Here is a 72,089-nt window from a genome sequence, read left to right as displayed (position 1 = left end):
GGGCCCTGTCGCCGCAGGCCCCCGTCGCCGGCCGTAGCCCCCGGCTGCCGGCAGCAGGCCCCCGTCGCCGGCCGCAGGACCCGTCGCCGGCCTTCGCGCCGCTCCGCCGAAGGCCCGCCGCCCGCATTCGCGCCCGTCCGCCGAAGCCCCTCCGCCGGCCACCAGTTCGCCCGTCTGCCGAAGCCCCTACGCCGGTGAGCTGCTTGCTTGCTCCTGCGAGGCGACGGGAGCACCGGGGCAAGGAAAAAAAGAGGAGGGAACGGTGTGTTGTGGTTGCCGGGCAGCCTTTCTGAGGAAGAAGGAGATGGGGATGGAGAGAATGACAAGTGGGACCTAAATTGGGGGTAACAATGGCAATCCACACTGAAAATTGATTTTTTTGGAGCTGAGAGCACCCATCTAGCCAAACACCCCATTTTATTCTGGAGTTCTGGAGTGGAGCTGACTCCACCTGGAGTTCTGGAGTGGAGCAGCTCCATCCAGAGCTGGAGCCATGCCAAACAGGGCCTATAACCCCCGAGGCCCTGGCCCGACTCTAATTTCCATGTCTTTCACTTGCGCAATGTCCAAATAAAACTATGTCTCGTTCTTCTTCAATGTACCTTACTTCTCTTTTCTTTTCTTTTTTTAAATAAGACTCTGGCGCACGTCTAGACTGTTGACTTTAACAAAGAACGATGTGGCTCCAACTTCAATTTTTACATGTGCCGTTGTGCGCCAGTGCGCCACAAGTCTTACCGGCAACATGAATAAAGCCTTGTAAACTAGAGTTTTCCCACCAGCTGATGATCTGCAGTTCAACGACTTCAATCTCTCATACAATCGACTCGAGTACCCCTGTGAAGAATAGTACAGCACAATAGCCGTCTGTCCATTACTCTCGTGAATCCCTCGATTATCAAGAAAGGCTGGCTTGTTGCTGCAGCATCAGACATGGGAGAAAACACACAAGAACGGGCAGATCATGGCCCTTGTTCCCAGCCCAGAAGGCTTCTCGGTTGTTCTTTGTTTGCTCTCTTCACCTTGTCCCTCATCTACTTCATCTTCTACTCCTCTCCGTCTTCCTTCTCCTCCTACGTTGATCTTTTCGACCAATTCAAAACACAACGAGCAGCCAAGAACACTTCTCTCCCACCTCCTCAAGGTAATTGTTCTTCATATCTTTTTCGAAATGTGTATATACGTGTCTTGCTACAGGCTTCATCGTTTTAGAAAAGCTGCTAACCTGCATCATCAATTGCATTCATGGCCGATTCCAGCATGGTTGCAATGTGACTACAGCGACGGGAAGTGGGTGTGGGACGACAGCGTCACCGGCCCGCGGTACGACAGTGAGAACTGCGACATGAAGAGCACTGAGAAATGCGTCATCAACGGCAAGCCGGACAAGGGCTACCTGCACTGGCGCTGGCAGCCGGCGGGGTGCAACCTCTCGGCGCTTGACCCGGCGGGGTTCCTCCGGCTGGTGCGGGGCAAGCGCCTGGCCTTCGTCGGCGACTCCACGGCGCGGAACCAGGCCGAGGCCCTCGTCTGCTACCTCTCCACGGTGGCGCGGCCGGAGACGGTGCACCGGTATGAGGAGCGCCTCGGGCGCAAGTTCTGGCAGTGGGTGTTCCCGGCGCCACACAGCGTCAACGTCTCCACCTACTGGTCGCCGCTGCTGGTGCGTGCCGAGGGACACTCGGAGGACTACGCCATGACTCAGGAAGCGGTGATCCTCGACTCGCTCACCGAGCCATGGACCGTGGACGTCGACGCCATGGACATCATGGTGATCTCTGTGGGGCACTGGTTCCTGCGGCCGGGCCATGTTCTACGAGGACGGGGAGGTCGTCGGCGTCTACACCGGCCGGACATCAACAAGACCGATATTGGCTACCTCGGCGTGTACCGCAAGGTGATCCGGAGGACGCTCGAGTACATCAACTTCAACTCGACCGGCGACAAGCTCGTTGCGGTGGCCACCATCGCGCCGGGGCACTTCGACACCAAGCACAGCTGGAACCACCGCGACGCGTGCTCACGCACGAAGCCGTACGAGGACGGGGAGGCCGAGGTGGCGGCCGCGGACGCCGAGCTGAGGAAGGTGGTCCTGGAGGAGGTGGCAGCGGCGGCGGCGAGGAGGCAGCGGTGGGGGGTGCGGTTCGAGGCGCTGGACGTGACAAGGCTGGCGACCATGCGGCCCGACGGGCATCCCGGCCCCTACCTCTTTGCGCACTCGTACGACTGGCGCCCGGTGCCGGAGACCGTCGCCAACGACTGCCTGCACTGGTGCGCGCCGGGGCTCGTCGACACGTTCAACGACATGCTAGCCAAGATGATCGTTGCCGGCGGCTGAATGGATCTTGGCTGTCGCGGGGCGTACGTGATTCGAGATGATGATGCGCACATGGTGACGACCGTGGTTGATGCAGGATGAGACGCAAGGAGTGTTCAGCTCCATTTTTGGTAACAAAGATAAGTGCTGCAGATCGAGCAGACAGAGTTAAAGTCAAACAAATTTGTGAGGATTCGCAAAAAAATGTGAGGAATCTGAAGGTGATTTAACTCGTTTTGGGTGCGCATTTGCAGCTAAGTTGGGGTTCGGGAAACCGTTGGTTGGCGTTGGACGGGTTTGCCCGCATATGCATTGTTTGACATTTGGTAGTGTTCAAGTTTAATATTACTCCCCTCTCAAAAAAAAAGTTTAATATTACTCGTCGGTCAATTCATGGATGTTGTCTCACATGGATGGTCAGTGCCGGTTCAGGAGTCTGATAAAGCTAAAGTAATCACTCAAAAATTCAAAAATCTCAGAAGGGTTCTAAGAGCATGGAATTCTCAGCTGTCAAGCCTCAAGGGTCTAATCTCAAATGTGAAGCTGGCCTTATTTTTCATGGAATTGATTGAAGAATGCAGGGACTTAACTCTTATGGAATGGAATTTCAAAGTTCTTCTCCAGGATCATTTGCAAGCCCTTCTGAAACAGCAAAATATTTACTGGAAACAGAGAGGATCCATTAAATGGGTTAAGTTTGGGGATGAATCTACAAAATTTTTCCATGCTAATGCAACCATCAGGCATCGAAAAAGTTATATTAGGTCCCTAGAGGACACATCTGGTGTCCCACAGTTCCATCATCAAGTAAAAGAGTCCATTTTATGGGACGCTTTCAAGGACAGATTAGGAACTTCTGAATATAGTTCCATGATTTTTGACCTGCATGAGCTCATAGAACCCTCTGCCAATTTGAGTCATCTTGAGGAACCTTTTTCTCATGATGAGATTGATTTTGTAATCAATAATCTACCAAATGATAAGGCACCTGGTCCGGACGGGTTTAATACCAATTTCATAAAGAGCTGCTGGCCCATAATAAAACAGGATTTCTATTCTCTGTGTGATGCATTTCATTATGGTCATGTCTGTCTAAGAAGCATAAATGGATCATATATCACCCTTCTAGCTAAAACTGATGGAGCAGCAAAAGTCACGGATTATAGGCCAATTTCTCTCCTGAATACATCCATGAAGATTATAACAAAGCTTTTGGCTAACAGATTACAAAAGGTTTTACAATCACTTGTTCATGCCAATCAATATGGTTTCATTAAAACAAGAACTATACAAGACTGCCTAGCCTGGGCCTTTGAGTATCTTCATCTATGTCATTAATCCAGAAGGGAGGTCATCATACTTAAACTTGACTTTGAAAAGGCCTTTGACAAAATTGAGCATAAAGCTATGCTCTCAATCATGCAACAGAAAGGTTTTGGCAGCAAATGGATTTCCTGGATGGAGCAGATTTTTGGTTCAGGCACATCTTCCATCCTGCTTAATGGGGTTCCTGGGAAAAGATTCAGTTGTAAACGGGGAGTTCGTCAGGGGGATCCCTTATCTCCTCTCCTGTTTGTGCTGGGAGCAGATCTTCTGCAATCTATCCTGAATTTCTCAAAAGAGCAAGGTCATCTACAACTACCTATTCCTTTGACATATAGTCAGGATTTCCCCATCCTCCAGTATGCTGATGATACTCTAATTATTATGGAGGGCTGTCCCACTCAGATCTTACACTTGAAACAGCTTCTGCAAAAATTTGCAGTGTCCACTGGTCTTAAAGTAAATTTCTCTAAATCCATGATGGTGCCTATAAATGTTCCAGAAGAAAGATTGCAGCTCTTATCACAAACTTTTGGCTGTGCTACGGGTGGTTTGCCTTTTACTTACCTTGGGTTACCTTTAGGTCTCACTAAACCCAGGATTGAAGAATTTCTTCCAATGGTATCCAGATGTGAGAGACGATTAGTAGCCACATCCAATTTCTTATCAGATGCAGGGAGACTTCAGTTAACAAATTCGATTTTTACAGCTATGCCCATGTTTCATATGTGCACTTTCTTGCTGCATAAAACGGTGTACAAGCAGGTGGATAAATATAGAAAATGTTGCCTATGGCGAAAATCTGATATCAACAATAGGCAACCACCTAAAGCTGCCTGGGACTTGGTTTGTCGGCCAAAGAAAGTGGGTGGCCTTGGTGTTCTGAACCTGAGAACACAAAATGAAGCTCTACTGCTGAAGTATCTACACAAATTCTTTAATCATGCAGATATTCCATGGGTTCATCTGATTTGGGAGAAATACTATGCTACTGGCAGGCTTCCAGGACGAATAAGAAAAGGTTTTTTTTGGTGGCGTGACATTGTCAAACTTATTGATAAATTCAAAGGTTTAGCGACAGTAACAGTGGGCAATGGATCAACATGTTTACTTTGGCATGACCTATGGAACAATAAGATTCCTGCATAAGCATACCCACAATTATACTCTTTTACTAGAAAAGTTGATATATCTGTCAGGCAGGCATATATGTTAACCAATTTACAACATCTCTTCACACTGCCCCTCACTCCGCTGGCCATGACTCAATTGCTACAATTGGCTTCTGATTTGGATCTTATCTCCACAAATGATGATAAAGACAGATGGACATATATTTGGGGTAATCAGCACTTCTCCTCTTCTAAAGCATATCGGACTCTAATGGGCCAACAGGAGGTTCACCCAGTCTTTCAATGGCTTTGGAAATCCAAATGCCAAAGCAAACACAAGTTCTTTTTCTGGTTACTTCTTAAAGACAGATTGAGTACTCGGAATGTTCTTCGAAGGAAGCATATGGCGTTGCCCTCTTACTCATGTGTCTTATGCATGCATGACATAGAAGAAACTTTATTTCACCTGATCTTGGAATGTCCATTCGCGCAAGAATGTTGGATTAATATTAGTCTGTTTTCAGATTTGACACAAGAGCCCTATAATATCCTAAATAGCTTCAGAATTCAACTGCAAGTAAAATTCTTCATGGAGGTCATTATTCTCATGTGCTGGTGTATTTGGATGGCACGGAATGATTGCATTTTTCAGAACATCAACCCATCGGTTGATAGTGCCATGGCAAGATTCAAAGTTGTGTTTACGCAGGTTATGCTTCGCGTAAAAGAGGATTGGAAGCAACTGATGATAGAATGGCTAGACCGTACTTTGTAATCTTTATGATCTTTTTTCTTTCTTTCTTTGTCTGTTGAACCGGTTGTAGTACTTTTTCATATATAATATATAACCAGCAGGGTCATTCCCCTCCTGTTTCATCAAAAAAATATTACTCGTCGGCGGCGAAACAAGATTCAAGTAGTCAACGAGGCTGTCCGGCCCGACGTGCGCGCACGGCATCCGGAACGTGATGAGGTAGGTTTCATTTGAGCCTGCACGGCCTATCAATGACCTACGATGTTGGGCCCTTTTTTAGCATAACGGTGTTGGGCCTTTTGTGAATTCACACGGATACTAATTGGATCGTTTTCTGCAAGTGTGCTCAGGCCCATTGCAATCCTGCAAATTTTCACGTGTTTTCACGATCTGTTTTGGCTGATTCTACATTATCTATCTACTACTGCAGGTTAACTTGCTTCATATTCATGCTCAAACTATTTTTGTTAGCTTATGCTTTTGTCTAAGAATGCTTTTAGCAAATGTGATTGTACTAGTTAGGTGATCCATTTCCACATACATCCAATCTCTAGTCTGGCAGTGACAGGTGAGAGCTTTGCCCATGAAGCCATCGAGTTCGAGTCAACACAGCCCTGTCACTAGCTAATACCTGCCCTTTTGCATCTCCGTTCGTAGGCCAACCGAACTCAACCATCCAAACCCCTTCCAAGTTCCACCCAATCTTTTTCAGTGTGTCACCTCTCGTCGTGCAATAGGTTCGTAAGCTTTTCAAATTGCCAGCTGATGAAGTCACGGTCCAACGTGATCATCACACCTCGACATGACACATTACTTCTTGCATATATACTAGGACACGAATCCTGGGCTCTGGCAAGTTTTGGTGCGTTAAAATTACAAGAAGTCAATACACATCAAGAATTGATATTTACGAACAAGGAGCCCAAGCAACAAGTAGTGACCAGAAACTAGCCAGGTGTGCAGTTTGGTGAGCTACTAGCACGACTGCCACACCAAGTTCCTACCAGAAGTGACCAAATGTTCCTGCAACAACTGAAACCCAATAAAATATAGCCAAACTGAAAACATCCACACATGACACATCCTTCAAAATGAAGCCGGTATTCTTCAAAAATTTAGTTCCAGCTTCTGAACAGACCAGCATGGCCCCAGTTCCTACCTCTCCTTCCTCGAGCAGCACCGTGAGTCCGAGGCTGCTGCACAGCAACAGCAGCGAGTGGAACGCCGTGGTGCAGAGGAACATCAAGACCTCGCTGCTGCTGCTCCTGGTGCTCTCCACCATCTTCGTCTTCTCGGTCCTGTACTCGTCGCGCCGCTTGGGCTCAACGGCAGCCGAAGAAGTGCTCACGCAGAGCCCCTTGGTATGGGATCTTGACGTGAGCAGCCGTCTGGTGCCAGGAGAGGAGGAGCAGATCGATGAACTGATCGTCCCTGCCGAAAGCAAAGTAGCACCAGAACAGAGCTCCCCTTCAGACATCTCCTTGCCTTCTGCAAATTTGTCATCAGCTCCTACGGCTCCTACTCCAAGCACATCAGCTGAAGGAACAGGCGATCAAAGTAAGTTCCATTTCACAGTGCGTTGTTACAATATCTGCGACAGTAGTTCGACAAAACATTTGTTCAAGCGTTTGATTACTGCGTGCGTAGGTGTTGTTGGAGTACAAGTTGAGGAGAGATGCGACATGTCGGCGGGGAAATGGGTGAGGGAGCCCAAGGGCCCAGTCTACACGAACCTGACGTGCCCGACGCTGCCGGACTTTAAGAACTGCCAGAAGTACGGCAAGGACCCCGGCCACCTGTTCTGGCGGTGGCAGACCGACGGGTGCGACCTGCCGCGGTTCTCGCCGGAGCGGTTCCTCGACGTCGTCCGCGGCAAGCGGCTGGCCTTCATCGGCGACTCGCTGGCCCGCAACCAGATGGAGTCCCTGCTCTGCCTCCTGTCACAGGTCTGTAAATAACGGTTGCCATTCGTGTCAGTTCCGTTAAAGTTTGTCTAGATTCCCAGTATGGAATGGGTAACCGATGTTCGTTCAGGCCGAGACGCCAACGGACGTGTACCGCGACGCGTTCGACAAGTTCCGGACATGGCACTTCGCCGCGCACAACTTCACGCTCATGGCGATGTGGACGGAGTTCTACGCGCACGGCGTGCCGGTCCTCGATGCCGAGGGCAAGCCGACGGCCTCCTTCGACATCCACCTCGACAGGCTCAACACCAACTGGACTAGCCGCCTGCCGGGGCTGGACTACGCCGTCATCTCTGGCGGCAACTGGTTCTTCCGCGTCAACTACCTCTGGGAGGGCGGCCGCCGCGTCGGCTGCGTCAACTGCCGCGAGGCCAACCTCACCGACTTCGGCATCGTCCACGCCGTCCGCCGCGTCGCCAGGGCAGCTCTCGAGGCCATCGCGCGGTGCCGGGACTGCAAGGGCAGCCTCGTCACGTTCCTGCGCACCTACACGCCGGACCACTTCGAGCACGGCTCCTGGTTCAGCGGCGGATACTGCAACCGGACGCAGCCGCTGGAGGAAGGCGAGATCAGCTTGGAAAGCATCGGGTGGGAGCTGAGGAGGGCGCAGAGCGAGGAGGTGGCGCGGGTGAGGGAGACAACCGGGAGCAGGCGGTTCGGGGTGCTCGACGTGACCAAGGCCATGATGCTGCGCGCCGATGGTCACCCGGGCAAGCACTACGACAAGCGGTGGGTGAGGAACGCCAGCGACTGCCTGCACTGGTGCCTGCCTGGGCCCGTCGACATGTGGAACGACGTGCTGCTCCAGAGGCTCGCCCAGATATCGCCGCCGCCGCCGCCGCTGGTGCGCTGATGCCTGGCCGCCACGTAAGATTCGTTGAGCAGCTCTCGTGTGCGCTAAAACGAAGGAATTGGCGGGTGAATCCACTTCCACCACCCAACCCACGTCACTCTCTCGATTTTAATCCCCTGAGGCCCTGACTAGCTAATATGATTTGGCAGCCGCTTGGATTGATCGTTCGTTGGAGGACAATTGTGTTCCAAAACTGAATGCAGACTCAATACATCCTTCATTTTTCCTACATACTGTAGACTGCAAAAGCAATAATACATGTCCAGATGCAATAAATGAAATTCATAAACCAACCTAGAAAATGCAATAAAATCTGACAAACCAGCCTATTATGAAATTTGAAGAGTTGAAGACAGCCAACCCAAAGAAAATGAAATAACGTCTGAAAAACAGCACAATGCTGCCCATACTTTAGCAAATGGCAACACATGAAATTAATTTAGTACTTCAAGTAACACATTCAAACTAAAAATAGAGCTCAACGTAGTTGAAACATAGTAATAAGGTTTCCAAAACAAATAATTTATGCAGATCTTAGATAAAGTTGCAAACTTGATCTCATAACAAAATAGCATTAATCTATTTGGTTTTTCAAATCAACACCCAACATGGTAACACTCATTTCTGTATAGTGGTGGACTCCTGCTGCATGACAGGCTCTAGCTCCGCAAATTAAAGTGTTTGATCTTGTATTCCATCTTTCCAAAACTAGCTGAGATGTACTATTAGAAACCCATTACACATGCTTAAAGATAGAAAAAGATATGGTCAATTAAGACCAAAGGAAAAATAGGCAAGAAATAGTATGCCTCTACAGTCTGCTTACTTGCTGATAGATGTCATTTATTTCTTCATTTATTATCCTCCTCAAAATAACAAAGAGAATCTAGGCAAAGCTCTTGTCCTTTCTGCTTCATCTCTGAGCTTGAGGAGGGAGAATGAGTGAGACCTTGACGATGAGCCTGACCAGAAGCGTCGGCGACGGCATAAAAAGGCACACATCCCAGAAATGTTCGAACGACGGGGTGAAATCTGCTGTGCCGTCGAGCCGTGACCGTTGAGGGGATTGATAAGCCAAGGTTCACAAGCAAGAGTACTGCTCCATTTGCAGTAGCCTGCGTCGTCGTCGTTTTGCCGGTGCTGGTGATCCTCGCCGTCATGCGCGACATCGAACTGTACATGTGGATCCTTGGATGGCCAATATCGCCCGCAACCACAAGACCAGGTATTGGGGTGTTGTAGCCTTGTGGGTCCCTAGACTACCATTTCCTCTATGGCTGATATTTTGCTCTTGCCTCAAACATTTGTGAAAGTTTGCTTTGCCTAATTTCATTCTTTTTGCCATTGTGACGTCTGAGTCCAGTGGCCAAACAAAATTTTATTATGCCTAGGCTTTCACTCTTTATTGCCAAATAAGATCGGAGTTACATGTTTTCCTTAACTCTTTAGGAGCAATCATATCCAACTTATCAAACTTATGTTCTATAAACGTTTATGCAATGCGTTTGCTTTCCTTTTTTGTTTTCTCGGTTTTTCCTTTTTTTTTTCCTTTCCCGCTCTCCGCACTCATCTACTCTCTTGCTCCTACCTAGTAAAAAATTAGATCTACTGACTATTTTGTATGGTCTCTGTTAGGATAGAATCTACAGATTCTAGATACACATCTAGCCGGGATACAAGAGGTTGACAAGGGTTCATGACGTTCTAGTCTTAACCGAGAGGGAGTGAGAGAGATAGGGGTACCTTCACCCCTAGGGGTGGAAGCAGCAGAGCTGCTGGCCATCGTGGGTTCGCTTGGGGAAGTCTGCGCAAGGCAGCGACGCGCAGTGCCGAGTCCGGTCGCCTGTGAGGTGGCGGTGGTACTTCCCGCCGCTACTGCGCAAAACCTAGATCGGTAGGTGTGTTGGTGGGGCGGCTGGCTGCGGCGAACCTCGTGAGTCGAGCCGGGTCCCCCACCCTGTTTATATAGCGCAGCGCGACAGGGGCCTACCACCCAATGCTAGGGTGAGCGCCCCCGATCAGGGCGCGGATCAGGGTCCCGATGGGCCTTTGGGGCCATTGGGGAGGAGATCAGTCTAACATTCTCCCCCTTGATCTCATCATTTACTTTTAACTTTACACTTTTCGCTTTTATTCGTTTCATCGTAGATTAATATGTAGAGCATACCTCATCGTCACAGCTTAATCGCCGATAGAATCAACAACTACAACACACCTCTCTATTTTGAAACAATTCTGTTTCTTTTGGGCCTTTTCCAATCCAGGAATCATAGGCTTTCCCTTAAACCCATGCCGGCTAAGTGTTCTCTGAACACATTGGGTGGTAAGCCTTTTGTGAGCGGATCCGCAAGCATATCTTTTGTTCTTATATGCTCGAGACTTATAGTGCGATCCTGGATTCTGTCTTTCACAACATATAACTTTATCTCAATGGTTTTGGAAGCATTGCTTGATTTGTTGTTGTGAGCATAGAGTACTGCTGGCTCATTGTCGCAGTACATCTTTAGTGGTCTGTGAATACAGTCAACCACTCTCAATCCGGGTATAAATTTCTTTAGCCACATCGCCTGCCCCGTGGCCTCATGACATGCTATGAATTCTGCATCAACACAGTTACTTTCTGTTTTGAGCTTCTCCATGAGATAGCTCCTCCTGCGAGAGTGAATACGTATCCAGACGTGGATTTTCTATCATCTTTGTCTCCCGCAAAGTCTGCATCTGAATACCCTTTTATCTCTAGGGAATCAGATCTCTTATATGTAAGCATGAGTTCTTTTGTGCCTTGTGCGTAGCGCAATGCTTTCTTTACCATTTTCCAGTGTTCTACACCTGGATTACTTTGATATCTACCAAGAACCCCGGTGACAAAAGCTAAGTCAGGGCGAGTGCACACTTGGGCATACTGTAAGCTTCCGACAGCTGAAGCATATGGAACCGCTTTCATTTGATCGATCTCGTACTGGTTCCTGGGACATTGAAAATTCCCAAAACTGTCGCCCTTGACTATGGGAGCAGGTGTGGCCTTACTCGCATGCATATTATACTTCTTTAGAACCTTTCTAAATATGCCCTTTGCGATAATCCAAGAACCCCATTCAGTCTATCTCGGTGAATTTCTATACCCAAAACATATGATGCTTCACCAAGATCCTTCATATCGAAGTTTGAGGACAAAAACTTCTTTGTCTCTTGCAGTAGACTGATATCACTGCTTGCAAGTAAGATATCATCCACATACAGAATTAGGAAAATGTATTTCCCATTTTTGAACTTTGCATAGACACAATTGTCCTCTATATTCTCTTGAAACCCAAATTTCTTGATTATATCATTAAACTTTAGATACCACTGTCTAGAGGCTTGCTTTAATTCGTAAATGGATTTCTTTAGACGACATCCCATATTCTCTTTGCCTTCCATGATAAAAACCCTTTGGTTGTTTCATGTAGACATTTTCTTCTAAATCCCCATTTAGAAATGCCGTCTTTACATCCATCTGATGTAACTCTAAGTCAAAATGTGCAACCAGTGCCATTATGATTCTGAAGGAGTCTTTACATGAGATATGAGAAAAAGTCTCATTGTAATCTATTCCTTCTCTTTGTGTAAAGCCTTTTGCCACAAGTCTCGCCTTATACCTTTCTATATTCCCTTTGGAGTCACGTTTAGTCTTGTAGACCCATTTACAGCCTACTGTTTTGGCTCCTTTAGGAATCTCTTCAAGTTCCCAAACATTGTTGGAACTCATTGATTTCATCTCATCTTCCATGGCCTCTAGCCACTTCGATGAGTGAACACTTTTCATGGCTTCCTCATATGAAGTGGGATCACCTTCTATATGAACTTCTTCTGTATTATAAACTTTATAGTAATCAGGGATAGCTGATCTTTTGACTCTTTGAGACCTTCTAGGCCCCTCACTTTCGGGCACATTCTGTGCCTCTGCTTGTGGCACATCATTGAGAGGTGGCTGCTGCAACTCTTCCTCGTGTGTAATGATGGGTTCAGTTGGCTCCTGAAGGACAGGTTCCAAAACTTCACTCATCGTTTCCACGGGTGGAATCACAGCAGGTGCCTGCACCACAATATCAGGGACTGTAGCGGGTGCTTGCACCACGACCTCAGGAACTATTGGTGCGGGAATAATAGGTAGTGAGAAGAATGGTTCCTGAATCATCGGATTAGGTGCACACACCCGCTTCTCCTCAAGATCAATCTCTCGAGCTACCATGCTCCCCCTCACCATCTCATCCTCTAAGAAAATCGCGTGTCTCGTTTCTACAAACTTTGTATATCTGTCTGGATAGTAGAAATGAAAACCTTTTGATTTTTCCGGATAGCCAATGAAGTGGCAACTTAGTGTTTTGGGATCTAGCTTCCCAATGTTTGGGTTAAATACTTTGGCCTCAGCTTGGCTCCCCCACACACGCAGGTGGTTTAGTGAGGGTACTCTTCCTGTCCATAGTTCATACGGTGTTTTGGGCACCGACTTACTTGGCACTCTATTTAGAATGTGAATGGCGGTCTTCAACGCCTCCATCCACAGTCCCAATGGTAAGGTGGAATAACTCATCATGCTGCGCACCATATCCATCAGTGTACGGTTACGCCTTTCAGCTACTCCATTCTGCTGAGGCTCGCCCGGCATCGAATACTGGGCTACTATGCCATTTTCCTGCAAAAACCTTGCAAAAGGTCCAGGAACTTGGCCAAATGGGGTATGTCGACCATAGTACTCCCCCCCACGGTCAGATCTTACTATTTTGATTCTTTTGTTATGCTGATTTTCAACTTCAGCTTTAAATATCTTAAATTTATCCAGCACTTCTGATCTTTCTTTGATTTGATAAATGTAACCATAACGGGAGTAATCGTCCGTGAATGTTATGAACGAGTCATAGCCATCCACGCTTTTCACAGGAAAAGGTCCACAAATATCAGTGTGGATTATCTCTAAAACTCCTGTGCTACGTTTAGCGCCTTTTTTAATTTGCTTTACAAACTTTCCTTTAATGCAATCAACGCATTGTTCTAAGTCTGAGAACTCTAATTGAGGAAGAATTTCATTCTTAACTAGTCTTTCTATTCTCCCCCTCGAAATATGGCCTAAATGACAGTGCCATAATTTCGACGATGTTTCATGAGTTCTCTTTCTTTTCTTTGTTTCTTGTTCTGACGAGGATACTTTCATATTCACATCACACACAGAATTTACTTTTTCACGCAGTGATAATAAATACAACTCATTGTGAAGGATGGCAACACCAACACATGCATTATCAAACCAAATAGCATACTTTCCATTTCCAAAATGACATTCATATCCATCATGGTCCATACGTGAAATGCTAATCAAGTTTCTGTGTAATGAAGGAACATAAAGTACATCTCTAAGTACAAGCATGAAACCATCAACTAGCTCTAGAGAGACATCGCCAACAGCTTCAACATCTGCTTGGACTCCATTTGCGACTTCAACGCATCTTTCGCTTCTTTGCGTAGTCCTCGTCGAACGGAATCCCTGTAAAGAATTTGCAACATGAACAGTTGCACCTGAGTCAATCCACCAAGTAGATTTTGAATACTGTGTATACAAGGATTCATTTACAAAGGAAATAGTATTCTCACCTCTTTTTGCCATTATTGACTTTAACCAGTTGGGACATTCTTTCTTGTAGTGCCCCTTTTTCTTGCAGTGTAGACATTGATCTTTGTCTACTGTGAGAGGCTTTTGGTGATTCTGCTGCATAGGAGCCTTTCCTCGTGCCTTGAAAGAGGAGTTAGCATTCTTTTTCCTGTTGTCCTTCACATAGTGCAATGAACCACCATATGAGGATCTAATTCTATCCTCTTCCTGCACGCACATGGCTATCATTTTTTCCATATCCCACTGTTCTGGCTGCATGTTATAATTGACAACAAAAGTGTCAAACTCTTTTGGCAGAGAAGCGAAAACCAAATGAATAATGTGCCCAGACTTGAGCTCAAGATCCATTGGCTTCAACTGTGCTGCCAAGTTATACATCCTCAAGATGTGATCTCTTATGCCAGTCCCTCCTCCATTGTACCTCTCTATGGCCAGCTGCATGAACAGCTGGGTAGCATATATCTTTGAGGAACCAGTGAACTGATTCCTTATCTTCTCGAGGTACTTTGTGACGAAGTCGCACTCTGTGATCGAGCCCAAAATAGCAGGCTCAATCGTATTCTTTACCAAAGCCATACATTTCTTGTTGGCAGTGGTCCACTATTTGTTTTCAAGGGTGTATGCCAACTCCAGTGGAGCATAGTCCCTTTCCTTTTGCTGCCATGCAGCATCATCATCACCTTCAGCCCTCACTGGCTTCTCTGGAGCTTGTGGCCGCGGTGTAGTCAGCACCCAGTCAACTTCTCCACAAACGAAGGAGAATTCAATCTTCTTCCTCCACTCTGTATAGTTGTATCCTTTCAGAATGGGTATCTCTTTGAGACAAGCCATTAAGTTGAATGATCCTGAAATTTGTAATCCAAAGTGAGATCATAACAACAATTGCATGATTTATTTCCAACGTGGGTCAAAAAATAAAACATACAACTGTTTATGCAATTTAAAACTATATCACCGTTGGGCAGAAATAGAAATAAAAGCATCAAAAAATTTTAAATCATGATACAGTTATTAACAACGTTGGTCAGAAAATAACAACACCATAATCTAATTAACTTTATCATGCTCTCACAAATTTAATTGTCTCGTTGGTTCAAATTAAATTTAAAAAGAGCAATAAATTTGACTTTTGCAGCGGAAACTGTGAAATAAATCTATTTTCAGAAGCAAAATCACTGTATAAACTTTATTAATCTCTAATACAAATTATCCTGTTGGTTCAAATTAGATTAGAGACTAAAATTATGCAAAAAACATCAATCAAATGCTTCTGGAAATAGAAAAAACTAATTATCAGGCGTTACTGTGCAAAACTTCCTTTTCGGCCCAGCAGCGAAAACGGCCCACAGCCCGTTCCCGCGTTCGGCCCGCTTGCACGACGCCGTCGGCCCGCTAAGGTGGCCCGCCAAAAACGTCTTGGCACAGGCCCTCCCACGCGGCTGCATTCACATGCCGCAGCGTGGGCCTAGGCCGCGAATGCGGCCTGCTGCCGCCTCCCGCCTGGGCCGTTTCCAGCCCAATCGATCGTGGACCCCCGCCGGCCGCTGTGAGCCATCGATCTAATCGGATGGCCGCGCGTTGATTTCGGCGGAACAAAAATGCCCGATGGCCGACTCCCCTGGAAACCCTAGATCATTCTGTTCTTTCTCTCCCCCGCGGCGGGGCTGTCTCTCCCGCGCCCGGCGATGGCCGGCGGCGGCGGTTGAGGGATGGCCCCGCCGGCGCACGGCCGCAGCAGCCCCCTCCCTCTCTTTTGCTTGCTTTCCCTCCCCCTCTCCCTGTCCCTCGGAGCCTACTCCGAGATCCAGGAGGTGGCCATGGCGACCATGGAAGAGGGCCGGTGCCACCGCGGGTCCCCTCGCCGGCGCGCGTGTGCACCGCGAGGGTTGGGCGCGCCGCCGTCGAGCGGTCCTTTGGTGGTGCTGTTGCCCCCCCCCCTCCCCCCCCCCGAGCCCCGAGCGGATGCTCCAGCGGCTCGGGTGGACCTTTTCCCCGGCGAGCCCGAGGCTCGGCCGACCTTTGCCACTCGCCGTCGGTGGACGTGCGGCGGTGAGGTCGGCGACAGGTAAGCTGCCGCTTTCATTCTTTAGATCTAGGGTTAGGGTTAGGGTTTTACTTTTTTTATTTCTTTTTCAATCTTCATTGATTCTCTTTCTCATATTCTTCTTTCCGGTCTAGATCTACTCCTAGACGAACATCTGATACCATTGTTAGGATAGAATCTAGAGATTCTAGATACACATCTAGCCGTGATACAAGAGGTTGACAAGGGTTCATGACGTTCTAGTCTTAACCGAGAGGGAGTGAGAGAGATAGGGGTACCTTCACCCCTAGGGGTGGAAGCAGCAGAGCTGCTGGCCATCGCGAAATCGCTTGGGGAAGTCTGCGCAAGGCAGCGACGCGCAGTGCCGAGTCCGGTCGCCGGTGAGGTGGCGGTGGTACTTCCCGCCGCTACTGCGCAAAACCTAGATCGGTAGTTGTGTCGGTGGGACGGCTGGCTGCGGCGAACCTCATGAGCCGAGCCGGGTCCCCCACCCTGTTTATATAGCGCAGCGCGACAGGGGCCCACCACCCAATGCTAGGGTGAGCGCCCCCGATCAGGGCGCGGATCAGGGTCCCGATGGGCCTTTGGGCCCATTGGGGAGTAGATCAATCTAACAGTCTCTACTCTCTAGCATTCACTGTCTCACTTCCTTCCCTGTTTTCTAGAATTTTCTTAGAAGTTCTCTAGAAAACTTTTAATTTGGAAGACAATCTCTAGAGAAAACTTTTTGGAAGACAGTCAATAGAAAACCTTTTGCAAGTTCTCTAGGAAATTTGTTAGAAGAGATTTTGAGATAACTTATTCAAAAACGTTTTTTTCCATAAACTTAAGTAGGTTTTCAGAAAGTGAATTTTGAGGGAGAATGAGTGAGACCTTGACAATGAGCCATCTCTACTGGCGGTGGCAGCCCGACGGCTGCGATCTGCCGCGCTTCGTGCCAGAGCGGTTTCTCCACTTCGTCTGCGGGAAGCGGCTCGCTTTCATCGGTGACTTGCTGGCACGCAACCAGATGGACTCTCTGCTCTGTCTCTTGTCTAAGGTAGCGCATGCATGTGCGTCCATTAACATTTTATGGCACAGCTCGTTGATCTCGTGATTTATCAGGGTCAAAATGATAGAACAGTTTCGCTAATGTTGATGATGCAGGCCGAGACGCCTACGGAGGACAAATACACCGACGGGACATGGCACTTCCCGGTGCACAACTTCATGCTCATGGCGGTGTGGACAGAGTTCTTCATGCACGCCGTCCCGGTCGTCGACGCCAACGGCAAGCCTCTCTCCTCCTTCGACATCCAACTAGAGAGGTTCAAAACCAAGTGGACGATGCCGGGGATGGAGATCTACGTCGACAGGCTCAGCACCAACTGGGTCAGCCGCCTGCTGGGGCTCGACTACGCTGTCATCTCCAGCGGGAACTGGTTCTTCCGCGTCAACTACCTGCGGGAGGGTGGCTGTGGGTGTCAAACAATTTCAACACCGAACAGATTTAGAATTACAAATGAAACGGAGCCTTCCTTCTAATTGAAAAAGGTTGTCCCTTTACAATGGGTAGGGCTCCCCTTTTATAGTGATCCATGACCTACTTTACATTCCAAAAATGTCCTCTCTCAATCACTATATCCCTAGGATATGCCGTACTTTACATTCCGAAAATATCCTCTCTCAATCACTATATCCCTAGGATATGCCGTACATAAAGGTAATTAAGGAACATGTGTACAAATTGAACTTTTCCACGTGGTCACATTTCTCACATCTTCTGCCCTCTAACCTCGAGACTTCATCTTCATTTTAAGCCGATCGTCCAGCCTCGAGGCTTCATCCGTGATCCGAGATGAACGCCCAGCCTTGAGGCGCCTGCTTTGTTGAGTCTTGTTGGGAGGTCCTAACCTCGCATAGTTCTTCTCCAAGCATCATTCCTGAGTAAAGAGTAAAAAAATAAAAGCTCAGTATACGGAACCGAGTCCGAACACTCGAGGGTTAACCCGGTGGGAGTTAGCCATTAATGTTGTCAATCACTACCCTCGAGTCCTTCCAGGAGCAGAGGTGATGCAAGGATACGAGATTTACTATTAGAGGTGCCTCCATAGAGCGTGCGAGGTTAAAGGGGTTCCGCTTTTCTTACTACCGACGCGCAACTTGCGAGATTAGTCTTGAGACCTGCTAACGACGATCAAGGGTAACTGAGTTTTACTCTCAGTTTGAAACTCGTGAGGCTAGAAAGGCTCCGCGTCTCTTTATACTTGATGAAAAACTTGCAAAGTCAAAGGGTTTCCTATGTTGTGGACGGCGCTCGAGGGTATTTTGGTTTTGGCGATCCCCAACAGTAGCCCCTCGTGGGTGAGGGTCGACTCCGACGGGCCAAACCCGCGACTTTGAGATCACTCACCTAAAACATCACCCTCGAGCATCGGAGGAGAAATGAGCCAACGGTGACTGTTGACGCCTGAGGTGTCACTTTCTAATTGGGTGCTGTATCGAATTCAAATCGTGGTTCGAGGTGTCCCTTTGCACCCGCTAACTCCCCTGTAAAAGGCGGGGGTATAGGTTGCTTGAGGTTGTCCTCACGTCTTTGCTGAGAACTTGTTTGTTGTCGTTTTATTGATTTGAGATTCGTGTTTTTTTGCTCTTTGTATTGATCTTTCTAGCTTCGAAGGTATTATTCCTATCCTTCTCTTTCATTCTTTTCTACTTTTGCTCTTTCACTTGTTGTTTGATTTATTTTTGTATGTTATCTAGCTACCTCATACTATTCAAACTGCAAGGTTAATGACTCCTGAAGAGCTGGAAGAGCAAGCGAGGCTGCGTGGGGACGCTCCTAAGAGACACGAGGTCCACGGGGATTCTCAGCATCGGGAGGATCACGTGGGTTCTCAACATCAGGAGGATCTTGAGGATCCTCAACATATGGAGATTTCTTCTGATACTGATAGTGGAGAGAATCTGACCAACGTCGAGGCTAATCCTTCGAAGCTCATGGCCGGCAAGGACACTTATGTGCCAATGCTTCGCTTTTGCTGTTCGCTGGTTCCCTAGAACGCAATAGACTTTTATGTTAGCAAAGGCTAATTTCCTAAGGACGTGGCGAGGCCTCCCGGCGAAGAGCTTGTGCCGAAACCCAATCCTAGCGAGGCTATGGTCTTTAGGGATTTTTTCATTGCTGGCCTATGTTTTCCATGTGACAAGATATTGCCTCAGATCCTAGACAGGTATGGGGCCAAGCTTCACCAGCTTACGCCTAATGCTTTTGTGACACTTTCTAAGTTTTTCTGGGTTGAGCGCACATTTGGTGGGGTTGTTGATGTAGATGGTTTTGCAAGGCTCTACGAGCTTCATATTCAGAAAAAGAGAGTTCAATTTGATGATGAGAAAGAGGCTTTCGAGACTTAGTTTGGTTGTTGTACATTCACGGCCTAGAGGAAAAATGAAAATAAGAAAGTTTCTAGAGTCAAGCTCTCTGTAGCTCAAAAGAACATATGTGACGATGATTGGCTTGCTTACTAGTTCAATGTCAAGGTTGACATGTCCGAGGCTTCTGGTTTTGGTCAGCCATTTTACCCATTCTATAGTTTGATGTCTCCTCTTAACATTACATCAGCTCGCACTTTTGGGATGATGAAAGCTTTCCGGACTTGCGACGATGCTTTTGTTCTTGCGTTTTCAGCTGTTGTCGGATGGGATTTGTTTGACGAATTTCTAGCCGTGGACATTTGGCCCCTTTCTCATGGGTGGACGCTGAAGGAAATCGTGATGAAAACTGTAACGTGGTACCACAGGCCGATTCCTTTCCCTCTCTTTGGTTTGAGCTTGCCGGAGGGGGTGAATGCTGGTCTTTTTGTTGGTGAGGTTGAGAGACGTGCTGTTGATATCCTAGGGCCTTATCACGAGAGTGAATATCTATCGGCTTGCAAGATTGTTACACATGGTGTCCAACTGAACCATGTATTTTCTGAGATGGGAATAGAAGTAGAGCCTCCAGTCAAGCCTCGTAAACCCTCGAAGCGGATGCACGAGGCTGGTGCTACTGGTTCTATGGAAATTGGTAGCAATGTAGGTAAAGGGAAAAAGAAAAGGAAAGCTGAAGATTTGTCTATCATGGCCGTTGTTGAAGTTGGGAAGAAGTCAATGGCTCCTGGTCTTGAGGCCCTTAAAAGGAAAAGTCTTCTTAGTCAAGGCTCTTCTGATGATCAAGCATTAGGTTCTTCTAGCAAAAGGCTCGATGCTGTGGAGGATTTGAAACCCTTGACTCAAAAGCCCGAGGTTGAAGCTGTTGATTCCAAGATTGAGCTCGAGGCTGTGGGGGCTTTGGCAGGTTTGAAGCTTAAGAAGGCTGCCAAGAAATCTGGACTGCGAATTGTGAGTGTCTTAGATGATGATGACGATGATGATGGCTTTTTGAATGAGGATTCATCTTTGGTTTCCCCTTTGCGAGATTTGCTTGATGACAAGACTTTTGATTCTCCTACTCAAAAGGAGTTGCACCCCGAGGCTGTCATTTCTGCCAAGAAGGCTAATCCTGACTCCGTTGTGCTTGGTGGTGTGGAGTCGGCGGAGCAGCCGTTGGCTACTCCATCAGGTAAAAATGACATCGAATTCCTACCTGAATTAAGCTTCATGGATGCTAGTGGTGCTTCCACTAAATTTTTGATGGAATTGCAAAATGCAGTTGGCGTAGCTAGAGAGCCATATATTGAACCCTCATTGCTTCTGAGGGTGGACCCAAGGGTTCTGCCCCACCTCAGTCTGTGCTGGAATAGAATAAGGCTTTCAGAACATATCTTAAGGAGAAATTACTGGCTGTCCATGTGCTGGGTCAGGTGAGGATGATGATACTTTCAATCCTCCACTACTATGGGGATCGAGGGACTCACTTCGGGTTGTAGGTGAGATGGTGGAAGCAACTTTGAAGGAGACGTCTAAGATCAATGTTTCTTCCGAGGTTTCTTGAGGAGGGTGAACTTGCTAAAGATGAAGGGAAAAATCCTCATGCTCCTATGAGGGTTAAGGCTTCTATTCAAAGTGACACCCGGGGCAGTTATTTTGATCCTGAGGGTTAGTATATTGTTGGATTTCTCTTTAGCTCTCTTTTTTATGAGACCTTTGCTTAGGATTTTTTCTTTTATTTTGCAGAATATGAAAAATCTTTGCGCTGTTATGACCCTGATCATTTGGCGAGGATCACAGTTATCCTCGGCTACAAGGTGTGACTTTTGCTGTTGGTCTTAGTGTTTTTTCTTGACCCGTTTGAATTTTTTCCTTGATATACTTTTTGCTTTTTCTTAGGATGTAATTGCTTGCAAGGTTGCTATTAACAGGCTTCAAGATAAAGAGAAAGTTCTGCTTGAGTAGAGTGCTATAATTCTTGAGCTTGAGATTGAAATGTCGAGGTTGAGGAAAGAGAAATCCGCATTGGATAGTCTCTGTAACTCACTTAAGGAAGAAAATGCTGAGCTTAAGAAGAACAAATACCTTCTTGTGATGACATGCAGTGATCTAAGGAAAAACAATGAGGGGCTTGCAAAGTCTTGTACTGAAAATGATTCAATGATTCATAAATTAGGGAAGAGCCTCAAGGATTAGAAAGGTTTTATTGATGGGGCAGAACAAATGCTGAAGGCCCGCTTTGCTCAGATCCATGAAGGATACAAACTTGCCTTGGCTGAATTTGGGGCGGAGCCACTCCCCTTTCCTAACAATACTGGTGCTATGGAAATGTTCGATTGGATGGACAAAGAGTTCAAGTCCTTTCCTTATGTTATTGCAGGCGCTAGCAACTATGCCGTTTCTTTGTGCTGCGAGGGTACTCTAAACATGCTTGAGGGGGAAGGCTGCTCAGACTCTCTGAAAGTCGGGGCACATAGCTATCAATTTCTCTTAGCCTTGAAGCTCGATGTACAAGAAATGTCCAAGAATGTGCAAATTGTAAAGAAGAATTTCTTAAAGCAGTTTTGGGCGGCTTCCGAATGTGATTATGCGAAACTACTTGCCCAAGATCATCTTGCAAAGGTTCGTATCTTTTTTCCTTTGTAAGAAAGCTCGCTAAGGTACTCTTCTTTTTGCTTACGGTTTTCCTTTTTTCTTATGATAGGTTAAAGAGGCTGAACTGGAAGAGAAAAACAATCAGGAGGCGGGAAGCTCGGAGCATCATGAGGTTTAGGTTCTAGTCTGAAAAAGTCTGATCTTTTGATGTATAGGTACGGTTTGAGTACTGAAACACTTATTGGTTGTAACTTAACCTGCGTAGGTCCTTGGTGATGGGCTTGTGCAGGACATACTTCCCCTTCGATTCCATCATGTGAACGTTGTTGCTAGTGGGCACACTTGGTGTCTCTATCATTCTTTTTCATCCTGACGCTAGTTTTCAAGATTTCTGGAGTTTTTGCTGCGAATGCTTTTTTGTGCAAAGCTTTATGTTGGATGATTGTACACTTGGTGTAGTAGAAGAAGAAATACCTCAAGCCTTGAGGGTGAAGTCGGAGCCCCTTAGCCCACAAAGCCGTGAATTTGACTTAGCCTTTGTGTGTGATGCTGCAGAGTTTCGAGGTTCGAAACCTGGTCATGTGATTGAATTGTCATTTTGACTTGTAACAAAACTTGTAGAATATAGGAATAAATTCTATTTTTTCTTGAAAAAACATTACCCCCCCTATTGTTTTTTACAAAGATTTTGTTGTAGCTATTAAAGATCGAGCATGTTTGTTTAACAAGGTTTTTGACGTGTGAAATTTTGATTAGCCTCAAGGGGGTTATTGATCTGTTGCTTTAGCGTAATTTTCACACAAAGGCATGAAAACTATTTTTGCGAAAAACGTCACCCCCTTTCATTACTTTGTGTGAATTTTGTTGGTTGATACCCTTTTGATCAGTGATTGAGTTATCCTAGGAACTTTTATCTTTTGATGTAATTTTTATTAAAGTTTATATATTCATGTATTGTAATGATAAGTTGACAAAAACTTGTTCCAAGTTTTGTGGACTTAAAAAATTTGACGAAAAGTTAGGTCGAAATTGCAACTCTTTGTTGCTTCGACCATAAAGCTTGTAGACCTGCGAGGTTAGATAAAATTTTGGATAAATGCTGATCATGTAAAGCTGATGCTGCAACTTGTTGTTGCTTCTGCCTAGAGATTGCGCGGAAACACAACTCTTTTTTCGCAGAGATATGAGATGTTTCGCTTGCGCAGAAACGCAAGGTTCGAGGTATTCGAAAAGTAAAATTGGTGCTGCAACTTGTTGCTTTTGCCCAATGCTTGCGCGGAAATGCAAGTTTTTCGTCGCACGGAAATGCTAGGTTTTGCCACAACTTGTTGTTGGTTTTTGTTTTAGCTTGCACAGAAATGCAAGTCTTGCTTGTGCAGAAACGCAATGTGATAGCCCCTTCGAGGCTTGACAAACATGAGGTAAGGGGGAATTGTACTTCATTAGAATGTAAAAAATTCACATGGATCCACCTCGTTAAAACCCTTGCCTCCAGTGTGGAGCCCCCCAGCAAGGAAAAGAGTATGGTCCGTTTGCAGGAAAGTAAATGCGAGAAAGTAAATTTTCTACCCTCGACATTTTTTATAGATTCACAAGCCGAAGGCTTTTACAAGTGTGGCGACTATGAGTAATATTTGCGCAAGTTATCCATGTTCCAAGAATGTGATAACTCTGCTCCAAGCTGATCTGCGAGATAAAAGGATCCTGGACTGTTGCTTCGAGTGACAACATATGGCCCTTCCCAAGTTTCTTGTAACTTCCCGAGGTTCTCCCAGTTCTTTCTCTTTTTGATAACTAGATCTCCTACCTTGATTTCTTTTTTCACTACTTTCCCATCCCTCCATTTTCTTGTTTCTTGTTGATACTTGTCAAGGTTTTCTTCTGCTTGGAGTATGTCAAGCTCTATCATATCTTTATCGATCTTCTCATTGTCCGGAGCCTCAATCTTGAGCACTCTTAAGCTTTTGTTCTTAATTTCTTCAAGAGTCATTGCCTCAGAACCGTACAAAAGCCGGAAGGGTATAAAACCCATTGCTCTTGAGGCTGTGGTGTTGTGAGACTAGATGACCTTTGGGAGTTCATCTATCGATTTCCCTTTCTTTTGGTCATACAGGTATTCTTTGATGCTCAAAAAGATTATGTCGTTTGCTCTTTCTATAGCTCCATTGGATTGGGGGTGGTGTACTAGGCAAATTTTACCTTGGTTCCTATGCTTACACAGAATTCCTTGAAATCATTACAATTGAACTATTTTCTGTTATCCATTGTTAGCTCTCTGGGGACCTCGAACCTGCAGATGATATTCTACCAAAAGAACTTTTGCACAGAACTCGAGGTTATGTTTGCCAATGGCTTAGCCTCGATCCATTTGGTGAAGTAGTCGACTGCCACTACTGCGAACTTGCAGTTGTCTTGAGCAGTTGGTAGGGGTCCCACCAAGTCCATGCCCCATCTCTACAGCGGCTAGGTTGGCGGTATTAGCTGTACAGTTAGTGAAGGTGCTCTATGCTGATCAGCTATTTTTTGACAAGCCTCGTAAGTTCTTACTAAGCTTCGAGCTTTGAAGATCGCAGTTGGCCAGAAAAACCTTGCCTTACAGCTTTGCCCACTAGAACTCTGTTTCCGATGCGAGAACCGCAAAATCCACTGTGGATTTCAGCTAGCAATTCTTTGCCACTTTCTAAGGTTATACATTGTAGCCAAGGAGCCAATATTTCGGATTTCTATAATTCTCCATCGACTATGGCATAGCCCTAGCCCTTTGCTTCTGTTGACACAAAAATTGGGCGGTGACCTTTGCGTACGAACAGTTCTTGATTGAAAAAACAGGATAAGAAGCCGATCGAAACCTATTCCAAGCTGGATAGCGGTGATAAAAGCTAAAGCAACAAGATTTAAACAAATAAACTTGTAGATCTAGCAAATATCGATAACTTGATGAATAAATTTAGACGAAACAACAGTGATGTGCCGGAAGTTAAAGCCTAGAAATTACTCAATAAACGCAGAACTTACAATCCAGCCGGAGATCAAGATGATGCAGCCCTACTAGCTTGGAAGAACTCGTGAAGAAAAAGAGAACTTTTATGAAGTCGCCAGCTTGAAAGTAAATTACGAATAAAGTAGATTTGTTTGTTTGTGTGTACATACTTTTCAGACCTTGCAGGGTCTCTATTTATATACTAAACTCAAGACTCCTAGTCCTAGTCGATTACGATGCAATACAATATCTGTACATAAAGAAACAAACTTTTCTAAATAAAACGACTTGTACAAGAGTTAGAAACGAATTTAGCCTCCCTCGACCAACTCCACATCCATTGTCTTGCAACATCTTCACCGATCAAGACTCTCTTGCCTTTTAATGGTTGGACCCCAATATCTCCGGTCGGCTGGAATCCTCTTGCTCGCATCGGCTGGTCCCCGTCACCCTTCATCGGCTAACACCTTCCGTCCTCATCGGTTGGTCCCAGTCACCTTTCATCGGCTGACACTTCCCGTCCTCATCGGCTGGGTCTTCATCACCTTTCATCAGCTGAACCTCTGTGACTCTATCAGCCATTGTCACTAGCCGTTGCCCTTCTGTCATGCATCAGCATCTCTGCTTCCTTTTGACGCCAGTTTTGACACATGTCAAAAAACGGTGTCAACACATGCCCCCTAGTTTCGGAGTGAAATATATATTTCGCTTCCAAAATTCTCTTGGCCATGATTTACCATCCTAAAAAAGTGCCTGCGAACAACAGCTTCTCGTATTTCGCACGGACTGCGGATGAAATGTCATACATACCCTTCACAGGCAAGACTATAAATCCACGGCCATCATCTTCCTCCTCTACCGGCTCACCCTTTCACGCATCAAAATAGATCTTGATCTTTTCCTTCCTCGGACGAAAAAGCGATCTGCGGTGACCCATCCGTGTTCCCCAACGGTTGCTTCAAGTCGTAGGTCTGCTTCATCCATGGCGAGCCTTTCTTCAATCCCTGAGGTATGTTTTCTATCTCCCGTCATTCTTTCTGCATTCTTACTTTCCCTCATCTGATCTAGAAATGTCCGCATTCTCAGGAACTTAGGAATAGGATCACCATCCCTATAGATGATAAGCCCGGATTTGTCTACTTAGGCCCTACGGGGAATCCTGACCCAACAGATCTGATCAACTTAGAAACCAATAGGATCCCCTTTAAGCTTGCATCCATGGATTTAACTGACTGGAGTCAAGCCTTTAGATCCTGGCCTAGTCATATAGCTAGATGGAAAGACGGGTATCTCAGAATAGCAGCTTCAAAAAGACCTCTTTGGGAGAAATACAACATCAACCAGTGCATCACCCTTTCCCTGTCAAATATGGCCAGAAATGAGTCTATGCTAATTGCCGCATCATATCTCTGGTCAGATGCTCTGAATGCATTTTTGTTTGGTCACAGGCCAATGACGCCCACACTAGCCGACGTTCTGATGCTGACGGGCTTAGACATCACTTCTGCCGATAGCACACTCACCCTTCCTGCGAAGCCCTCTCATTGGCTAGAAACAAAAACCATCGGCGGATGGAAAGGCTACATCAGCCGTTATGCCAAAACGGGCACTATCGACGCTAAGGAACATGTTGCTTTCTTGAACATGTGGCTGGACAAGTTCATTTTCTGTGGAAGATCGGCTGGACCAACTACCAATCTTCAAAGCCTAGCCGAAGCGCTGTCGATGGGGAATTCAATTCCCTTAGGGAAACACCTTCTTGGATCTGTCTATCACTTGCTGCACCAGGTGTCCATCAAGCTATTGGTCAGACAACCCATCGGCAACTTAGGTGGCCCTTGGTGGTTTATCAACTTATGGCTTAACCTACACCTGCAACATGTCTTGGGGCAGGACATCAAGAAAATGTCCTTCCCAAAAGATCAGCTAGAAGATGCAAGTCCTGAAACCCACCGATGCACATCATACGGTGAAGCTATCTCCATCTTCCCTAGCGACAGATAGTCTCCTTCTGGGGTGGCTGATTTTTTCAAATGCTTCTATAATGGCCTCACCGACAAGGCAACAGTTTGGTATGCTTATTATGATGAGAACTCTCCTTTTGAATTACCCATCAGCTTCAATTTTGCCATGGCCACATTTAGCGCAGAAGATCTTGCAGCAATCATCACGCTTGGAATTCTTCGAGCCAACTTCTTTGCCGGGAAAGGTCAACACCCGACCTATGAATTTTATCACCCATCGGCAGCACCCCGCCAACTTGCTTTTGGGCAATTGCCAATAAAACCTTTCTTTACCGATCTCGTGAAGCCTAGGGAAAAACTTTCTAGCAGTCTTGAGTACAACAGACTAAAAGGCCTGATTCCAGATGATAGCACCATAAACTTAGAATCGTGGAAGCTCATCTCTTTCACCACTAGCCTATACATCATCTTTGCATACGACGACGCATTCAGCCGATAATAGAGCCTTTCGATTGGAGAATACTTGGTCTCCACATCCAAGAGTCTCTTGCTCATGTAATAAATCACCCGTTCCTTACCCTCAAACTCTTGAACAAGGGCCGATCCGATGTCACGCTCATCAGCAGATAAGTACAACTTGAATGGCTTATGTTCCTACGGAGGTACCAACACCGGAGGTGACACTAAGTACTGCCTGATATCATCTAATTCCTTTTGTTGTTCCATTCCGCAAACAAATTCTTTATCAACCTTTAATTTTAACAATGAACTGAATGGCTGAATTCTTCCAGACAAGTTTGATATGAAACTTCGAATGAAATTAATCTTGCCGATCAATGACTAATGCTCAGTTTTATTTTCTAAAGCAACAACCTTGTTAATGGCACCAATGATCCTCTGACTAACCTCGATGCCATGTTCATGTACTATGAAACCCAAGAACTGTCCAGCCGATACACCAAAAGCACACTTATTTGGATTTATCTTCAGTCCATGCTTCCTTGTACACTCCAGAACCCTGCGTAAATCGGCCAAATGCTCTTGGTATTCTTTTGATTTAACCATGACATCATCGATGTAAATCTCCACTATCTTGCCGATGAGTTCATGGAAAATATAATTCATGGCCCGTTGATATGTAGCCCCAACATTCTTCAATCCAAAAGTCATGACGACCCACTCAAACAAGCCGACGTGCCCATGACACCTAAAAGCCATTTTGGAAATATCTTCTTCAGCCATAAATATCTGGTTATACCCAGCATTACCATCCATGAAACTAATAACTCTGTGCCCTACAACAGCATCTATCAGCACATCGGCTACTAGCATCGGATAACCATCCATCGGCGAGGCTTTGTTGAGATCCCTGAAATCAATACAAACTCGTAGCTTTCCATTCTTCTTGTATACAATAACAACATTATAAATCCATTCAACATAATGACACTGCCTAATGAAGTTAACTTCAATTAATCTTGTAATCTCAGCTTTAATATCAGGCAACATTTTTGGATTACAACGCCGTGCAGGCTGCTGATACAGCAGATACCCTAGCTTTATAGGCAACCGATGTTCAACAATAGATCGGTCTAAACCAGACATTTCATAATATTCCCAAGTGAAGAAGTCTTTGAACTCTCTAAGTAACTTAATCAATTCTTGCTTATACTCAGCATCTAACTTAGCACTAATGTACTTCGACCTTGGCTTTCTACCATCTCCAAGATCTACCTGCTCTAATTTATCAGCCGACGTAAACCCGTGCCCAAGCTTCCCATCATCTTCAATGAACTCATCCATCAAGATGATTCTTCTGAGCCGACTGCTTGGATCAGCTATAGTCCAAAATCGGACACCTTCAAGAAGTCTGTATCCCAGGCTTTGCCAGATATACAACTTACTTGTTCACAACTCCACTGCTAGGCATCGGTCGCAGCAATGCTGAAAGAGGAATCGGAAGGGACAACTTCCACTGAATTGCCGATCCACTGGATGAGGCATTGATGCATTGTAGATGGGATACAGGAATTGGCATGAATCCAATCTCGACCTAAGAGCATGTTATATGACCCTTTACCATTAATGACGAAAAATGTGGTAGGTAAGGTCTTACATCCAATCATCAAATCAACGCAGAGTGCCCCCCGAGCTGGTGAGATATTTCCTTCAAAGTCTTTCAACATCATATCCGTTTTCATCAAGTCTTCTTTGCCCTTTCCAAGCTTGCAAAACATGGCATATGGCATGATATTTACCGCCGCACCTCCATCCACTAGCAGCTTGGTAACTGGCCTCCCATTAACCTATCCTTTGAGGAACAAAGCTTTTAAGTGCTGATGCTTTTCATCCTTAGGCTTCTCAAAGGTAATCGGCATTGGCTCTAAGGTTAACTGCGCAATCCCTCGCTCTGCTTCCTATATTTCACTATGATTAGCTGGAGCCATAAACTCCATCGGCAGAATGAAGACCATGTTGATGTCTGCAGCCGATTTATGGTTATCATCCACATTATCGGCTTTCGTTTTGATGCACCATACTTGGGATTTGACTCCTTTCCTCTCTAAGGCACGTTTTTCTTCTTCTTCTTGCTATTCCCACTAGCGCAAGTGCTGAACTCTTCTCTTCTGGGACTTGGTCAAACCTTCTGGGCACCACCTAGGGTGCTTCGCACCACCATGATGTGATGCACGCTGCCACTCTGGTTCACGACACATCGGCTCCTCATCAGGGACTCTTTCATTGGCCCTTTCTTCTAGCTAATTAGGTATGCCATTTCTACCCCCCAGCCAATCATGCACATTGACCCTGCCCCGCAGTCGACCATGCACTGGAATACGCCTGTCACCATAATCAGATCTATTTCTAATGATCAGCTTGCAATTTCTATCATCAAAGCATGGCCTCTTGAACGATCGGCTATCCTGACACAAACCATTGCACTCAGGGCAGTTATCAGCCGATGGTAGTTTGATCCCTTCTTCCCGCAGTATATGAAGAACGTGCACCTCCAATAATCTTCATGGTGACGTATCTTCTCTTCCCTGTGCCTTGCTTTCTCTTGATGCCTTTGGAATTTGTTGAGCAATTCTTGAGAAGTAATCGACCTACGAGGTCCCTTTGAACCTTCTCCTTCTTCTAATCGACCTTTTCCCTTGATGACATCTGCCGATATCTGAACTTTAGGATCCACAGCTCCACTCTTCTTGGCCGATTCTGAAGTCAACACTTTGGTCTAGATTGCACCCTTACCACCAACTTCCACCATGTTAGTTGGAAAAGGGTGCTGGTCGATTTTCATCAACTTTGCTGGCTTTGTAGGGACTTCAAACTTAAGTCTTCCCTGCTCAATAGCCGATTGGATCTGCTAGCGGAAAACTTTGCACTCATTTGTATCATGAGACGTAGCAATATGCCACTTGCACTATTTGATCTTTTTGAGCTCTTTAGCCGATGGGATAGTATGATAGGGCGACAACTTTATCTGCCCCTCTTGCAACAACAAATCAAAGATTTTGTCAGCTTTGGTAGTATCGAACCCAAACTTTTCAGGTTCTTTCCTGCCAAATGGACACAAAACTAGCTTCTTGTTTTTGACCCATTCAGCCAAGCTGATTTCCTTCTCCTCATCCGAATCGGAGTACTCCACATATGCAACCCTCTTCTAGAAGTTCCTCTTCTGCTCATAAGGGCGCACTTCCTAGTTTGACATCCGATGCACAAGTTGACTTAGACTTTCAAACTCTTGTGATGTGTATTTTTCTTTGATGTGCGGCAAGAGTCCTTGAAAGGCTACTTCAGCTAGTTGGCTATCACTTAGGACCAAACTATAACATTTGTTTCTGACTTCTCTGAATCTTTGTATAAAGCCAGCTACTGACTCATCACTCCTCTACCTCAAACAAGTCAGATCCGTGAGCTTCATCTCGTGGACTCCAGCAAAGAAGTATTTATGAAACTACTTCTACAGATCGGCCCAAGAAATAATAGAATTCGCTGTAAGTGACGTGAACCACGCAAAGGCCGATCCGGACAAAGACAATGAGAATAACCAAACCCTCAACGCATCCTGCGCAGCTGCTTCTCCACATTGAATAATGAATCGGTTGACGTGCTCTACCGTAGAAGTATCATCTTGTCCAGAGAACTTGGTAAAGTCAGGTACTTTTTACCGATGGGGAAAATGAAGCAGATCGTAAGCAGGTGGATACGACGTTCTATACATGTAAGTCTGCTGTTTAGGTTTTAACCTGAACTGATCTTGCATGACTTCAGCTATCTTTGCAGCCCAATCTACCTACTAGTGTGCAGTATGTGGTTGTTGCAGCATGATCGGCTGAATCATCGGCTGAAAAGCCAATGCTTGTTACTGTAGTTGTGGCAAAACTATCAGTATAGCAGCTGATGCTTGTTGCTGAGGCTGCGGCTGAACTATCAGTTGAGAAGCCAATGCTTGCCACTGAGGAAGTTTAACGTGCTATAGTGTGCCTGCCTCCTCATTATACAATACCATTGTTGACCCGTCTTGATGAGGAATCAAAGTGTCGATTCCCCCATTGAGTTTTGAAGTATCTTTCTGTTGATGCTGGGTCATCGGTTGAGGAGTCAACACCTGTGGTATCTGTATATGAGATCCCATGGATGGGGTTAACAACCCTGGAGGCATTCCAAACCCAGTGATCGGGTTCCATCCGATTGGTGTTCCTGCTGCTCCCCATCGCACCAATGATGAAGTCAATGGCGATGGAGTAGAATATACTGGGGAAGTCTGAGTCCCCATCTGCATCGGTGGAGGTAGTGTAGCATTGGGTGTCAGTGGTGGCATAATATTGTAACCTCCTCTTGACTACATCTACTGAGAAACCGAATGAGTCATACGAGGTGCTATCATGATGTTTCCGATTGGGGCACTATTCCCCCTACTAGGGGATTCATAGGCCAGACCTTGATAAGCTTGAGAAGCTCCCCCGAGTAAAGTGTTGACGACACCGTTGTGAACGGTGTTGGTCATCACTTAAGATTGATTGATCAACACTTGATGAACAGCTTGGTTGACCAATTCTTACATCTTCCCTGGATTCTCATCGATAGTGATATGACAAGGGGTTGGAAAATCATGCTTTTTAATAACTTCTCCCCTCTTGGTAAGGCTATAGGATCTCAAGTACATCAATTTATATTCCTCCATAGCTCTTGCTAGATCACTTTTCTGATCCTCCTTAAGATCATCTTCCATAACCTCCATGATGTTTTTGTTTGAGAGATCAGAAGGTTCCGGAATAGACATGTTGAAAACTGCTCGTAGTCCCACCGGGCGTGCCAAAAGTGTGTTGACGCAAAAATCGGGCGGGGATCTTCACGTACTAACACACAAAACCTGAGAGATCTGCTTCGCTCAAGTACAAGTTGTAACCCTCTTGATCCATGGTGTGCCAGTCAATTTGACCTGCTAATTGATAAGGGCAAAGAAGATGTTAAATTCAAGAGTGAATCAGCTGATGTTCCGATTAGCTCTAGAAGATCGTAACGGCTAGGTAATCGATATAGAAAAAGATGATCGGCTAGGTCAGTCGATGTATGCGTAACCAATGCAAAGGAACTGTTGAAACGCAACCTAAACAATGCTACACAGACAACACTTGAACCAGATCTAATCGGCTATAGAACAGTTCTTGATTGAAAAAACAGGATAAGAAGCCGATCGGAACCTATTCCAAGCTGGATAGCGGTGATAAAACCTAAAGCAGCAAGATTTAAACAAATAAACTTGTAGATCTAGCAAATATCGATAACTTGATGAATAAATTTAGACGAAACAACAGCGATGCGCTAGAAGTTAAAGCCTAGAAATTACTCGATAAACGCAGAACTTACAATCCAGCCGAAGATCAAGATGATGTATCCCTGCTAGCTTGGAAGAACTCATGAAGAAAAAGAAAACTTTGGCGAAGTCGTCGGCTTGAAAGTAATTTACGAATAAAGTAGATTTGTTTGTTTGTGTGTACATACTTTTCAGATCTCGCACCTAGTTATAGTCTATTACAACGTAATACAATATCTGTACCTAAAGAAACAAACTTTTCTAAATAAAACGACTCAAGCAAGAGTCAGAAACAAATTTGGCCTCCCTCGATCAACTCCACATCCATTGTCTCGCAATATCTTCACCGATCAAGACTCTCTTGCCTTTTAACGGTCGGACTCTAATATCTCCGATCGGCTCGAATCCTCTTGCTCGCATTGGCTGGGTCCCAATAACCTTTTATCGACTGACACCTCCCATCCTCATGGGCTGGGTCCCCATTTTTTATCACCTTTCATCAGCTGACACTTCTCGTCCTCATCTTCTGGGTCTTTATCACCTTTCATCGGCTGAACCTCTGTGACTCTATCGGCCGTTTTCACAAGTCGTTGCCCTTCAGTGCATCAGCATCTCTGTTTCCTTTTGATGCCAGTTTTGACACATGTCAAAAAAGGTGTCAACAGCTTCATTCTGTTTAGTTCAGCCTCGTCATGAGGCTCGTAATGTCCTCTGAGATAGGCCATAATTGGAGCCCTCTAGTCGAATCTAGTGATTGCATTTAAAACCCTCGAGGCTTGCTCCTTTGTTGATGGTGAATGAATGACTTTGTAAAATACGTCTGGCGGCATGGTTTGGTTTTGCACAGCTGCTTTTGCTAACTTGTTTGCTTCATCGTTTTCTACCCTTGGGATGTGCTAGACGGTGAACCCCTTGAAATATTTTTTCCATTGATCTCACTGCGGCTAGGTACTTCACAAGCTCCGGCTCTCTAGCCTCACTTTCTTTCTCAATGTGCAATTGTATTACTTTTGAATCTAATTTCACAATGAAAACTTGCTAGTCCGAAGCCTTCATTTTCCTTAGCCCCAATGCCTCATATTATGTATTGTTGTTGGTGGACCTTGCTTTGCCTTTGAAATCAAGCCTCACGGCGTATTTGATTTTCACACCCGAGGGTGAAGTGATGATGGCTGACACTCCAACCCCCTTATCACACCAAGCCCCATCACACTGTATGATCCATGGGACCTCGATCTCCTCAGTTTGGCTATTACATGGAGATGTCCAATCTGCTATGAAATCAGCTAAGACTTGTGATTTGATTGCGCTTCTTTTTTCAAAATCCACCACGTACTCAGATAGCTCTGATGCCCATTTTATTATTCTTCTCGAGGCTTCTCTATTTGTGAATAGGTCATGAAGCGGTTGGTTGGTAACTACTACTATTTTGTGACCTTCAAAATAATGTCTTAATTTGTGCGCTACCATGATTACATCGTAGGCAATTTTTTGAACTCTGAGTAGAACAGTTTTGACCCTGATAGTGCTTCTGATGCAAAATACACTAGGGTTTTTCTTAGTTTGCCCTCGATTTCTTTTTCTTGGACTAAGGCAGCACTAACTGCAGACCTCGAGGCTAAAAAGTACAACAACAAGGGGGACTTTGGCTTGGGCGGGCATAGTTTCATCATGTTTGTTAGGTAGTTGTTAAGTTCTTCGAAGGCTTTGCTTTGCTGCTTTCCCCATTCAAACTTCTTGGAGCTTCGCAACACTTGGAAAAAGGGTAGACTTCTTTCAACAGCTCTCGGAATGAATCTGTTGAAGGCTGCTATTCTTCCTATCAATTTTTGCACATCTTTTACCAAAACTGGTTCTTTCATGTCGATTAGAGCTTTGATTTTGTCTGGATTAGCCTCGATGCTCTTGGTTGAGACTAGGCATCCTAGGACCTTGTATTGTTGAATTCCAAATACATATTTTTCTAGATTCAGCTTTAAGTTTGCTACCCTCAGATTAGCAAAGGTTTCTGCGAGGTCATGAATATGATCTTTATGTTTGTCACTTTTTACCACGATATCATCCACGTAAGCTAGGATGTTTCTTTGAAGCTGTGTGCTTAGAACTATTGCTATCATTCTTGAGAAAGTTAACCCCGCATTCTTGAGCTCCTCAGGCATTCTCACAAAGTAGTATGTCCCGAATGGAGTGTTGAAACTCGTCTTTTCCTCATCTTCTTTTTTTCATTCATATTTGGTGATAGCCTGAGAACATATCTAGTAGTGATAGCATTTTACTATTTGCAAAGTCATCTACCACCTTGTCAACCCTTTCTAGTGGGAAGTCATCTTTTGGGCATGTCTTGTTGAGGTTAGTAAAATCTATACACATTCTCCATTTGCCATTTTCTTTTTGACTGGAACTGTGTTTGCCATCCATTTAGGATACATAATTGCGCGTATTACATTGGCATCAGCTAGCCTTTGAACCTCTACTTTAACAGCTTGTATCTTGTCTTCTGACATTTTTTGAAGCTTCTTCTTTTTTGATCTCACACCTTTGTTTATTTCTAACCTGTGTTCTATTATATATCTATCAATTCCTTGCAGGTCACTTGCGGACCATGCAAAGACATCCTTGTTCTTGTTCAAGAATTCAGTTAGCTGCTTTTCTTCGTCAGGTTCGAGGTTGGCCCCGATGATTACAACTCTATTAAGGGCACATTCATCTAGCATCACTTTTTTGGTTTCGCGGTTAGCACTCATTTGCATCTTTTCTTTATCTCTTTTAGGCTCAACGTATGGCTTTTTCTTTCTGAGGGCTTAGCCTGGTTGGAGTTTGCTAAGTGGTGTACATTTTTCTACAATGGGGTTGCACCTTTTTCAATGTCCCTGGCCGTTTGTTGATCGTTGTAGACTGTGATGACTCCTTTCACGGCTGGGATCTTCATACACAAGAACAGCTACCTTATCACTGCATTGAACCTGTTGATGAATCCCCTGCCAAAGATAGCGAAGTATGGATAGTACATTTCCACAATGTCGAAAGTTATGTGTTCCGGTCTAGGTTTCCAAATGATACTGGTAGTGTGATTTTACCCAAGGCTCGTACTAGCTTTCCACCGAAACCAAGTAGTGGCACTTCTGCTAGCTGTAGTAGGTGAGGATCAATTTTCATTTCTCTGATTGTGTTTGCAAAAATGATTTCTGCTGAGCTTCCATTGTCAACTAGTACTTTTCCAATTGTCCTTGCAACAATAGCCTCGATCACCATTGCGTCATTATGTGAGGCTGTTTTGAGTTTGAAGTCTTCTTCCGTGAAGGAGATGGTCATGTGTGTCCATTCTAGCTTAGCTGGTGGCCCATCAGGGATGATCGAATGGATTTGTCTGAAGTAATTTTGCCTTTGCCTTTTGTTCTCAAACTCTAGTGAGGATCCACCCGCTATTGGCATGATCATACCGTAGGTGGGCAAGGTATTGGATTTGATTTTTGGATTTTTGAATTCTTGCAAGGATCGCCTTGCTATTGGTATTATCATGTTGTAGGTGGGTAGATCTTTGGGGTTGCTGTTTTGACCATTATTAGGCTCAGCTTTGGGTATTTGATTGGGAGGATTTAGTGGAGGTAGTGGTATATCTTGTAGAGGCTGAGATGGTGCGAAGCTTGCAGTTTGGGAGGCTTGCTGACTTTGAGATTAAAACTAGTCGTCTGTTGATGACGGAGTCGATTCCAACTAGTTGTTGATCACGTGGAACCCACCCTCGACTAGTTTTCTAGTCGAGACGAGTAGTCGAAGTAGACTGTCCTCGACTAGTTTTCTAGTCGAGATGAATAGTCGAAGTAGTCATCGGCAACTTGATGCGGCCGGACGTCGGGGTAGCAGTGCTCGTATACATCTTCTATGCACGTTAGGCTATGATTTTGAGGTCCTGTGGTAGCCTTCCATGTGTGTGTAGCACAAATCCCTCAAAATTGCTTTTTACGGAGAGTAGTCAGAGTTGATTATTTGCCTCAATCCGCGCATGACTATAACAGATCTTTGTCATCTTGGGAATTATGGTGTGGGTCCCTCGGTCTGCCTGATCTCCCAACTCGAATCAGATTTGCCTCTGCCTTGATCGACGAGCTGTATGCAGCAACCTTCGGTGGAAACCGACTCGGTCTTCGACGGAAAGCGGAGTGCATCGATTCTATCTCAGTATAGATTCGTCTACTTGGAACTCCGACTCAGCGACTTGCTTCTTGTCAAGTAGATTGATCTTGATGATGAGATCCTTCAAGCTCGCCCGATGATCTCGACGATCACCCCTACCTCGCATGCCAGATGTTGGTGTTTTATACCCAGCAACCTACCAAGGGGTATCCCAAGGTAGTAGATTGGTTGGTGGGGGATCATCGGACGTAGAACTCGAAGGTAAAAGCAAGGACACAAGACACAGATTTATACAGGTTCGGACCGCCAGAGTAGTGTAATACTCTACATCCTGTTTGGAGTGTTGTATATTACGCCCTGCGCTTGGGTGTTGTTTGGTGTTGATGATTTGGTCCTCTGTTATGGTTCTATGAGATCTTGGCCTACCAATTCAGGGACCCTTACCCTCCTTTATATACTCCAGGGGGTGGGATTACTAGTCGGTTATAAGTAGGAGTCCTAGTAGGATTATAAGGTATGAGTCCTAGTAGGATTACACAGGAATCCTAGTAGGAGTCCATCTTCTTCCTTCCTTGCGGGTACTGGGGATCTATCCCCAACACCTGCTTCATTGAGTCTTGTCGAGAGGTCCTAGCCTCGCATAGTTCTTCTCCGAGCATCATTCCTGAGTAAAGAGTAAAGAGATAAAAGCTCGGTGTCCGGAACCGACTCCGAACACTCGAGGGTTAATCCAGTAGGAGTTAGCCATTAATGTTGTCAATCACTGCCCTCGAGTCCTTCCAGGAGCAGAGGTGATGCAAGGATACGAGATTTACTATTAGAGGTGCCTCCATAGAGCGTGCGATGTTAAAGGGGTTCCGCTTTTCTTACTACTGACGCGCAACTTGCGAGGTTAGTCTTGAGACCTGCTAACGACGTTCGAGGATAACTGAGTTTTACTCTCAGTTTGAAACTCACGAGGCTAGAAAGGCTCCGCGTCTCTTTATAGTTGATGAAAAACTTGCGAGGTCAAAGGGTTTCTTATGTTGTGGACAACGCTTGAGGGTGTTTAGGTTTTGGCGATCCCCAACAGCGGCCACCACGTTGGCAGCGTCAATTGCCGCGAGGCCAACCTCACCGAGTTCGGCATCGCGTACGCCATCTGTCACGTCTTCAAGGCGGCGCTTCAGGCCATCGCCTGGTGCTGGGACTGCAAGAGCAGCCTCGTCACATTCCTGCACACCTACACGCCGCACTACTTCGAGCACGGCTCCTGGTACAACGGTGGCTACTGCGATAGGACACGGTCACATGGACTAATTAGGCTTAATAGATTCGTCTCACCGTTTAGCCTCCACTTATGTAGTGGGTTTTGTAAATAGTCTATGTTTAATACTTCTAATTAGTATCTAAACATCAATGTGGCGGGTGCTTAAAAATAAGCAGCGTAAACCAAACCAGGCCGGAGCCTAGCTCCTATCAGGCATGCAGGATCCTGGCAGCCAGGCTCTCCTCATGCAACTGGTATCTGATTGGTTGAAGTCTCTACCGAGCCACGCTAGCTAAAGAACTTGGTTGCTTGGTTAACCAGTGCCCAGCTGCTTTTCTTGTGTCTATGCGCACCTCTTGAGGACTCACCGCTGCACCGCGCAAGCCTGGCTCCAAGGAAACGAGGACTTCTATTGCATCTCGGGAGCCAGGCTCGAGGAGTCCTTTTGCATCCCGTGGGACAGGCTCAATAGCTAGTGCTGGCAACCAATCAACCCAAGGCTGCATCCTGAGAGCCTGGTTCGCCTGCCATGTGGGGAACCAATCACCCCCTCACTCATCCTGCTGGAAAAGGGGACCAACAGTACTTCACCTTCCTTTCTCTCCTGAGCGGCAATGGAGGCGATGGGGAGACACCTTCTTCAAGGGAAAGTGTGCCAGCGGCTTGGCAACCTCAAGCAACAGCTGGCCATCCGAGTGAGGCGGCGGTTGTGTTCCAATCCGATGCAGGTCATTGTGCTGGGGATGCATATCCCGTGCATCTAGAACCAAGGAGTTGGGGCTTAGGGCCAGTGGCGGGCGCAAGATTTGGGCTATGGGTATTCAAAATTGCATATGGCAAGGAAAAAAAATTGACAGACTAAAGAGAGACGGACTCAATATAATGGAAAAACATACGAAGCTAATTCAATCGCTCAATTTAGCAAACATACGAGGGAAAAAGAGAGACTGACTTGTGCTAGAGATTTTCATCTCTCCAGCACTATTCCTTGAAACAATTGTTCTCCTAAATGATTTCAGGGAAAGCACATTTGCTGAGCAATGATATTTTCATCAAAGATAGGAAGAAATTTTCAACAGTACTACAATATTTCTCATATGAACAGAGATGTAAATATTTAGTATTTCAATATAGTATTTCTGTGTTACGAACTTCTTGGAAGGAAAAGCTATGCCTACAAATGGAAGAATAGAACATTACTGTCGGGTCAGGGACACGGGGTCTCGCCGAGCAGTCCTGTCGCTGTCTCGCTAAGTCGCCGTGATGCCGTGAGAGTTGAGATGCGGAGGCCGGCCAGTAGCGCGCCCGCTGGGCACTGGCCGCCGCTAGCCCACCGGTCGCCGCGGCACCACCGCTACGCGCAGGCCGCCCGTCGCCGCCGCCGCAGGGTGTAGAAGCCGAAGGGGATTAGGGCGCCGCCACAGGCCGCTCCCCGCCGCCGCTGCCGGGCGCCGCTGCCGGCCGGACGCTAGGGTTAGTTTCGCGCGGAGCCCCTATGACCTGTGTGCGGCGCTGACCGTCAACAGGCCTCTCCCTGGAACACGTGGGGGGGGGGGGCAGCGCTGACCGACTGACGGGCTGAGTGGGGGCGGGCGGAATGGGCCAGTTGGCGTGGGGGGCAAATGGGCCAGGGAGAGTGAAGTTGCCATCCAGTGGGCCTTTTTGTGTGAAATACCTGTGTTAGCTTCTTTATTTTTATTTTTTCCATACATATACCTAGTATACATTATATATATGAATTTTTTATTCAAAAATAATGGGTATTCATTTGAATACCATTGAATACAAGTGGGCCCGCCCCTGCTTAGGGCAGTCCCAACCCATGGTGTCGATAGGTAGTGTCTATACTGCCACACAAGTAAGAGATCACTTTAGACATTATACTCTACAACTCATGATTTTTTAGTATGGATCTTTAATGAATTCATCATCTCTCCTCTCAACCAATCATATTTGTTCCTCATCAATTACGAAGGCACCATCTTCTCCTGACGCAAAATTTGGTAATGTCTTATGCATAGGTTTTCATGTTGACATTGGGTCTTGCACGAGATCCAGTTTCTTGCTCTTTCCATTCTATCTCTCATTTAATATAGTGCCACATAAACTAAAAGTCCTATGTAGCAATACAATCAATGCTATTGAAATCATTCTAGTTGGAGGGTTGGAACTTCCTTTATGGCGAGGGATTGAAGTTGGGCGAACTGGCATCAGATCCCCAGGGCGTAAAGGTATGGATCATCCATTCTTTACCTATTGTGATGATTCAATCAAGGGTTGGAGTAGGGAGTTACTAATCAGCGCACGCCAGGAGAAAAAACAACCATCGATTTCCGACAGGCGTTAACTTTCCCATTTAATCCACTCCGCTCGTATGGCCGTTCTCTTTTCGATTTCCGCGCACGCCAACCTGGTCCCACCACGTGGGTTCCCCATCCTTCAAGCTAGCCTGCCTCCACCGTATGTCCCACCCCACGAAACCATCGGGTTTTTCCAATTCGAACAATTTCTCCAAATCCCAACTGACAAACATAATTTATATTCATAAATTTGTTAAATAAAAAGTTGTACACAATTATTATATCTAAAAGTTGTTAAAGCATATTATGTCACAATAATATGCGACAAAATTATATACATAAATTTTCTACAAAAAGTTGTGTACCAAGTTTTTAAAAGAAAAAAGTATCACAAAATTAAATTGAAGAAAAAGATTGTGCAGATGCAATCCAGATATTTTGATGATATAACTTATGTAAAAATGAAGAAAAACTTATGACAAGAAAAAAGTTATACACATAACTTTTTATGTAGGAAAAGTTATATGCATAACTTTTTGAGGCGAGCAAACTTTTCTAGATTAAAAAACCAGAAAAAAAGGAAAAAGGTTGCCCTCGTCGGCAGCGATGGCCCTGCTCCGGTGAGCTCTGCCAGGAACCGAAGGTTCCCATCTACCCAACCATACCTTACCTTAAGGACTGTCGTTGTTGCCGCTCGGCTGGTCAAAAGTCGCCACAAGTCCTCTCCGCCAGCCGCCATCACACGAGGAGCGGGCTCCCCAGATCCACCCTCCTCACAGGGGCGCACGACGCAGAGACCGAGTAGCCTCCCCGGCGGAGAAGAAGGGGAAGGAGGAGCCCTCACCGTGGTGGCATCACCACCCTCCCGATTCGTCGCCGCACACCTCACGGGTAGCCGCAGCCGACGTCCGCGTAGCGCTCCGGCACTTGTCGCTTGCCACCGAGTCGTGAGAGAGAGACAGAGAGAGTGGTGCATGAACGTTCATAAAGGAAAAGGAGGAGCGAATGATGCGGGCCCCGCGCACGTGGGTGTTCTCCCCTCGGACGAAGCTTCGTGGAAGCTGCGCGTGTCGCCAGCGAGCAAGCTAGCGCTCGCGCACAGAATCAGTATTACGGTTGGAGTAGGGGATTAAGATACATTGCAAATGTGCAGCTCGACAGTGTTCTGTCAACTGGGAAAACCACTGGACGCCTAGGTTTTGTTGAATCTAGTAAATCTGCAACGGTTTCATGTGTAGATGATGTAGAGCTAGCTGCTACAGCAATACCCTATAACTACCAAGGTAAAAATCAACATCTCTTTTTTCTTGGAGACTGTTTTTCCTGGATCAAACATTGGTATGCAGCACTGCCAAATATGGCCTTTAATTCAGATCTTTAGGAAGTCATTGTTAAGCAAGTGAGAACAATAGTACACCTTGCATCAGTCATGCGTACAGGGGCAATAAACTAGCAATGAAGGTTACAGGGCGAATAAACTAGCAATGATAAATTAATTGACAGTGTACCATTGTTGGATGCAGTTTGAACTATTAACAGTGTACAATAGCTGTTGCCTGAAGTCCTGAACCCTTTCAAGGAAGTAAAATGAGAATCACCAAGTCCACTTTGTTTAAGTTTACTTCATTTTGATAGATCAACAGCCAGGTCGAGCAATAGTTATATAATATTGAGAAGCAAGTAAGCTACTATCAGCATAATGTTCTAACTAATTTGCTAACAACTCAGTTAAATACAAGCAGTGTTCAGCTGTATGATATAAGCCACAACACATCACCACTGTTCAGTTTAACTAGCATTAGCAAGAGATCTAGCATTGGTTTTAGTGTGATTCCAGCTCGTCTATGTTGGTCATTGTTGTTTTCCAAATTGAGATCACAATGTGCCGTCATTGCAATCCAGAAAAATTATGAAGTTATCTCCAGTATTAAAGAAGATTTGTTTTGAGCTATGCATCCAGAGCTGCCACTGCCACAGGGAGCGAGGTTCTTGACGGTCGGAAACCGTCAGGACAGACCCTATTCCTGACGGTTCCTCGACAGGCGACACGAACCTGCCGATAGGGACAGCTACTCAAGAAAGGCCAGCTATTCATGACGGGTTGTTGACACTCGTTATTTACACACTTTTACCTCTATTTATCTTCAATATTGACATACAAAAGATATCATAACTATTGATCATACTCAATAATCGGGCCATTTTCATATATGCATTGTATTTTGGAGGTTCTGTTTTCGCAAGAAATTGAACTTAATTAGAGCATAATTGGATGAGGCTTAGGACAAGCAATAACCCAGAGAAATACGAAGGCAAGAGGCCCTAAAAAGGACCTAGGCCGATCCGCCTAGGGTCCCATGGAGCTCGTTGATGCTCATCTTCAGCGAGGACTCCTCCAAGAATACTTAGGGGCTAAGTTTCACAAGATATGGTAAGTTGACTTCAGGATCAAGATGGAAGCAAGCAACTCCTTGGAAAGATTATCAAGATCCTACCTTAACCTAAGGCTATCGTCATGCTAGGCCCATATGCATAAAAATTAAGGTTCGAGAACATTGAAGAAGATTTGGCGACGAAGTTCTGGAGCTAGGATTCACAAGTCGCGGGTATGGCCTCGGTGGAGATCTTGTGATAAACAATCATTCATGGTGAAGTAATAGATTGGTTACGATTCAATAGCGATTCATATGCCTCCTTGTATGATTTCTTCTGTTATGAGTTTTCTTATTTCAATCTATAAAGCTTGTAGATTGCATAGGGTGTTCTTGTAGTCATGGTGACTAGATTTGCATGCCTGATCTATCATAATAGCTAGATGTGTGCTTCATGTTCGTGCCCTTAGGTAGGATCGTGACGGGGTCTCATACCGTGTAAAGCAGGGGTTTTCGAAAGTCATACCGGAGGTGGTGGTTTAAAGATGCTTTGTATGAGAACCATGTGTTTGCTTGCCATCTAGCTAGAACTACAACATATGCATAGTCTAGGCTTTGCTCTAGATGAATTACCTCTTGTTCATATCTACTTATGCTTCGTATCTACTCATGTCTATGCATCCTTATTCACAATCATCTTGCAACTAGAATCATATTTTTCGATGCTTACTTAGTGTAGATCCTATGATCTTGTTTCCATGGATTGATAAACCTTGGAGGAATACTCTAAGGTAAAAGCTACAACTGATTCGTGCGCTTGCGGTTCAAATTAGCGCACTAACAGCTGTGAACACGGGTACTCGACAGGAAACAATTCCCGTCAGTTGTTCCTGATAGGAAGGAGTCGGCCGGTTAGTTATAGTTACTGTCGCCGCAACTGACAAGAATTACAAACATAAACCATTAGGAACCAAATGTGTTCCCCTGACAGCAGCCGCCGTCAGGATAGACCTGTTGGCCGATGGGAATTCATCACTGTTCCTAACGGGTGTAGACCGATAGGGAAAACCTACACTAGTAGAAAACTTGCCTTTAGTCATCAGTTGGTAGAGGCAGAATCTTCCAAAAATCCATCCGGGATTAACTAATCAAGACGAAAGGGGGGGGGGTCTTTAGTCCTGGGTCGCTCAACCGGGACTAAAGACACCCTTTAGTCCCGATTGGTTTTACCAACCGGGAATAAAGGGTGCCCCCTTTAGCCCCGATTGGTTTTTCAAACCGGGACTAAAGTGCATATATGAAATCATGGCGCCTGTAATTTCATGCATCACGTACCCTTTAGTAGTTAAGACTTATTTTTTATAATAAAATCAAACTAGTATTTATACAATTACTATATATACAATTCTTAGCATACTATACAAATCTTAGCATAGTATTTATACAATTAGTATATATATATATATATATACAAAAATTTGTCCCGGTCATTCTTTGGATCTTCCCATCGTGGTGTTGCTCGGTGCGTCTAATTTTCGTCCATTGTAATAAAATTCTCCTTATGGATTTACCGCATCGTCCACCCGGAATCCCATGAGACCTTCACATATTACCCCTATTCTTTCCTTCTCCAAGAGTTTTTGTTGAATATTATACATCTATAATTTGGAAATATGTGAATGTTACATGAACAATTAAATATAATGAGCTAGAAAATAATTAACTATTAATAGTTTTATTTTACGCACTTTAAAGTTGTGCGGTGTCATCTTTAGTCCCTTGGGTCCCACAAAATTGTGCATATGCTCACAGACGTAGTAGCCACATAGATTATTTCTAGAATCCTATCTTAAGAACTTCAGTGGGGGAAAAAATAAGTTATGAAATATTCGTGTTATAGAATGTATAAAATGTGCAAACTTCATACATACCGGGAAGTCTGTGTTCCATGTAAGTTTTTCTTTGAATGGACCTTTGTGTTTCCTGATGAATTGTCTCCATGCGCTGTGGATTAAAATAATAAATGGTAGTGAAAAATTAGGAAACAAACTTTTGCATACAGATAAAGGTCCAAAATTATTACAAGTCTAGCATGTCTTGAATGTCTTGGTACTCCTTCAGTGGTTTCCTCAACGAATCGAAGACAATGACGTGGCTTCTATCAGGCTCAATTATTAGGAGGATCCACTGGAAACTGCGTTCATAAATGTTCATATTTGAGCTAACTAACATTAATCAGGTAAGGAAAAAGAAAATGAAAATAGATGGTATACACACACTTACTTGAAGTTGTATGGAAGTAGTATGTATTCCTTGTAATTTATTTGTCCAGGAAATTGTATACTTCCATCAACGTTTTCTGTGGGAAATCCTGTATCTGGTGTTGGTTAACTAGGGACAGATCCATGAAGCTAACATGGAAGTACGCTTCTTGTCAGCACGTTTGAATTAGCATCCTACATAAAATGGAAGACGAAGTTAGTAGGGCGACGCACGCACAAAAAATAACGATATGAGCCAAAATTTACATATATAAGTCAAGCGTATCATGATGATACACTTTGTATATATCCTTGAATTCCAGCCACAGGACTTTCTTGCCTTCGCCGAAAAAATCTATCGGTTTTACCTTAAGGCCGAGCATTTCCCTGTCAATGGCGGACTGCTTCATGTACCACTCATGGAATCTGTACATCTTTGTTGATAGCTTCTGTACCAACTCAGGCCTTACCAAAGACTTGCCTAGCTCAAAGGTCCATTTTGGTTCAACTGGTTATGCATTTGGCAGCTCAATTTGCCCTAGACATTTAGAAAGGGACATTCCTGTTTCTTGGACGAATTTCACTACTTGTTCTTGTTGATCCAAGGGCATTGCTGCTATCTTTTGAGTGTCTTTTTCTAGTAGATGGCTAAGGTGGGGGACAGTACCCCTTGAAGATGACTTTCCTTTCTTGTTTTGCCTCTCATCAGCCTTGACTAACGTCCGGTCGTAGTTTGATAGTGGTGGCAGCATCTTCTTGGCTTCTTCTGACATCTTTATAAAAAATTTAATTGTCTTCGATCTACTGGCAGTGGCTCCATGGCCTTTGCTTTTCTTTCTTCGGCCATTTTCTTGACCCACTCCCTGCATTCTGCTTTGTTTTGGGCCCAACATTCCTCATGAGTCATTGCCTCCATGCGTTCCTCAGGAGTCAATTCAAGCTCCTTTGTTTTTTGTTTCTCGGTCTTGGCTTGGGAGGCGGTGGTCATGACTTCTTAAGTGGTGCTCCAGGTTCCTTGCTCGATGCGGCTCTTAGTCCCCGCGACGGTGATCGGGGAGGGGTGGTGTTGTTGTTGTTGCTTGCACCACCAGGATGTGCTGGAGATGGAGACCGTGATCGAGTAGGAAGCAACGGTCCCAATGGTGACAACGATCCTAGAGCAGGTTGTGCTAGAGATAACGGTCCTGGAGCAAGCCGTGGTGGAGATGACGGTCTTGAGCTTTGAGGAGATGGTCGCTGCTGGGGATCTACGGGGAGTGGTGATGCCTCCGTGCCGGGGATGATGATGTAGTGTTTGCGCCATAGAATAATCCTATGAAGCGCATCTCCTAGTGTCCTTTCCCCATCACCTCTCGGGAGTTCGAGCTCTAGGCCTTCATATTGGCTATCAACGAGCTGCTTTAGGCCAACTGTAACGGCCTCGGATAAAAATCCTTCGCGTCAATCTTAATCCGAGTCCCTTATCACCTGTCTCAGTTTACCAAGCCTAAGTGCTCAACCTCCAGATCTCCCGACCCCCTTCGATCCGACCCCTCATTGTGTTTTCCCCAGTTCCGACCCCGCCGACCCCCAACCCACCGTCGGATCTTTCTAAGTCATCCCACAACGTCGCCTTCAATTCGAGCCGTGGACCACCGAGACTGACCAGTGGGCCCACGAGATCTTTCTCCCAGATCTCCCGCGACAGGCGCACTCGAGTTGCATGCCCGCTTTAGAGTTCCCTAGCCGCGTGGCTCAACTCCTCCGATGCCCGCCGCTCCGCCTCGTTGCTGGCCACGACCGGATGGATTCTCGCGCTCCTTTCCCCAATCGCGGCGGAAGCTCCTTTGTTACCCTTTCTGCAGCACCTCGCCGCCCGCGCCCATCATCACATCGCCAGATCCCGGCTGCAAAGCCCAATGCCTGTCTTTTCCATCACCTCTCCACCATCGCGCCGCCCCGGTCCTCACTACGCGACGATTCCTCCTCCGCCAACCCAGACCGCGGCAGCGATAGCTCCTTTTTCGCCTTGTCAGAAGCTCCGCCCCAACAATCTGTTGCTCCGCGCTCGCCCGCGCGACCGCAGCCGCCTGTCTTCTCACATGTGCGCCCTCATTTCTAGCGCCGTTTCCCTGGTCACCTCCATCAGATCCACCTCACGACGACGCCCACCTCCGCCAAATCTCAACCACCGGCAAACCCGCGCCTGCGCCGCCCTGACATCGGTGCCCAATGACCGCCGGTGTCATCCCCGAAGTCCTGCTCCACCGCCCTCATTGCTGAATCGCCGCCCCAGCAGAGCACTCCATCGCTTCTTCCCCGGCCTTCGCGCCGCTCCCCCTTCCCTCTTCCGCACAGCTATAAAATGGAATGCCGGAGCCCCGCCGGAGTTCCCCTTTGCCATCGCTGCCCTCTCGCTTGCTCCCTGTTCGTGCTCACAGCGCCACCACCAAAGTCTGAGGAACTCTCCTCTCCGCTCAACCACCACCTTTCCCCCAATCCACCAGCCACTGCTCCCCGTGCTGCACAAAAGTTTGCTTGTGATCCACAAGAAGCACTGCCGCCGCCGGAATACCACCGGACATCCTCACCGCTGTCCCAAGCCTTAGTCTAAGCCCAAGCCTGCTCTTTCCCGACCCCAAGCCTCATCTGTAAGACGAAGGTAAGCTACCGACCCTTTGTTTCGCCTCGTCCGACCCCTCCTATCTGCCCAACCCCGGTTCCGTCTTGCCCGACCCTGTCTGTTCCGCCGACCTTTTTTCCGCCTCGCCGGAGGGCTCGACTGTATCTTTTTCCTTGAACCGAGGGTGTATGAGTAAAACTTGGGGACTTTTCAGCGTTACGTCTGAGGACCCCTAGCACATGTATTCCTCTAGATTAAGGGTCAGATCATAAGTTCCTCCCCATCCGACCCTTATATCTCAATCTCCATCAACTCCATCGAACCTCCCCACCCTCCTGTAACTTGCCGCAAGTTTCTAGGCTCAAACTTGCAAGTGTTGCTGTTGAAATAACTGCGTAAATGCTAACCAATGCATTGCATTCGTGTAGATCTGCGTCTCGCCGACGGCTTCTACGAGATGCACCCGGCGCCAGAAGACGAAGGTGTAGCCGAGCTCCTGCCCCCAGAAGACGAAGCTGCCCAAGCAGACGAGCAGTTTCCCTCCTCCTTGCTCGAAGGCAAGCCCCGGATGCATGAATTCCCTATGTTTTACCAAACTTGCGCATGCCTTCTTTAACATACTTGTGCATTTACGTATAGGAGTTGTTTGAAACCATAGATGCATAACTTAGATCCCTTGATCTGATCACTAGCTGTTGGACCGAGTAGATGCTTTGCTTAATTAGGAAACGATAAAAGCCGAGTGATTTCCTGTCACTCCGAGTTGTAGGAGTTGGTTGTTTCCCTTCTGTTACAACTATAAGGACGATGGATGGGGCAGGAATTTGGGTAACTCTTTGGTGGTCGGTCGATCGCCCCGTCTGTCTATGAAACTTGCTAAGGCCCGACAGTGGTGGTGTTCGTGATCAAGTGTTTGAAAGTACTAATCTCATACCTAGTATGGGATGGGGAAGCCTAGTACCTGATTGAACTAGGGCGTGGCTTATACCCCTGCTGTCCCTGGAACGAGGTTCCCATGGTGCATCATGTGGGTGCAAGTGCGGTCACAGTACGGTAGAGACCGGGACTGTGGAGCACTGCATGCCAAGGGAAGTTTGGACCTGACATGCGCTTGGGAATTGATGGGGACGGCCGACACAGGAAGCGACCCTTGTGGTGCGCGGATGTCGTGAGATTAGGTTCTCCATGCATGGTTAAGAAACTTGAATCGATTCGTCTGCCTCTCACAGTTTGAGACTGCTTGATCGCTATGTCACCCTGAGTAACAAAGGAATCGGATGATGACATGGTCTTGATGAAGATATATATACCTTTTGGTTGGTTCTATGTTTGCTTAGAATAGGTTGCAAACTTAGACCGGATAAAGAACTTAGAACCTGAGCTAAAACTTGAAAGTAGGGATACGCCTAGCGCTTTTGGCAAACAAACCCCTCAGCCAAAAAGCCTTGCATGTCTAGACGAGGTGGAGTAGCGTACTCCCTGTCGGTTAAGTCTTGTTGAGCTTAGTAGCTCAGCTTTGTTGTGGCTCTTCTTTTTCAGGTGAAGTTGCTGCCTCTGAGCCTCCCTCTGCTGGCACTTGGCCGCCCCAACTCCCTCCGGGTTGGACGGTTGAGTGGGATCCCTCCTCGGACGGCGAGGAGAGGGATCACTGATGTCCCGGTTGGCCTCACCAGGGATGTCCGACCCCGACGAGTTAGCTTCCGCTAGTTGTTTTACCTTTTGTTGTTTCTTTTTTTTGAACTTGTAAACTCTGATGTTGTTTTATGGCCAAACTAAATGGTTAATTGGTTAATTCGGTGGACTTGTTGTATTCTCTGGAACCGCTCACCTTCGTGTGGGTTTGCTATTCGGTCCTGTTCAAGTGGTTAAATCGGATGAAATCCGACGGCACTCCGTGTTTACTTGGTTTAGGCATGAGTGCCACTTATCATGCGGCTTAATCATGTTTAACCAAGCAAATCCGAAGTGGATCCGCCACAGCTGGTACCAGAGCCAGTTTAGCAAGACAGAGAACACAATAGGCAAGCAACTCTTTGAAAAATCTCGTACGATCGTTAAGGATGACTTTAGTACGAGAGGCCCTAGGGGATTTGGGGGTTGTTTTTAGGTGGCTAATATCTAATTGGTTATCTTGCTAACCCTTCCAGCACTTCGCCACATTTATCATACGTGTGCCGAGTTCCGCATCACGAGTATGCAAGGGTTGATAGGGAGTTCTATTCAAAGGACCCTATCATCGCGGTTGTTTCGCCCACGTTTATCATACGTGCGCAGGTTCCATATGTAATCCATACGAAGGTTGGTATGGTTCAATTCCAACGAGCCTATCATCACAGTTGTTCACCACGTCTATTATACGTGCGCTGATTCCGCATCACGAGTATGCAAAGGGTTATACGGTTCCATTCAAAGGGGACCTATTTCCACGGTTGAGTGCTGTCCATGTAGCCTTGAACGCATGGGTGCCGTTTCTATAGAGAACGATAATGTTTGAGAACGCTTTCGTGGGTGCTGGCATGAAAGGTTCATGTGGTTGTGTTTTCTGCAGGTACACTAACCACGATCGCTTAGGAAACGTTGCTAGAACCGACTAGTTATTATAGGGAGAGACGTACTGGTTGCCTTGCCACCGGCACTAACTGCGTAAGACCAAGCTTTGGCAGTTGTTTTGGTTAAGAATGAGGTAGGCCGTGCATGCGACATAAGCTAAGAATTTGTAAAGTCACCCTCCTCAAAAGTAACCTTGCTCGGAAAAGCTCTTCTTCGGTTCTAAGGATTTCTAGTTTCTTCCAGCTTGTTTTCGGTTAAAATCCGGATGCTTTTTCTATCCGACCCCTGGCCTTTAGAGTTCATCTCACGTTGTTTTGATTCTTGGTTCCAGATGGCCGCCCCCGGACATGTCCTGTATGGCGCAGATGGCACCTCCCATTCGACGTGTCTGCACTTCGAGGGTTTTCCAGCTATCTTGTGGGACACCTTGAAGTGGTTCGGGTACCAGTCTCCACCTTTGTATGCGGGACGGTTGTACCTGGAGCGAGGCGTCCAAACATGCAACGTGCAGGCAGTAATACCTCCCCCTCCTGTGCGGCCCAACTGGCCCCCGTTTGGAATCTCAGCATACGGCCTTACACTGGAAGACACCTGGGAGTCAGCTGCTCTTCAACTCCTCACTCAATTCTGTCAGCTGCACCCGCTGGAGGTCACCCTAGACCCCATCGGCCTGTTCCCTGCTAGGAACCGGTTGGACCCGGCATGGCTCGACCGCGTTAGCAATATCGAGGTGTTGGCCACCTCCTACTCAATGGTCACCATCTCCACCAACATCCGGTGCATGTCAACCCTATATCGGCTGATTGAGCTCCAAGGACGAGCCATGACTATCCTTGCTCGGATCGCCGCGGATACCCAAGGACACCTCCAGACTACTAGAAGAGACATGGTGGGCCAAACATATCAGCTCATCCAAAGAGGCATCCAAATCCACGACATGCAGGACAGAATCTCTGAGCTTGGGGGAGAAGTAGCCGACTTGGTGGACGACATGATCGAGCTATCAGAGGAAAAGATGGAAGTAGAAATGAAGCTGGCGGTTGCTAATGCTCATCTGGACGAGCATCACGCCGAGCTTGATGACATGCATGCCCTCCAGATGCAGCTGGAAGCTCAAGAAGACCCTGAGGAAGTTGAGGAAGCGTCCAGCATGGACATTGAAGAGGACGACGCCCCTTCTCCAACTCATTGTGTTCCCTCATAGATGGAGAGTTGTAGGGAACCCATTCTTTTGTTGTACTCCTCGGCAGCCTAATTTTGGATAGTTCTGTAATAGGTTAGCCTTAAGTTGAGTACTCCTTGTGTTTTAGAACACCTTTGTAAAAAGATCCCAGTGAAATCAGATCCTGAGTTTGACCTTTGACTCTTTGCAAAACGTTGGAATGCTAGACCATGTGAGTTTATGCTGTGACCACACACGCCGTTTTTTGTGGGTCTGTTCAAGTTTGGCCGACCCCGAGTCGCGAGATCAGATGCGCCCGACCCCTCGAGGCAGTTCTCCGCCTCGCCCGACCCCTTTTTGTGTGGATCGTTTTGCCAACCCCTTTTCTTGGGATGCTCGCCTAGCCCGACCCCTTGGCTTAAGGTCAGATGTAAGGGAATTCCTAGAGTCTGGGTATGGTTCGCCCGAAGTCATGTGCAGGGCTAAGATAAATGCTAACTAAGATGACAATGGGAAGAGTGTATCTCCCTTATGAGGACGTGTGTTGCATTATCGGCAAGAGTTGCATTGGAGAATTTAACTTGTGTGTTCCCATCTGTTGGAGTACTTCTAAGATTATGAATTTAATGGAACGTTAAATCTTGCAGATGGCGCATCACACCAGATCTGGCTCTGTGCCCGGCAGCAGCGAGCAAAGACAGGATCTTCCCCCACCCCCACCCCGGTCTCCACTAGAGGCAATCCTAGCGGCTCAGACCGAGCTGCTGAGACATCTGGTACAAGGGCAACAACAACAGCAGCCCCATGGTGGAAGGGCTCAGCAGCAACCTCATGTTGCTCGTTATGAAGACTTCTTGGGGACGCAGCCCCCATTGTTCCAGAAGACCCAAGACCCGCTCGATGGAGACGCCTGGGTTCGCACCATCGAATCCAAGTTCGAGCTTCTCACCGCCCAGTGCCCCCACCACAATAAGGCCCGGTTTGCAGCCCAACAGCTACGTGGTTCCGCCCGGCTATGGTGGGATCACTATCACGCCATGTTGCCAGCCGACCATATCATCAGCTGGAACGAGTTCAAGACCGCGTTCAGAGCACACCACATTCCGGAGGGTCTCTTGGAGCGCAAGCTCAATGAATTCCTGGCTCTTACCCAGGGAAACCGAGATGTGTTACACTACGCCCAAGCCTTCAACGATCTGTGTCGTTATGCCGGATATCACGTGGACACCGATGAGAAGAAGCGGGACAGATTCCGCAGAGGGCTAAGCTTGGAACTCCGAGAAAGGTTAAACCCGATAAGGGTGGATACGTACAATGAGTTGGTTAACCTGGCCATCTCACAAGAGGACTGCATGAAGGCTCTGGCAGCCGAGAGGAAGAGGAAAGCCCCACTACCAACACCCAACCCACCTGCGCAGCATTTCAGAATGGTTCCACCCCAGGCGTCCAGCCGACCCCAGCAGTCGGGAAGGTGGATTGCCCGACCCCTGCCAGCAGCAGCGCCCCGTTTTCCTGGCTTCCAACCACAGGCACCCCGGCCAACCCTGCCGCCATCCCCACGCCCTGCAACGGGTAACCGCTGTTTTGCCTGCGGCGATGTGGGGCATTTCGCCAAGGACTGCCCCAGAAATCAGAGCCCGCGCCCAGGCCAGAGCAATGCAACGCTCAACAAAGGGAAGAGGCCCAAGGTGCAAGTTCGTCAGGGTCGACTGAACTTCACCCACGCAGCAGAGCTTCCTGAAGGTGCGTTGATAATGACAGGTACCTTTCTGATTCACAGTTTTTCAGCTTTGGTTTTGTTTGACTCAGGAGCTTCCCATAGTTTTATCGGGAGAAAGACCCGTGACAAGTGTTGGTTACAAGAATGCCAAACCAGAGGGTCTTTTATAATATCCACCCTGGGTGGAATAATCACATCTGATAGGGTGAGTGTCAATGTGCCTATTCAGCTAGGCCAAAACCTTTTTAAGGAAAATCTTATCATCCTTGACTTGGAAGGAATAGATATCATCCTTGGAATGGATTGAATGACTAGACACCAAGTGGTTCTAGACCCAGCTGCCCGAACCCCCCACATCAACTCGCCCTTTCATGGCAGTTCTACCCTGTTCTTGAACCCTCCTAAGTGCGCACTCCCCTGTGCGTACCCTCTATCGCAAGCTCGACTAGAAAGCCTCCCTGTTGTCTCTGAGTACCCGGATGTGTTCCCAGAGGACTTGCCCGGCATGCCACCCGATAGAGACGTGGAGTTTGCCATAGAGTTGATCCCCGGCACCGCCCCCATCTCCAAAAGACCCTATCGGATGCCACAAGCTGAGCTGGCCGAGTTGAAGACCCAGTTGCGTGATCTGTTGGAAAAAGGTTTCATCCGACCCAGTGCATCACCCTGGGGTTGCCCGGCCCTGTTTGTGAAGAAGAAGGATGGCAGTCTACGCATGTGTGTAGACTACCGACCTCTTAATGCGGTGACTATCAAGAACAAGTACCCACTCCCCCGCATTGATGTCTTGTTTGATCAGTTAGCTGGAGCTACTCCAAGATCGATCTTCGTTCAGGTTATAACCAAATCAAGATCCGACCATGTGACATCCCTAAGACTGCCTTCTCCACAAGATATGGACTCTACGAGTACCTGGTCATGTCCTTTGGACTCACCAATGCACCCGCATACTTCATGTACCTTATGAACTTAGTGTTCATGCCCGAGTTGGACAAGTTTGTAGTGGTGTTCATTGATGATATCCTGGTGTACTCGAAGAGCGAAGAAGAACATGCTAACCATCTTCGCGTAGTTCTCCAACGGCTGAGAGATCATCAGCTCTATGCCAAGTTCTCCAAGTGTGAATTCTGGTTGGATAGTGTCAAGTTCTTGGGACACACTATCTCTAAGAATGGCATGGCCGTCGACCCCAGTAAGGTACAGGAAGTCATGGACTGGAAGCCTCCTGCCTCAGTGCACCAGATCCGAAGTTTCCTTGGACTGGCAGGCTACTATCGGCGTTTCATACCGGACTTCTCCAAGATAGCTACGCTGATGATAGAGTTGCTGAAGAAAGAGGTCAGATTTGTGTGGAACAACAAATGTGAAGAAGCCTTCAAAACCTTAAAGCGCTTGCTGACCATAGTCCCAGTTTTGGCCCAACCCGACCCCTCTAGGTCGTTTGACGTGTACTGTGATGCCTCTGGCACTGGACTTGGGTGTGTTCTTATGCAAGACAACCGAGTCATTGCCTATGCCTCACAGGCGTTACGACCTCATGAGCTGAACTACCCGACATATGATCTTGAGTTGGCAGCCGTGATCCATGCCTTAAAGATATGGAGACATTATCTGATGGGCACCCGCTGCAACATCTACACCGACCACAAGAGCCTCAAGTATATCTTCACCCAAGCCGACCTCAACATGTGCCAAAGAAGATGGCTGGAGTTGATAAAGGACTATGATTTGGAAGTGCACTATCACCCCGGCAAGGCCAATGTGGTGGCCGATGCTCTTAGCCGCAAGCCCTGTTGCAACTGCTTGTTGGCAACAACCTCTACCGAAAATTTGTGTCATGAGATGGGAAAACTCAGTTGGAAATTGTTTCCCATGGAACCCTCGGCCACATCGCCCTTGACTCTGTTTTGGAAGACCAAATAAGGTCCGCACAAGTGGAGGATGAGGAAGTAAATCGGATCACCAAGAAGATTTCCTTGAAGGATGAAGGGTATAAGTAGTTTCGACAGGATGAAACTGGAAAAGTGTATTATGGGGATCGACTGGTTGTACCAGCTGACCCCAACTTGAGGAAGCAGATCCTAGATGAAGCTCATCTATCCAAATTCTCAATCCACCCAGGCAGCAATAAGATGTACCATGATCTACGCCAAACTTTCTGGTGGAGCGGAATGAAACAGGAAATTGCCCGGTATGTTTCAGAGTGTGACACCTGCCAACGCGTCAAGGCCAGTCATCTGAAGGTAGTAGGTACTCTACAGCCCCTACCTGTTCCCTCTTGGAAATGGGAAGATGTCAGCATGGATTTCATTGTTGGACTACCTCTTTCATCGCAGTGACATGATTCCATTTGGGTTATAGTGGACCGTCTGACCAAGACCACCCACTTCCTTCCTGTCCACACCACCCACACGGTCAAGCAGTATGCAGAGCTGTAGCTCGACCGCATAGTTTCCCTACACGGTGTGCCTAAGACCATCATCTCTGATCGAGGAATTCAGTTTGTAGCACGCTTTTGGGAACAGCTGCAAGCATCCATGGGCACCAAACTCATCCGTAGCTCAACCTATCATCCTCAAACCGACGGTCAAACCGAAAGAGTCAACCAAATCCTTGAAGACATGTTGAGAGCTTGTGTCATCCACTATGACAAAAATTGGGACAAGTGCCTGCCAGTGGCGGAGTTCTCCTACAACAATAGCTACCAAGCCAGTTTGACGATGGCACCGTTTGAAGCATTGTACGGACGGAGATGCCGGACACCATTGAACTGGTCCCAAGCGGGCGAGAGACAAGTTTATGGCCCTGACTTAGTGGTAGAGGCCGAAGAGCAAGTGAAGGTAATTCAAGCAAATCTCAAGGCTGCCCAATCCCGATAGAAGAGTTACTCCGATAGAAGGAGAATGCCCCTACAGTTTGACGTTGGTGATCATGTGTATCTTCGAGTTTCCCCAACCAAAGGAGTGCAACGGTTTGGAGTGAAAGGGAAAATGGCTCCCCGTTACATTGTCCCATATGAGATTGTGGAAATTTGTGGACCCGTTGCCTATCGGATCCAGCTCCCAGAACAGCTCTCGGCCATACACGATGTTTTCCATGTGTCTCAACTGAAGAGATGTGTCCAGGTCCCAACTGAGAGGGTTTTACCTGTGTGCCATTATAAAAGTTGGTCGAACCTCCATACCCCTAAAAAGTTCGTCGACACCTGTATGCCCAAGTGCATCTTGGTTTGTCCCTCCATGCCATTCCGTCCCTATTCCGTTCGGTTTTGGCCGTTTGAGAGCTCTTACAAGCGGGCCCGGGCATCGAAAATGTCCAGTATACCCTTAGTCTCTAAGGGAGGCATATGCGCGGAGACCGTGTTGACGAATTTTGACCGGCATCTCTCTCTCACTCTCCTCCGACTCTATCCGTTGCCGAACCCTAGCGGCGGCGGCGAAATCGTAGCGGCGGCGGCGGCGAACCTTAGTCAGTGGCGGCGTTGACGGGTGGGGCTGGGAGAGAAGAAAAAGACGAAGCCCCCGTGCATGGATTAGTGGATTGACACGGCTTCTCATGGCGGGGAACAACGGCATCGGGGATCGACCGGATTGGCTTCCAGACGGGTAAGTCAAATGCTTCCCCCCTTGGCTTGCGGAGTACTGTCGCTTGCGTGGTCTTAGGTCCCTTAGCCCTGCGGCTGTGCACCGTCACCATGCTTGTAGTGTTGATTCCCTGCTCCTTGTTCATCTGTAGGATGGACCCCAACAGTAGCTACAACTTAGAAATCCGGATTGTTGCTCACAATTGTCGGACTCGGTGGTACGAGCTGAGCAAAGTTGTTGATGCTGACCGAACTAACTTCAGGGACCTGGTTGCTGAAGTTGTTGACAAGAATCCTCATGGCTATGGAGAATTAGTTAAAGTTTTTTATTACTGTATGGACACTAAGGTCAACATCGAAGTCTGTACTGACCAAGATTTGCTTCAAATGTTTGAAAAACATAAGGTTTCGAAATGCTGCTTCCTCACTTTTGCATATCATAAGCCAAGTGTTGATCCTCCTATCATTCCAGTTTGGGAGTTTGGTAGCAGTGACAAATGTATTGATCCCCCAGTGACCCCTTCTATTGCATCCCCAATCCTAGGTGAAGCAAGCAACAGTACACACACACAATATGGTGAACCTGAAATCTTAGCTAACCCAAACCCAATCAATGAGCATGTGGGTATTGATGATGAAGGGCTATATCTTGACCTTGGTCCCAACTACCCTCCACCTCCCCCAATTCCTAAAGCTGGCAGTAAAGGATGGGAAACTGAGACCATATCTGAGGATGAAATCTACTCTGAGTCAGATGAGAGTTCTGATGATGAGTCTGATGAAGAGATGGTTACAGATAAAGGCCCTGAACCTATGCCTGATGTCAATTACGACAAGAAAGACCCACCTATGGACGTAGGCACTTTGTATTCAAGCATGAAAGCATTTAAGATTGCTTTAGCTTCTCATTCTGCTAAGCATGAGTACCATTACTTAGTTGAGAAGAGTGATCCAGGGAGGTATAGGGTGCACTGCAAATTCAAGGAGGAGCTTGATTGCCAATGGAGAATTCATGCTTCAACTTTGAAGGATGGTGTGACAGTTAAGGTACATGAGTTGCATTACTTTTTGTAAATTCCAGATGTTTTGCAATTAATCATCAGTTGTTAATATGCATTGGTGTTGACTGTTTTGCAGGTGAAAAAGAACCCACATCCTCATGATTGTCAGAGTGCTAAAAGGGTTGGTGTGTGTGTAGGGATCACACAAGAGTGGGTCTGCGGTAAAGTGGTAGACTGGCTGAAGGAAGATGGCAACATTCGGGTAAAAGAATTGATTAGAAGATTGAGGAATGATTACAAAGTTAATGTGCCATACAGGAGAGTGTACAAAGGTAAAAATATTGCCATGGATCAGATTTATGGGCCTTGGGATAAAAGTTTTGACAATTTATTTAGGTTTAAGGCCCAGATAGAGGAATCTAGTCCTGGATCATTTGTTATCATTGATCATCACACAATCAACAATAAGGTCAGGTTTAATAGGCTATTCTTTGCATTGAAAGCATGTGTAGATGGATTTCTTAGAGGCTGTAGACCATATCTTGCAGTAGATAGCACTTTTTTAACTGGAAGGTTCAGAGGACAGTTGTGTGTAGCTTGTGCAGTAGATGGACATAACTGGATGTACCCAGTAGCTGTTGGTGTAATTGATTCAGAGACTAGTGAGAATTGGGTGTGGTTCATGGAGAGGTTAAAAGAAGTAATTGGATCCCCAGATGGACTGACCTTCTGTACAGACTGTGGCCAGGCAGTGATGAATGGGGTCTCTGAAGTTTTCCCTGAAGCTGAGCATAGAGAGTGCATGTACCACTTAGTACAAAATTTCAAGAAAAGATTCAGTGGCAAGGTTTTTGATGACCACTTATGGGCTGCCTCATATTCATGGAGTCCATATTTGTTCAACAAGCATTATACAGCTATGGCTCAAGCCAAACCTGAGGCAATGGTGTATCTACATGAAAACCACAAGAAGCTTTGGACAAGGAGCCAGTACAGGACAGGATCAAAGGTGGACTATGTCACCAACAATCTAGCTGAATCATTCAACAATTGGATAAAGCCTGAAAAGGGGAAGAATATAGATGATTTACTGGACACTATAAGACAGAAGCTATTGATTAAATGGAATCATAGGAAGAGAGTTGCCATGAAATTCACAGGGAAGATTCTGCCTCACATTGAGAAGAAACTGAGGGAAGACAGTTACAATCTTGACATTGAAGTCATCACTGCTTCCCCTGATGGTGTGGCAGAGATTTGTGCTAAGGGTGGCAGTGTATACAGATTTGTGGTAAATTTACCAGAGAGAACCTGCACCTGTAGGGTTTGGCAAGGGTCAGGAATCCCTTGCAAACATGCTATTGCCTACATCACTTCAATCCCTGGTGCTAAACTAGAAGACTATGTGCATGATTACTACTCTGTCGCCAAATTCAAAATTGCATATGAAGGTTCCATCCCTTGCATTCCTGACAAGAGTATGTGGCCCAACAGCACCCATGGCTTCTTCATGTACACTCCATTACTTAGATCAACAGGTGGAGGAAGAAGAAAGAATAGGATGAAATCAGCACTTGAAGGTGGTAGCAGCAGCCAGAAGGGAAGCTCAAGGTCCCATGAGTGCCCAATATGCCATGAAAAAGGGCACCATTGGTATACTTGCAAGAATGGCAATCCTGAAGACATAGCTGCAATGGAGGCTAAAAGGTACAATAACTTAACTGCAATCAGTGTACATTCACATTGTTTTGCAACTTATATTGATTTGTCCTATGCAGGGGTCTCCCAAAGAAAAGACTGAAAAAAGAAGCAAGATGTAACACAGAGACAAGCATTGTGGTTGCTACTCCATCAGTGATGCAATTCCCAATAGTTGAGGCTGTAGACATAGCAGCAGCCAAGAAAAGGAGTAGGAAGCCACCTTCTTCTTCTGATGCCAATAAAAGAAGTAGGAAGGCACCTTCCTCTTCTTCAGCTACAACTACAAGTACATCAACCAGGTGAGCTTATGAGCAATTCTCTTGTTATTTTCATGCACCATCTGTTATCATCTAACCTGTCATATTTGTCACAAGGTCTGGAACTGGTTCCAATGACCCAATACCATTGCAGACTGTTTTCCTGGCTCCTTATCATGAGACCTCAGGTAGCACAGTACAGCCAGACCCAGTGGACACTCTCCTTATCAAGGGTCCACATCATGAGACCTCAGTTGGCACAGTGCAGACAGACCCAGTGGACACTCTACTTATCAAGGCTGCTACAGCAAGGAAGAAGACAGCAGTTAAGAAGAAGCTGACACCAAAGAGGCTTCAAGTTGCAGCAGCCAGCCAAGCTACCCCATCCAGCCCTTCTTCTAATACAAGGAGCAAGAAGAAACTACAGCTGCAGTGAAAGGTACCCCCTTTGTTTATTTTGCTCTGTGATGCCATGTCCAGCACTTTGGATGTGATGAAAACTGGATGTTTTGGTGGATGGAACTGATACTATTACTCAGTGATGAAATGTCATGTATTATTTGAACTTTGGCTGTAATGTGATTAAACCTGGATGTCATGTACTATCTTTTGTGTCATTAATGTTGAAGACATGGTGAAATGTGATAAAACCTTAGCTGATTCATTCATTCATTCATGCATCCATCCATACATCTTGTCAATTCATACAAACACAAGCTGCTGCATAACCCTACTTCTTCATAATAGCATACAGAGCAAGAAAAATGCATACATATACCATCTTTTCTAGCCACCTAAGCTGTTGCATAACCCTATTGTCTCCCCTATTTTCCACTACTGCATTGCCTACCACTCCAGCACCATTGGAAACATGCTGGTACATGGACAGTGGATCAGGTGGTGCCACTGCCTGCAGGGGAACTGCATTTAGGAGATCTGGCGCTGTAGGTGACTGCATGCCACTGTCCATCATTTCATCCTCCCACTGGTAGTATTGACAACCACCAAACTGCAAGCCAAAGAAACTGAAGCATTACCACTTGGAAAACATACAAAAAAGGGCAACCAAGAATGAGCAGAGAACACAAACTGCAAAATAGGGGCACTTGTGAAATGCACGGTTTGGGTTCTTTGTTGTCGTGGAGATGAATCGGTTGGCAAGCACATGACAGTTCGGGCAAAGGACCCGCTTGACCCTCCTCCCATAGCTGCTGGAAGCTTCAGACATGGAGTGCGCCAGGAGTGGATGAGAGTGAGAATGAAGGAGAGAGCAAAGGAGAGGATGAGATCCAACAGATATGGCTCAAGATGTATATATAGAGGAGCACAGAGGGTTTGGCGCCAACACCACTGCCTTTTGGCGCCAACACCACTGCCTCTTTGGCGCCAAAATAGCAGACCTCTGAGTGGCACCGCAGCAAACAACTAAGTTCAACAGACCTCCTTTGCCTAAGGGCATTTCAGTCCATTCTCAGCGCAGTTAACGACCGTTAGCACAAAATATGGACGGAATGGCATGGAGGGACAAACCAAGATGCACTTGGGCATACAGGTGTCGACGAACTTTTTAGGGGTATGGAGGTTAGACCCAACTTTCATAATGGTACACAGGTAAAACCCTCCCCAACTGAGATCTTAGAACAGGAGCAGCTTCAAATCGAGCCTGACCTGACCTATGCAGAGTATCCGGCCAAGGTCCTTGACCAGAAAGAGAGGCACACCCGATGCCAAGTGATCAAAATGTACAAGATCCTCTGGAGGAATCACACGGAGGATGAAGCAACGTGGGAAACAGAAGAGTACTTGAACAAGCACTTCCCCGGTTTTCTTTCCAGCTAAGGAGGTAAGGGCTACGCGCCCCCACAGGTTACTTCTACGTCCGAATCTCGGGATGAGATTCTTCTTAAGGTGGGTAGGCTGTAACGGCCTCAGATAAAAATCCTTCGCATCAATCTTAATCCGAGTCCCTTATCACCTGTCTCAGTTTACCAAACCTAAGTGCTCAACCTCCAGATCTCCCGACCCCCTTCGATCCGATCCCTCGCCATGTTTTCCCCAGTTCCGACCCCGCCGACCCCCAACCCACCGTCGGATCTTTCTAAGTCATCCCACAACGTCGCCTTCAATTCGAGCCGTGGACCACCGAGACTGATCGGTGGGCCAACGAGATCTTTCTCCCAGATCTCCCGCGACAAGCGCACTCGAGTTGCATGCCCGCTTTAAAGTTCCCTAGCCGCGTGGCTCAACTCCTCCGATGCCCGCGGCTCCGCCTCGTCGCCGGCCACAACCGGATGGATTCTCACGCCCCTTTCCCCAATCGCGGCGGAAGCTCCTCTATTACCCTTTCTGCAGTACCTCGCCACCCGCGCCCATCATCACATCACCAGATCCTGGCTGCAGAGCCCGATGCCGCCCGTCTTTTCCATCACCTCTCCACCGTCGTGCCGCCCCGGTCCTCGCTACGCGACGATTCCTCCTCCGCCAACCCAGACCGCGGCAGCGACAGCTCCTTTTCCGCCTTGTCAGAAGCTCCACCCCAACAATCTGTTGCTCCGCGCTCGCCCGCGCGACCGCAGCCACCTGTCTTCTCACCTGTGCGCCCTCGTTTCTAGCGCCGTTTCCCTGGTCACTTCCATCAGATCCACCGCACGACGACGCCCACCTCCGCCAAATCTCAACCACCGGCAAACCCGCGCCTGCGCCGCCCTGACATCGGTGCCCAATGACCACCGGTGTCATCCCCGAAGTCCTGCTCCACCGCCCTCGTCGCTCAATCACCGCCCCGGCAGAGCACTCCATCGCTTCTTCCCCAGCCTTCGCGCCGCTCCCCCTTCCCTCTTCCACGCAGCTATAAAATGGAATGTCGGAGCCCCGCCGGAGTTCCCCTTTGCCATCGCTGCCCTCTCGCTTGCTCCCTGTTTGTGCTCACATCGCCACCACCAAAGTCTGAGGAACTCTCCTCTCCGCTCAAACACCACCTTTCCCCCAATCCACCAGCCACTGCTCCCCGTGCTGCACAAAAGTTTGCTTGTGATCCACAAGAAGCACTGCCGCCGCCGGAATACCACCGGACATCCTCACCGCTGTCCCAAGCCTTAGTCTAAGCCCAAGCCTGCTCTTTCCCGACCCCAAGCCTCATCTGTAAGATGAAGGTAAGCTACCGACCCTTTGTTTCGCCTCGTCCAACCCCTCCTATCCGCCCGACCCCGGTTCCGTCTCGCCCGACCCTGTCTGTTCCGCCGACCTTTTTTCCGCCTCACCCGAGGGCTCGACTGTATCTTTTTCCTTGAACCGAGGGTGTATGAGTAAAACTTGGGGACTTTTCAACGTTACGTCTGAGGACCCCTAGCACATCTATTCCTCTAGATTAAGGGTCAGATCATAAGTTCCTCCCCATCTGACCCTTATATCTCGATCTCCATCAACTCCATCGAACCTCCCCACCCTCCTGTAACTTGCCGCAAGTTTCTGGGCTCAAACTTGCAAGTGTTGCTGTTGAAATAACTGCCTAAATGCTAACCACTGCATTGCATTCGTGTAGAGCTGCGTCTCGCCGACGGCTTCTACGAGCTGCACCCGGCGCCAGAAGACGAAGGTGTAGCCGAGCTCCTGCCCCCAGAAGCCGAAGCCGCCCAAGCAGACGAGCAATTTCCCTCCTCCTTGCTCGAAGGCAAGCCCCGGATTCATGAATTCCCTATGTTTTACCAAACTTGCGCATGCCTTCTTTAACATGCTTGTGCATTTACGTATAGGAGTTGTTTGAAACCATAGATGCATAACTTAGATCCCTTGATCTGATCACTAGCTGTTGGACCGAGTAGATGCTTTGCTTAATTAGGAAACGGTAAAAGCTGAGTGATTTCCTGTCACTCGCGAGTTGTAGGAGTTGGTTGTTTCCCTTCTATTACAACTATAAGGACGATGGACGGGGCAGGAATTTGGGTAACTCTTTGGTGGTCGGCCGATCGCCCCGTCTGTCTATGAAACTTGCTAAGGCCCGAAAGTGGTGGTGTTCGTGATCAAGTGTTAAAAAGTACTAATCTCATACCTAGTATGGGATGGGGAAGCCTAGTACCTGATTGAACTAGGGCGTGGCTTATACCCCTGCTGTCCCTGGAACGAGGTTCCCATGGTGCATCATGTGGGTGCAAGTGCGGTCACAGTACGGTAGAGACCGGGACTGTGGAGCACTGCATGCCAAGGGAAGTTCGGACCTGACACGCGCCTGGAAATTGATGGGGACGGCTGACACAGGAAGCGACCCTTGTGGTGCGCGGATGTCGTGAGATTAGGTTCGCCATGCATGGTTAAGAAACTCGAATCGATTCGTATGCCTCTCACAGTTTGAGACTGCTTGATCGCTATGTCACCCTGAGTAACAAAGGAATTTGATGATGACATGGTCTTGATGAAGATATATATACCTTTTGGTTGGTTCTATGTTTGCTTAGAATAGGTTGCAAACTTAGACCGGATAAAGAACTTAGAACCTGAGCTAAAACTTGAAAGTAGGGATACGCCTAGCGCTTTTGGCAAACAAACCCCTCAGCCAAAAAGCCTTGCATGTCTAGAAGAGGTGGAGTAGCGTACTCCCTGTCGGTTAAGTCTTGTTGAGCTTAGTAGCTCAGCCTTGTTGTGGCTCTTCTTTTTCAGGTGAAGTTGCTACCTCTGAGCCTCCCTCTGCTGGCACTTGGCCGCCCCAACTCCCTCCGGGTTGGACGGTTGAGTGGGATCCCTCCTCGGACGGCGAGGAGAGGGATCACTGATGTCCCGGTTGGCCTCACCAGGGATGTCCGACCCCGACGAGTTAGCTTCCGCTAGTTGTTTTACCTTTTGTTGTTTCTTTTTTTTGAACTTGTAAACTCTGATGTTGTTTTATGGCCAAACTAAATGGTTAATTGGTTAATTCGGTGGACTTGTTGTATTCTCTAGAACTGCTCACCTTCGTGTGGGTTTGCTATTCGGTCCTGTTCAAGTGGTTAAATCGGATGAAATCCGACGGCACTCCGTGTTTACTTGGTTTAGGCATGAGTGTCGCTTATCATGCGGCTTAATCATGTTTAACCAAGCAAATCCGAAGTGGATCCGCCACACCGACGCTGGCATAGCCAGGTGGGATCTCCATGCCATGGCTTGTCTGCCCTGGTAGGATTGGTAAGGTACTCTTGTATGCCACCTGTACATATAGCAGAAATAAAGAAGTTATTAAACTCCCAAGGCATGGATGGATTGAGAGGATTGTGTAAATATTATGTATAAGTATACCTTAATGGTGATGTTCCTGACTAGTTTATGCAACTCACATGAGGTGTGTTGTGTGATGACATCCATAGGGAACCGTTGCTCTTCCACAAGTAATCTTGGCATCTGCGGATTGCGGACCCCTATGGAAGCACACCTGCTCCCGAGGCGTTGAGAAGGGCTGGCGATGTTTGGATCCGGCAGTGCTCCATATTGGGCCAATGCCGCAACTGCCAGGGCCACTCGACGATTGATTTCCTCCTGCATTCTTACTTCTTGTGAATGCACTTTGGATTCTAACATGTGCCGCCAGCTCTCCTCTTGTTGTTCCTTTCTTTGCTTGTGGCTTCTGTACGAGTCCATGTTGCCTCGGAAAGCGAACTTCCATGGAATGACCCCGTACCCTTGGCAACATCCTGGGTGCTCAGGATTCTTGAGGGCCAATGTGAGCTCATCATTCTTTCGATCCACCTTCAACCTCCCAGCCTTAGCATCTTCAATGTTGTTGATAAGCCTTTCAGCCTTCTGACGTATTTTCTCATTGAAGATCAGTGTCCCATCCTCTTAGCTCATTGCCTCCATGAACATAATACAAATTTTTTCGATCGATCGGACCGTTCAAGAGTTGCTAGTACGATACCCCGATCGATCAGGTCTTGTTCCATCTTGCGCCATCTGGGAATTGCAGTGTTGTAACCACCTCGCCTTAGATGATGATGATACTCCTTCTTGCCACCATTTTCAAAATTGGTGCAAACCTTATTCGCACTGTCTTCACTCGTCTTGTATTCAACAAATGCCTCCCAGTGGTCCCTCAATTTTGGCCACTCGTTGCAATTCAGAGTTTGGCCCTTTTTTATGAAGGTGGCATCCAGCATCTTCTTGAATGTCTGGAATTGTGTGGCCATCTTCTTCAGCATCCACGATTTCACATCATCTTCATTACATCCTTCAGGAAATGTGAAATGTTTCTTAACATCTAACCACATCATTTCCTTTTCTGTATCCGGAAGCGCGTATGAATTAGTACTTTTTTCCCCTCCATTCCCTGATGTTGATGGGCATGTTGTCCCTTACAATTGCCCCGATCAAACTCACGTACTTTTTTTCCACATTTTCGGGAGCAACCGACTTGCCCTCTTCTATGACTTCCGTGATGATAAGCCTTCCATCCATCACCTTTGTACGACCTTGGGGCTTCTAACGGTTCATCGATCCAGAGGGCTAACAGTTCAAGATTGGTTAATTAGTACATAGTAATAACGAATAAGACATTATAGATGGGGTAAAAAAATGGAAATGATATATACCTTGCCGGAACCTTCCATCATGGTAAGGTTTTGCTAGGGTTCGTGCTCTTCATTGCTATCGCTGGACATGTTGAGGAACATGTCTGCCTGGGAACCCTTTTCATTGGTGTATGTTACAGGAAGGTTGGAGCCACTACCACCAGCAATAATCTACTCCATTAGATAGCTGGCGATCTCGTCTTCTACCATCTCAAGTACTTTAAACACACATGAAATCATAGTTACATGTACGTTAATGTATATACATGAAATCATAAAACAACCATGAAAAAAATAAACTAATTGAAACATACACATGAAACCATACACAAAATGAAACTTACATGAAAACTTACAAGAAATTTACATGAATGTCTTGAATGAAACTTACATGAAATGTCTTTAATGAAACTTACATGAAAACTTACAAGAAAGTTACATGAAAGTCTTGAATGAAACTTACATGAAATGTATTCAATGAATCCTACATGAAGTGTTTCTAAAAAATTCTAAAAATTTCTACCAAAATTGTACTAATTTCTACCAAAATTCTACTAATTTCTAAGCATTTCTACCAAATTTCTACAAATTTCTACTAATTTGTAAGAATTTCTACAAAATTTCTACAAATTTCTACCAATTTTCAAAGCATTTGTACTAAATTATAGTAATGTACTAAAAATTATACTAAATGTATACAAAATTATACTAAGCACTTATATTAAATAAGTCTCAAGCATCTCTACAAAATTCTACTAATTTTCGAATCATTTATAATAAAACATAGTAATTTCTAAAAGTTATACAAATGTATACAAAATTATATGAAGCATCTGAACTAAACTATACTGATTTTCTACTAATCATAGTAATTTCCTACTGATTTTCAACTAACAATAGTAATTTACTACTGATTTTCTACTAATCATACTAATTTTCTAACTAAAAAATAAAGAAGGGACCTTGCATCAGCAAGTTGGGGGCTTGCATCATCAAGGGCCCCTTTGTACGTGTGGACACGGCCGGGGGTCGCGGCGGGGCGGCGGGCGACGGCGGTCGGGGACGGAGGTGGCACGGATGACGGAGGCGGCAACGATGGGGCGGTGCGGACGGAGGTGGCAACAAAGAGGCAGCAATGAGGAGGTGGCGCGAAGGAAGGCGGCGACGAGGGGGCGCGACAGAGGCGGTGGCGATGAGGGGGCGTGACGGAGGAGGTGGTGCCAGGCTAGAGGTGACGGAGGAGGCGGCGGTCTGGGCGCGGGCGACGGCGGCCGGGGCGGCGGGCGATGACGGGCTACAAGGAGCGCGGCGGTCGGCGACGGAGGCGGACGGGCGGTGATGGGAGACCGGTGGCGACGGATGCGAACAGTCAAGGCGGATCTTGGAGAGTGGTGCAAATTTTTCTAAGTGTTGAAGGGTGGAGAAGGGAGAAGACGACTGCTACTTTTAAACCCCCTATCCCGGTTGCAAATTGACAACCGGGATAAGAGGGTCCTTTAATCCCGGTTGCAATTTGCAACTGGGACAAAAGGAAACCCTTTTTCCCGGTTGCAAATTGCAACTGGGACTAAAGGGGAGGCATTTTGTCCTAGTTGCAATTTGCATTCAGGACAAAAGCCCTTTTTCTATTTTTCGTCTCCCTCCTACTTTTTGCAAATAGATTTTATATATGTTTTCATTGGATTTTAGAAAGGAAGAAAAAAAGAACTTTACATATTTCAAACATGCAAAATATATTAAATTAGCAAGTATATTTACAATAAGTTTGAATGAGTCATTAATTCTATATGAGTTCTTTTAGTTTCTAAAATAATTATTTTACTGCATCACTATCATCAAAAAATTATTCAATTAAATAATTTCAATGTGCGAAAAATTCAATTGATGTATGTGGTTAGCATCATTCATATTGATCAAATAAATCTTCACCTCAACTAATTTAAACACACAAATTTATATATGTTTTCAACTGGTTTTGTTAAAGAAAAAATAAAAACTTAATATATTTCGAACATGCAAAAATATATTAAAAAACATATTTCGAATAATTCTTCACCTCACCTAATTTGAACACACATGAAATCATAAATATGTTAAATTAAAAATTATATCAAGTAGTACATGAAATTATAGAACTTTACAATGTAACTTTACATAAAGGTGAAGCAAAATTAGTGCATTACAATGTAACGTTAGAAACTTGTTCTTCACGAAAGTTCATTGGTCATGATCGCGACGTAAGTATGGAGCCTCTTCTTTGGATAACATGATGCTTGGGTCAACTTCAACAGCGAATGGAGGCATGCCATTAACCTGATCATAATCATCTGATTGGTCCGTTTTGTCCTCCACTTCCACGATTTTTCTTTTACCTAGAAGCACTATGTGGCGCTTTAGCTCCCATGGCTCTTCTGAAGTTTTCTTTGGTTTGCTAGACATGTCCTTCACATAGAAAACCTGATGTACATCATTGGCAAGTATGAATGATTCATCATTGTATCCAGTCTTAGTTAGGTCCACTATTGTCATTCCATACTGATCTTTGGTTACGCCAATTAGCTTCACCCATTGGCAACAAAACAGAGGGATGTTCAGCGGTCCGTATTCGAGTTCTCATATCTCCTCTATGAAACCATAATACGAGTCTTTACTCCTGTTGCTATATATGGCATCTATGCGGACACCACTATTCTAGTTTGTGCTTTTCTGGTCTTAGGCTCTTGAGTAAAATGTATAACCATTTATCTTGTAGCCTTGGAATTTCACGATTGTGCTAGAAAGTCCCCTGGCTAACCAAGCGAGCTGTGGGTGAATCTCAAAGTTACCCATATGGTGTTGACGCAACCAAGAGGGAAAAGTATCCATGTGATGACGTATAATCCAAGCATCGGATTTCATCGGGTGTTCGAAAACTAGCATCTACGTATGTTGCTCGATATACAGAGGCACAAAGGATGATTGTTGCAGATTAGTGAAGTGTGCCTTATCGAACAAATCAGTATCATTGCTCAAACTTGTTTTCCTTCCAAGGGTGCCCATTCCCCACAGCCTTCCCTCATGGCGTGAAGTTGGAACCCCAATTGAGTTAATTAAGTCAATAAAATCAATACAAAACTCAATGACATCTTCTGTTCGATATCCCTTGGCGATGCTTCCTTCTAGACGAGCACCATTAAGAACATAATTTTTTAGGACTAACATGAACCTCTCGAAAGGTCACATATTATGCAGAAATACTAGACCGAGAATAGTAATCTCTTTTACTAGGTCAACCAGGAGGTGCGTCATAATATTGAAGAAAGATGGTGGAAATACCAACTCAAAGATGACAAGACATTGCACCACATCGTTAGCTAGCTTTACTAGCTTGGTTGGATCGATTGCCTTCTGCAAAATTGCATTGACAAACGCGCATAGCTTTACGAGCGGCAATCGGACATTCTCTGGTATAATACCCCTTAGTGTAACTGGAAGCAACTGGGTCATCAACATGTGGCAGTCATGGGTCTTAAGATTTATGAACTTCTTTTCTTTCATATTTATTATTCCCTTTATATTTGAGGAGTATCCAGACCGGACCTTGATACTATTCAAGCATTCAAACATGCTATCCTTCTGTTCCTTGCTAACAGTGTAACTGGCAAGACGTAAGTAGTGTTGTCCGTTATCTCTCTTTTCTGAATGTACATCATCTCGTTGCCCCATACATTTCAGGTCCCGTTGTGCTTCCAATGTATCTTTTAAGCTCTCATAAACACCCATGAAGCCTAGCATGTTCACGCAAATATTCTTCATCAGGTGCATCACGTCTATTGCGTTGCAGACCTCTAGGATTTTTTCCCAATAAGGTAGCTCCCAAAATATTGACTTCTTCTTCCACATGGGTGCACGTTCGTTACCATCATTCGGAACAGGTTCGCTACCAAGACCCTTTCCAAAGACCACCCTTACATCCTTCATCATCTCAAAGACACGCTTTCCATTACGGTGTGCAGGTTTTTTATGATGGTCTAACGCCCCTTTGAAATGCATCCCTCCCTTTCTCAGCAGGTGGTTAGCAGGGAGAAATCAACGATGGCCCATATAGATGACCTTCTTACAATGCTTCGAATACAGGCTGTCTGTGTCGTCTAAACAGTGGGTGCAAGCCCGATATCCCTTGTTTGTCTGTCCCGAAAGGTTACTCAGTGCAGGCCAATCATTGATGGTTACGAACAACAATGCTCATAGGTTAAAGCTCTCTTGTTTATCCTCATCCCACACACATACACCTTCTTCCTTCTAGAGCAGTAAAAGTTCATCAACCAACTGTCTTAGGTACACGTCAATGTCGTTGTCGGGTTATTTTGAGCCTTGGATAAGCATCGGCATCATAATGAACTTCCACTTCATGCACAGCCAAGGAGGAAGGTTGAACATACATAGGGTCACAGGCCAAGTACTATGACCACTACTCAACTCCCTGAATGGATCGAATCCATCAGTACTTAAACCAAACCTTATGTTCTATCAATTGATCTCCACCGGACCCCATATTTATATGCCAATTGATAGTTATTTGATACGCTTTATGACTTATCTACATGCTATTCACGATTGAAAGCATGTCAAACTTTGTATCAATTCGATACATTTTTCTAATCAGGTCAGAAAGCATCTTTACCTGACTATAGACAATTGTTTGATACGCTTTACAATGTAGAGACATTTTTATCGTGCATTACTACTATAGCGTAGCTACATGGGGAGTTTTCTAGTAGTTTAGATATAGATAGAAATATACATATTTAAATTTCCAATCCAAATAACATGATACACTATGACAAACCATCCACTTAGTACTATCTAGGAGGACTTTAAGCATCCTTGGGCGGTGAAGATGAAGTTTCGCTGACCCAACCTCATCCTATGGTTTATTTGTGCCTCCTGCAGCGGTAGTACTAAGTGGATTGAAACACCCGGGACTGGCGGTGGAGCATCATGACCATCAAAAGGAGGTTCCTAACCCGCCGTACAGCATCTTCATGACATCTTTGCAAATAATGAAGCATTGCTTTCTCCTAGTTGCTCATTTTTTCAGCTTATCATGAGGGCTAACTATGGTTTTCCCCTTGCCATGAGAGGAACAACAATCACCCCCACCATCGCCACTATCTCCAACAGCAGAAGCCATCTCTATGTACCAAAATTCAAACCTTAGCACTGCTTGCATACACACATCTCTCCATTTTCACTCATTCTAACCAACTCATTTTTCTCCCTCTCTAAAGTATAAAACAAAGTATAACAACAATAAATAAAAGGAGGATGGAGTAGCTAACCTTCACAACACTTTGGATAAGTGAAATCCCCACGGAAATGAGGAAAAAAAATTTGGGCAGCACCTCCCCTAGGCTTGCTTCGGCGCCATGGAGAGGAGGATGAAGCTCTCTGTCTTGTGGAGTGGAGTGGCTCGGGCTGAAGGAGGAAGAAGAGACCTCTGTCTTACGATTTTATAGGGGAGGAGTTTTTGTCCCGGTTGGAAATTCGAACCAGAACAAAAACAAATCCTTTTTGTCCCGATTGGGAGTTTACTCCCAGTTGGAAACACCAACCGGGACAAAAAGGGTCCCCCTTTGTCCCGGTTGGTAATTCCAACTGGAAGTAAACCTTTTATCCTGGTTGGTAACTCCAACCAGGACAAAAGGGTGAGGCTTTTGTCCCGGTTGGAGCTTCCAACCTGGACAAAAGGGGGTGCTGCTGGTGGGAAAAATCCGACCGTTACAACCGGGATTAAAGGGGGGGTTATAGTCCCAGTTGGTATTTACAATCGGGACTAAAGCTCCCCCACCCCCAATTCAGCCTACCATGGCGCGCCACCTTTAGTCATGGGCCAACTTTAAACCGGGATAAAGGGGACATGG

General features: G+C 46.2%; 1 protein-coding gene, 1 long non-coding RNA gene and 1 pseudogene across 2 annotated transcripts; 2 read left to right on the top strand and 1 right to left on the bottom strand.

The window, feature by feature from the left end:
- Nucleotides 1-1,696: 1,696 nt before the first annotated feature.
- On the top strand, nt 1,697-2,437 carry LOC101775404 (annotated as a pseudogene).
- A 4,156-nt stretch (nt 2,438-6,593) lies between these two features.
- Nucleotides 6,594-8,555, top strand: LOC101775938 (protein ALTERED XYLOGLUCAN 4-like). Its single transcript, XM_004965019.3, has 3 exons — nt 6,594-7,063; nt 7,154-7,452; nt 7,541-8,555. The coding sequence occupies exons 1-3, from the start codon at nt 6,598-6,600 to the stop codon at nt 8,324-8,326; spliced, it is 1,551 nt and encodes a 516-aa protein (XP_004965076.2). The 5' UTR covers nt 6,594-6,597; the 3' UTR covers nt 8,327-8,555.
- Nucleotides 8,556-32,049: 23,494 nt separating this feature from the next.
- Nucleotides 32,050-41,389, bottom strand: LOC101775664. Its single transcript, XR_002677314.1, has 2 exons — nt 41,118-41,389; nt 32,050-32,389 (listed from the first exon to the last, which is right to left on the bottom strand). It is a non-coding gene; the product is annotated as an uncharacterized LOC101775664 (long non-coding RNA).
- Nucleotides 41,390-72,089: the final 30,700 nt, after the last annotated feature.

This window comes from Setaria italica, chromosome IV, assembly GCF_000263155.2.
Source record: "Setaria italica strain Yugu1 chromosome IV, Setaria_italica_v2.0, whole genome shotgun sequence".
NCBI classification, from domain to species: Eukaryota; Viridiplantae; Streptophyta; class Magnoliopsida; order Poales; family Poaceae; genus Setaria; species Setaria italica.
This window is presented reverse-complemented; position numbering and strand designations above follow the sequence as displayed.

Coding starts and splice junctions, on each gene's coding strand:
- LOC101775938 (XM_004965019.3), top strand. CDS start 6,598: ATGAAGCCGGTATTCTTCAAAAATTTAGTTCCAGCTTCTGAACAGACC. Junction 7,064..7,153: donor TGAAGGAACAGGCGATCAAA/GTAAGTTCCATT, acceptor CTGCGTGCGTAG/GTGTTGTTGGAGTACAAGTT. Junction 7,453..7,540: donor TGCTCTGCCTCCTGTCACAG/GTCTGTAAATAA, acceptor ATGTTCGTTCAG/GCCGAGACGCCAACGGACGT.